At 38.8% G+C, this 72,089-nt stretch overlaps 1 protein-coding gene across 2 annotated transcripts; it reads left to right on the plus strand.

Annotated features, from left to right (window-relative positions):
• The first annotated feature begins 6,272 nt into the window (after positions 1 to 6,272).
• Positions 6,273 to 42,390, plus strand: LOC110739057 (protein FORGETTER 1-like). Of its 2 annotated transcripts, none has more exons than XM_021919509.1 (32): positions 6,273 to 6,931; positions 10,696 to 10,761; positions 10,896 to 11,069; positions 11,151 to 11,281; positions 12,584 to 12,660; positions 17,622 to 17,806; positions 17,895 to 17,972; positions 18,615 to 18,747; positions 19,067 to 19,127; positions 19,200 to 19,281; positions 22,159 to 22,287; positions 22,394 to 22,537; positions 22,622 to 22,721; positions 22,827 to 22,961; positions 24,167 to 24,237; positions 24,311 to 24,480; positions 24,614 to 24,707; positions 25,003 to 25,100; positions 26,120 to 26,255; positions 26,457 to 26,563; positions 30,315 to 30,410; positions 30,481 to 30,568; positions 30,663 to 30,777; positions 32,737 to 32,848; positions 32,938 to 33,061; positions 33,139 to 33,216; positions 33,295 to 33,410; positions 33,611 to 33,664; positions 33,735 to 33,837; positions 36,770 to 36,898; positions 40,546 to 40,657; positions 42,028 to 42,390. In XM_021919509.1, the coding sequence occupies exons 1-32, from the start codon at positions 6,458 to 6,460 to the stop codon at positions 42,057 to 42,059; spliced, it is 3,804 nt and encodes a 1,267-aa protein (XP_021775201.1). In that variant the 5' UTR covers positions 6,273 to 6,457; the 3' UTR covers positions 42,060 to 42,390. The 2 variants fall into 2 exon arrangements, with proteins under 2 accessions (XP_021775201.1, XP_021775202.1); XM_021919510.1 differs by having other exon boundaries at positions 22,830 to 22,961.
• Positions 42,391 to 72,089: the final 29,699 nt, after the last annotated feature.

A 72,089-nucleotide genomic window follows, 5' to 3' on the forward strand; every position in this document is an offset into this window, starting at 1 on the left:
TGGGTGGAGTCCCGCCTCCGTCGATCAAGTTAGAGCATGTACGGAGAATGTAAAAAGTGTGGAAAGTAAAATGGGATCTTCTCGGATTCCGAGATCAGGCGTTTTTCTCTGTTTATGAGAGAATTGATTGTGTAGTAATTGAATGTGTAAAAGTCCCCCTCAAAGTGAATTAAATCTCCCTATTTATAGGGTCATCGAAATCTGTGCCCCCATCCTAGGTTTCGGAAACCTAGGACTGATAGGTTGTGCCGTTATTTGGCAGTTTAGGAAGTTAGGCCCTGAAATCCTTCGAGCCCAATGACCTACAAGACCACAATTTTCACAAATTATTGCAGAGTTAGTACCAAAAGCAGAAACATTAGCAACGGGAGATGAATTAGAATTATTAATATTGTCTAGTTTCTGGCTAATAGTAGTCAATTGTGCTTGCAAAAAGTATATAGAATCGACTTGATGCTTTCCCTTATTTGCAAATCCACTGGGATTCCCATATTGGGAATTATGATTAGTCATCTCTTCAACAACATTACTCACTATATTCACATCTAAATTCATAAATCTTCTATTAGCTGTAGATTCCAAAATCATTCTTGAATTATATCCAAGCCTGTTGTAGAAAGCTTGCATTCTCTGCCACTGTGCTAGCCTATGATGGGGGCATTCTCTTTGCAAATCCTTGAATCTTTCCCAAGCTTCATATAAAGATTCATCCGCTTCTTGGGAAAAATTTAGGATCTTACTCCTTAACAAAGTTGTTCTCTCTATAGGGTAGTATTTGTTATAGAAATTCAAAACAAGAGTTTCCCAGTCAGTAATACCAAGTGCAGTTCTATTCAGTCCATTGTACCATAATTTAGCTTTACCACATAAAGAAAAGGGAAAAAGAATCTCCCTGATTTGGTCCTGCGTGACCCCAGCTTGTCTAATAGTGTTGCAATATTGGCAAAAATCCAAGATGTGAAGATTTGGATCTTCACCCTTAGCTCCACTAAATTGCTTCCTTAGTAATAAACTGGGGTTTAATCTCGAATTGTACTCCCTCGAGATTAGGTGTAGAAGCAAGATGTGGAAAATCCGCTAAGGACGGCTGCGAATAATCGCTGAGCTTGCGAGGTGGTTGAGTCGTCATCTCTGGTTTTGGTTCTGAAGGAGCTTATGTGTCACTAGAATCAGATGGCAGTTCCAAAGGTGTATTACCCTCGGAAGTAACTCGTACCTGTCTAAAAAGGTTCTTCTATCTATGAAAAGAACGTTCAATTTCAGGATCGAATGGAATGTAACCTGACTTAGAACTCCTGACATAAACACAGAACTAAAACAGACAAATATGAGAAACTGTCTCAAAGAACTTGCGTTCTCTGAGTCAAAAGAGAATAATCTAGACTACAGAAACAATTAGAAATAAAAATAAACCGTTTCCCGGCAACGACGCCAAATTTTGACAGGCTAAAGTCGTATCACCTAATCAAAAGAATTACCTAAGTCCTCTAACTAAAATAGATAGGGAAGTAGGGTCGAATCCACAGGGAAACAAGTCTTTCTATTCCTAAATAATTAATATAATCTAAACTAGTAACCAATTTGTTTTCATGAGAATTAAACTAAGGAAAATAGATAAACTAAAGCAAATTAAATAAGAAAGAAATCAATAAATCGAAGCCTAGGGTATAGGTTCACCAATAAATAATATTCCAGGGTAAAACACAATAATCAATCATCAATGCATAAATTAACCAAATCATAAAGGGGTTTCGCTACGTATTACAATCACAGAATTAATCTACCGGTATTAAATCGCATCTCTCGAATCTTGACTTAACCATTTATAAATTAACCTGCCTATTGAAACTAAGCCTAAAAAACAATTCTCATCTCTCGAAATCGAATCAATATTGCATAACTCATACAATTAAATCTGGTCAAATCTAATTGCATAGCAGTAAATTAATCAATAGGAAATCAACCAAAGCATTAACAATCAACAATAATAAATTACCCCTTCATATTATTTATGGATCCCCACAAACCCTAGTATAAAACTACTCACGCATAATTAAATCTAAACTAAGAAAAGCAATTAAACAAGACATAATTTAATCGAAGCAATTAAATTTCTGAAAATAAAAAGGGAAGAAATCGTTACCAAAATAAACAGAAATGATGAATTGTATAAATTAAAAGTGTAGAGAGAAAACAAGAATATTCACTAAAGCTTAAAACTAAAATCTAGAAATTAACTAATGCTGAGAATTGTACTAGTTACTTGCTAAAAACGTATTTATACTTCAACTTAAAAATCCTAAATAAAAACAACAAATTAATTCATCAAAACACCATTACAAACACGCGCCCGGTCAGGCGGAGCTTCGCCCGGCCGGGCCCGCCTTTTTGGACCTTGAATCTTCACTCGCGCCCGGTTGGGCGCGAAACAGGGCGAAGGGCTTCTTTCTTCATTCTACCTCGCCCGGCTGGGTGCGCCTTAGGGCGAGGCACCCACCCGGTCGGGCGAGCTCGCGGGCAAGCATGGACTCTCTCCTTTGGGCTATGTTCTTGACCCAATTCCGGGTTTTCCACATTGGGTCTTGAATACTTGGTCCATTGCCTCGGTCTCTTCTTTGCCGAGCCCTTAATCACCGATTTGACGACTCCAACCGGTCTTGGGCTATGAAATATGGTCGTAATTGTCCAATGCTCGTAGTGGCTTATCATAAGTCCGGGAAATGCTCCAAATCTGCAATTTCCTATAAAACAATACCAAAACTACAAAAACACTAGAAAATGCATATTAGTAATAAAAGTGGCTCCAAAGAGCCAATAATACTCCTAAATATGACCAAGGGAAGGGGGTAAATCTCTATATAAAATTAAGCCGGTTAACCCAAATTTGTCATAATCAAAAAAATTTCAAAAGCCGGAAAAATCGAGGTCTAACCTCGTTAAAATAATTACATAAATATTTTAAAACGGCAAAATTTTCGCAAAAACACATAGCTCGAAATTAAGCAAAAACCGCTCACTTGGATCCTAGTGAACTGTGCACCATGGCTGCTAGGCAGCCTAGTGTTGCGTGTGGTGCTGGTTGCAAGCAAGCACGCCTAACGCAACTTGCTCTGCTAGCTAGCACCAACAGCACGCTATGCATGCTAGCTGCTTGCCGGCGCAGGCAGTAGTGGGCTGGCTGGCTGGGGCTTGCTGCCTCGCTGCCCAGCAGCAACACAAGCACGCTAGCAGCCTAAGGCCCACGCACCCAGCATCATGCAACAGCACGCAACAGCCCTTGCCACACACTTGCACAGCAGCATCATGGCATGGCCCCTATGCGCACCATAGGCAGCCTACATGCGGGCTGCTAGGCAGCCCGACTTGCCTTGGTGACGCTTGGGGTTTTTCCTCGATTTGCGTGAATTTTTCTCGGGATTTTAATCCCGATTTACGTACGACGTAAAATTAATCTAAATTTATTTTAGAATTAATTTAGGACAAAAATGAAAATAAAATAAGTCCAACTTAATTAAATTCAATTTTAACGGTGCACAAGCCTAATTTTCCAAAATTACTTTGGAACATTTTTGGTCTTTCTTGATGCTTAAAATTGAAAGAGCTATGTCCATGATTAATTTAACCAATATGTAAATTAATAATGGATTTGACAAATAGGGAATTGGAAAAATAAATTAATCATCTAATGATAAAATTTTCCAACTTTTATACTTGTGTAAAATAACAAGATTACATCTTCCAATATGAAGATTAATCAACATTTGAACTTTGAGGATTTTAATCAACCAAATATGAAAAATCCAAAATTAGTTCAACATGGAATTTAGGGTTAAAGTTCCAATCATTTAAACATTTAAAGATTAGATCTTTAACATACTAGGAACTTAAAATTACACATTCACAACAAGTATTCACACATTAATGCAATTTATTCGCATAATTGTGAAAAACAAGTTTATGTGAAAAAGAGCATATCAACTTAAGCACATATTACAACTCCATAATCATGCTTAAAAGATATTTGAATTGCAGTAGATTAGGAATCCAATAATGCATTTAATCTATCCTTGACATGCTTGCATTAATCAAGGCATAAAAGATTTAAAATTTTCGTTGAAAACGAAAAAAACTCTCATAAACTGGGTTTTTGGTTCAAATTTGGCTTCTGAACAGTCCTCAAAAAGGGTTGAAACAGATTCAGAATGTCGATTCCACCCAAAAAACACTATTTTTGAGTTAAAATCTGGGTTCGACAGCCAAAACGAGAAAAATACGAGTTTTAAAATTAATTAAAACGAGCTTCTAATCCAATTAGAAAAAACAAAACCAGAATTTAAATCCACTTTAAAACACCTTAATTAATAAATAATTGCAATAATTAAAAGGAGCGCGGCTCCGATACCGCTGTAGGGTTTCGTAGTGACCCTCACTACGCGGAAAGAAACCCCCCAAGACCCGCCCCATAACTAAAGCAATTAAAGCATGCAAAACATAATTAACACATAATTAAAAGAAGAAGGGATAAAGAATTATACCCTAGACGCGTGCTTCGCTCGCTAATAGAGCTCTTACTTCAACCTCGCAAATGCAAGGCCTCCGACGGTTCGTACCCTCGAACCCGACCCGATCGTCCTAAGCCCCGAAGGTTAGTCGGGACCCGGACAAAATATAAACTTTGGAGTTTTACGAATTTAAGGTATTCTCAACAATGGAGATGCCTATATAGTTTCACACAAGTGTGTATTCCCAAAATCCCACTCAAGGGGTATTTATAGGGAATGGGGACTTGAACCCCTTGTTCATGATCAATGTGGGATCATGTGCAAATGCATTAATTTATTTAATTCTAAATTAAATAATTAATCAAATGCAATCACAATGCAACAAGTGGCAAAAGGGTAGAGAGGTTTAAGTGAGGACCATGTCCCTTAGGGGGACCATTGCCTTGCTTTCTAAGGCATGCTCCAAGCATTGGTCCTCACCTCTCACAAACCGGCATCACCAAGGCAGCTGGGCTGCCAGCCAGCTAGCATGCCAGCACACACCAGCTGGCATAGCTAGCACGCACAGCCCCCAGCCAACACATGCGTGTTGCGTGCTGCTGGGCTGCTAGGCGCTGGGCGTTGCTAGTGCTGCTGCTGCCTAGCCATCGCACACGCACACGCACTAGGCGATGCGTGGCATGGTGCTGCTGTGCGAGGCTGCCAGCACGCTGCACGATGCGATGCCATGCATGCACACGCACACACGCACAGGCCTAGCCATGCGATAGTGATGTGCTGTGTGTTGCGATAGTGCGACTGCCCTAGGCATACACACACGCACACACACGCAAGTGCCTAACACTGCGATGGTGCTGTGCTTGTGCGATGGGCTACGATAGTGATGCTATGCCATGCGAAGGCCGCGATGGCATCTAGGCATCCAAGCACACATGCTGCGGTGGTGCTGTGCCATGTGAAGGCACGTACACACGCAAGCATGCTGTTGCGATGGGCTGCCTTGTGTGCCTAGCACACACGTGGTGCGCCTAGGCTTGCGATGAGCTAGCCTAGCCTAGCACTCACATGGCTAGGCCAATGTGATGCTACAGCTATTCTCGTACTTGTTGCTTGTGATTTTGCGACGCTCGGTCTTGACGCCCTAGGCTCGATATCCGACGTCTGTGTTCGTAAAACTCCGACGACTAATTGAATCATTAATTCGTCGTCTTGGATCGGTTGTTCGATTGGGTTCGACCCGAAGGGTTCAGTTAAGATTAAGCTGTAATATTAGTTGTACCTTAATATTACTGATCGGAAGCGGCCTCCACCTAGGCATTCCGATCACTTGACCTTACTGAAGAATTAGCTCTGTAATAATTCTGAACCCTCTATCAAAATAATACACTTGTTGGAAGGACACCATTCCTTTCATAGTAATCCTTCCCTCACTTCCTTTATGCTATGCTCCATTTTACTCCACATTGCATTTACATCCAAATTAGTGGTACCAAACTAAAGTCCTACATCCTCCATCTTTGTTACAAATTTTTGTTTGCTCAGTATGATCATTAAAAATAATTTATCTTAGCAAAATAATTAAATTTCAATAAAATAATTTTAGTTTAATAAAATAATTTAAGTTCATTAAAAATACGATAAAGAGAACCAGACCGCGTATTTGTACCCAAGAGAGAATCTAGCCATTATGCGGTGCGATTATCCATGCGTGCTTCCACTACTAACCCACGCACACACATTCTCACATGAAATACCCCAATAAAGTCCATCTCTCGAGCAATTTGATGTAACACAGGGCGCCAACCATTCTCCCAAAAATGCCTTTGGCGCTCTAAACGTCTCCAAATCTCAGAAAAACCTCCTCCTTCACTTCATACTTCCCGTTAACCAAAATCTTTCACTTCCATCTCTAAATCTTCACTTTCTCTTCCCAAATTCCACCCCAAAATCCTACAATGTCACAACCATCTCTTCCTCCTCCAATTCCCCCTCCTCTCCCATCTCCGCCTAATGGCGGATTACTCGGCGGAGTTGCCCCGTGTCAAGTCCGATGCGCCGGTTGCCGTTTGATCTTAACCGTTGCGGCCGGTGTTGCGGAATTTGTTTGTCCTACTTGCCGATTACCTCAGATGCTTCCTCCTGAGCTTTTGAAGAATTTCCGGCCTGTTCCTCCGATGCTCCCTCCTCTACCACCGCCAAACCCTAACCCTAACCCTAATTCGGTGGGACCACCAATTCCTACTCCTCCTATTCAGGCTCAAGGTATCGATCCGAATAAGATGCAGCTCCCTTGTGCTAACTGTAAGGCTATACTCAATGTCCCTCATGGCCTCGCTCGGTTCAAATGTCCGCAGTGTGATATCGATCTCGCCGTTGATGTTTCGAAAATTAAGCAGTTTCTTCTTCCTCCTCCCGAAGAAGTCAATGAGGTTCTTTTCTTCACTTAATTGTGTGCATTTTGTTAACTTTTGATTCAGCTGATTTTTAAGTCGGCTTACCATAATTGATTTGGATAATTGGATTTTGCGGAATTGCATATTTTGTTAGTCAATAATCATGGAGATTCATTATGCATGCTACAATGTTGGTGTTATTACTCCGTACTATTTAGCTGTTCAGGTCTTATGAGTGAATTTACAAAATTATAGCACTCGGGTAAAATTTATCTATGGAAGTTTTATTTCCATATACTGAATACCTTTATTCGTGATGCTAAGTGACGTTATACAAAGACTATTTCTTTCCCACCAAAAACATGTTTGAAAGCTTTCGGGTATTTTGGCTGCATTTCTGTCAAAAGGATATAACGTATCTTTTGAAATTCAATCCGTGTTTAGAACACTTTCGCGAGTGAATCAAGGAGCTAACGCAGTACTAAGACAACTTCTATTTCATCATATTGCGAAATTGCATATTTCGTTAATTAACAATCATGGAGATTTATTATGCATGCCACAATGTTGGTGGTACTTATTGTTTTGCTGTTCAGGTCTTATTAGAGAATTTACAAAATTTTAGCACTAGGGTAAAATGTATCTATGGAAGTTTTGTTTCCATGTCCAGAAAACCTGCATTTGTGACACAAGGTCAGACATGATACAATGACAATTTCTTTCCTACCAAAAAACATCCTTGAAGACTTTTGGGTATTCTGGCTGCATTTCTGTCTAAAGGATATAACATATCGTTTGAAATTCAATCCATGTTCAGAACACTTTCATGAGTGAATCAAGGAGCTAACTCAGTACTAAGACAACTTCATTCTCATCATAGCAAATTACTCGAATAATTCTGGGCAACTCCTTCAAGAGGATAGAAAAAATCCATGTCTTTCAAACAATTTAATTTCCAGGCAGCTCCTTTTTTGTCAAAGCAAAGCACTTGAAGAAATCTGGATATTGTGGCTGCATTTCCATTATAAGGATAGAACATATCTCTGGAGGTTCAGGCTTAGAAAACTGTTATGCGTGATGCAAGTTGTCATCTTAGAGCATGTTTGGTAAGGGTGTTTTTTTGGTTGGAAATGGATTCAATTAAATTATTACTGTTTTCGAGTGTTTGGTTAAAAGGTTTGGGTAATAATTACCATTACTTAGGGGTAATGGTTTCTGTTACCTTGCAAAAACCTAAGGTTACAATTACCCATGCCCTTCTCAAACAAAAAGAAAGAGAGTTAAGTTTAAGTGATTCCTTTCCCATGGTTAAACGAGTTAAATGATTCCTTTCCCTCTTCTTATTTGCGTCCTTCCCATTCTGTTTCCAATGTTTGTACCAAACATACCCTTTATTTTGTAAAAGCAAAAAATGTGGCTTGGTGGTTTATTCCATAATGGAACACCTTAAAGCATAATGGAAAGAGGCTGTGTGCTGCATGGTATAAAGAAGGCCTCTTTCTTGATACAGCAAAGTACTTGAAGAGTTTTGGGAACAATGATTGAATCTTCGATGTCATACAATATCTATTAGCCGGATCAAAAGTATATAGGCGATAATGGTACATTTTTGTATTACGGTTGCATACACACATTACTGTGATTTTTAGGGCTTTTTTGCCGTCTTATAGATGGACATGTTTTTGTGTGACCTATTATAGGAAATTATTTATTTGGGATTGTATCGTAGTTGTGCACCTTGGTTAGTATTTTTCATTATTATGGCATAGGGCTTGCTAGAAAACCGTCTCTTTCCAATTCAGGACTATATTTATTATGTGCTCATAGATTTCAACTTCCTTTTATTTATTTACTTTTTTAAATTTATTTGTTTTCATTTTCCCTATTGAGGTAAATGTAATGTTTGTAGACCTATCATTGAATTGCTACACTAACACTCCCCACTCCCTCTTTTTGGAAATATATTTTCACGATGTTAAAGTAATTAAATAACATCTATGTATGAAGGCTTACAGCCCCTAAGGCCATGTAGTGACGTCAAGGCCAAGGTGGCAAGTTCATGTAATTACAGGGTTATCTCAAGCTGCAACCCTATAGGCAGCGAACTCTGGCCAAGAGATCCTGTTATAAGCTTTGTCCAAGGTTTTATGGACCTGTAGCCCGCAGGGGTACTGCAGAGGGTGGGGGAAGGTGGCATACAGGCATAATTTACCAGCTACTGAAAGAATACACCTTGTGTTCCACAGTTTTCAACTTAAGGCATCTGTGGGTACTTCTGTTTGCCATCAGGTGCCTACAGAAACAACAGCTGAGATGGTTTTGGAAGATGAGCCAGAAATAGTTCTGGAATTAAGGATTTTTTGGACGATTGTTGCTATAATGGACCAACCTTCCAGTTTTATAGTTACCTGGAAGGACCTCATTTCAGCTGCTTTGTGTTTTCTTTCTTTGTACCTTAAGGTTCGCAGACTGGGCGAGGGGTAATGCAAAAAAAATTAACCCAGTTCCCTATCTATACATATGCTTAAAAAAATATCAAGGGAAAGGGGAGTGGGGTGGGGAGAATAATCTCTTGTGTTAGTTACAGGGCAGTTGTGAATTTAATAAATAAGTAATACTGCTGATAATAGTGAGCAAGTTAGTCATATACTAAATGAGTAAGGAATGGTGAGGAGGGGATCATTGTGAAAGTGATAACTAATTCATAGTGTGGGAGAGTTCCATTCCTCTTGAATGATTGGCTAGGCTGTAATTGATGATTATCACCCGATTCATTTCTTTGACACTTGTTCCGTTAGTGTATGCTGTTCCATCTATGGTGTTTTTGGATAGGCTCAGCACCTGACACCCTAATGAATGTATTTGCTGATTTTAAGTTTGTGTTTTTTTTTCTAGATTACGTATTCATGAGAGGTGGGTTGGTGATTTCTGTAGTTGGTTGTTTTGGATAGCGAGTGTGCTTTTGCATGACCTTTGCAGGTTTAGTTATGTGTGTGTGTGTGTGTGTTAGGAAAGCTTCACTGTGGAGATGAGCATCTTGGTCAACCTTGGATTTTTTGGCTGGATGAGTGTGTTTTCTTCCATTTATTTTCTATTAGTGATTCTACACCCTCTTTTGGTTTTTCTCCTTGTTCTTGAAGCACCATCTGTCCCAATCAATTTCTACCTTAAAATTTGCAAAATATTTTCGAGTCACAAATTTCATGGAGACATTTCAGGTGGGATAGGAGTAATGTTGTATTATTTCTGTATGGGGGTAAGCTCTTGTTCTCCTTTATTAGGTTGTAGTGAGGTGTGTTGATTGCTGTGGAAAATTTGTGTTATGACTTTGGGTCTATTATATTTCCACTATTTCACAATACATAGTATTATTTTGACTTTTATTTCCCTACACACAACTTTGACCACTTTTTTAATTTATTTTTAAATACATCTATAAATAAAAAATTTATCTATTGAAATATGCATTGCAACTAATCACACAAGATTTCACATAGTAATATAAATTTTTAAAATATCAGTATGTGTCCAAGTGTCCGACTAGGCTATTTTATGAAAAACTTCCATGATTTTGAAATAAAATGAAGTTTCTAAGTGTCCTACCCATGTCCAGTGTGTCGAGAAGTCCGACACAGGTACTTGAGGTGAGATGAAGAGTCCGAGTAATAAGTCAAAGCTCATAAATGAATAGTGGATAAAGCCAAAATGATGCATGTATTGTGAAACAAAGGAAATATATTCACTTTGATCATTTTGCTTCTTGGAGTTTATGTACACATCTTGACTGCGTATTGTTTCAGGTAGCTATTGAAGTTGAACAGGAGGAAGGTGATGGTGGAACAGTGGGAGAGACGTTTACGGACTATGTGAGTGCTTTGTGAATAATTAACCTTCATCTTTTTCATTACATTTTATAGGATGCTGAATCTTCTTTGTTCAGGTGTTAAAACTTGAACCTTTCAAAAGTAATTTTCTTAACATGAGCATGTTCAATCTGCAGCGACCCCCTAAATTGTCTATAGGCCCTCCTCATCCTGATCCAATCGTGGAGACATCATCCTTGTCTGCTGTGCAACCACCTGAACCAACTTATGATTTGGAGATTAAGGAAGAAATTGTGCATTCGAAGGCGTTGTCTTGCTTACAGCTTGAGACATTGGTTTACGCTTCTCAGGTTGTTTTTGTTACCAATTATACATGTAACATGCTTACAACTTGCTCCTTTTCTGATCAGATAAATTTAGTTCTTCAACAGAGACACTTGCAGCATCTTCCAAATGGTGAGAGGGCAGGATTCTTCATTGGAGATGGTGCTGGTGTGGGCAAAGGTCGTACCATTGCAGGGTTAATATGGGAGAATTGGCAACATAGAAGGAGGAAAGCATTGTAAGTTAAAGGTTGATGTGTAATGTGTGATGATTTTAGATTGGTTTTTAGGGTCGTTTATGGGGCGAGGCTATTTTTTTTTTACTGTTTGGGGGAGGGGGGCTGAGCATCATACTCCTAGAAAGATGTACATTATCTACAATGAAAGAAATCAAGTACTCCCGCCTTATTTATAAAGTTGTTCCACTTTGACATTTTGGATTTTGTACATTACATGCCTTGACATTTTAACTAATATATAAAAACTAATGTTATTAATTATGAAATTATGATGTTATATTTACCTGAATTTATGATGTTACATTCTGGAATAATCCGAACTTTGGGGGCTGTTGATTTTCTTCGATCCCAAACCGGTCAACAAAAGTCAATGACCTGTTATAAGAGGTTATGTGCCATGTGTCAAGCTGTTGTTGGTCCAAAAAAAAAAGAAAAATTAACAAAATATAAAATTTAAAAACAAAGGAATACCCACAAAACCGTAACCCCCACCACCACCACTACCTGCCGCCGTGCCTACCCCTCCCTTCCCTTGCCCTAATGCTGCGCCGCTTTCCCCCCAATCCCCCTGTGCCAGTGTTGCGACCTACCTCCACCCCCAATCCCCTCCTTTTTCGATTTTCCGCCCTCTACAACCGAAACTCCCTTTAAACCCCTCCAACCATTCGAAACACCCTCGAAACCCCTCCCCCACTCCCGAAAACCCCTAACGGCCACTTCCTCAGTATTGTAAAAATAATGGAGCAAATACTTCAGTATTGTAATCCTAATAGTAAAAGAAATTATTATTACTGGCAAGTAGAAAGCTGATGAAGAGGGGAAGTAGACTTCACATAAGGTGTGGAAACCATGTTGGATACTTCTAAAATTACATTATTAATATTATTATTTTTTAAAATTTTATTAAGTACTCGTATTAAAAACTTGAGACAAGGAGCAATCTATAAGCAAAATAGTACAAGTCAATCTTAATTAAATTTTGAGATTTTGGGAGAAGGGGAGAGAGAGAGACCGTAAGGAGGCTACAACTTCCTGTGTCTTCTGAAAAGATGAGATAGATTTTATTTATTTATTTATTGTTTGTTGGGGGGGAGGGGGTGGGGGAGGAGGGGGGGAGGCGATTACAGTAACTCATATACTACTACCAAAATGAAAAGCAGCAAGATCCGCAACTTTTTGTTTATGTGTGTTATTTGTTTTAACTTTTAAGTGTTTGCTTCTTAGTTCATATATGCTTTCAGAAGAAACAATCACATTCTGCTCATGTCCTGTATTTGTTTCCTCTGAATTGACCATACATAGGTGGATATCTGTTGGTTCTGATTTGAAGTTTGATTCGCGAAGAGACCTGGATGATGTAGGTGCAACATCTGTTGAAGGTATACCATTCATTTATTGCTGATGGAGTCTTCATTGTCATAAACATTCAAAACAGAGCGCACTTAATTATGATGATTAGTTGTTAGATGAATTATATGTATGTACATATAGGAGATTATAGGGTCCATTCACGGTTTTTTCTTAATGAAATTTGTTTCCAGATGTGGCCTGCCCACATTAAACCCTGGCATGACAGTAGTCCTGCTTTTTCATTATACAATCTTATTGCCTGTAAACAATACTAGCCAGTCTATACCACTTCATTATTTAAGGTCTAAGCCCAATTATAGGCCAAACGTTCTCCCTTCTATTTCAAGTTCTCATTCAGATGTCCTCTGCCCCCAATAGAAATAAGGGAGTGGAAGCGATGACTGATGAATGATGATCAAAGTAAAGAGCAAATTGTGTGTCTTTCATTATCTTTACTGGTTGCTTCACCTTTTGATCCAGGAGGCATCATTCCCTACTCTCCCAATAGCTGTCTTAATATTTTTGCCCCCAGGAAGATTCAACTGTTTGTGGGAAAAACCAGCAGATGATTTCATAATTGGTAATTATTTTTTTAGTTTCTAGATTTACCTATATCGATACATGAGATTTTATAAAACGCCTTATATTAGATACCCGTAATATATACTACATTTAAGTCCATTAAATAATAATCAAGGGTAACTTTGGGAGTTTACTAAAAATGATTTTTATATTAAGATAAGAGTAATTTATTGGATCATACCAAAACGAAAGAGGAAGGATTTTTATTAGTATGGAGAACCAGTAATACACTAGAAAAAAATGATTTTTTTATTTTATTTTATTTTATTTTTTATTTGTAAAAGGGTATAATTGTACCAGTCAAAGGTTAAACAAAAAGTGGAAAGCTGCAACACCTCTTATTAATAAATGTGTGGTGATCTATTTATCCCTCTGTTACACCACAAATATGTAGATTGTGATATGTGATGGGTTTTGAACAATTTCTAGATTTTTCAGGGCATTTACGTAAAATAAAATCATTGTCAGGTCTTAATATTTCGGTGTTATTTCTAATGTTTGAGATATCTTTCCAGGACAAGTAATCTGTAATGCATCGGTATAGGGAAAGGGCACATTAGGATTTGTAATTATAATTAAATTAGAGTTAAAAAGGGGAAAATCAATTAGTTTATAATTAGAGGAGGTTAAGGAAAGAGAGATCATAAAGAAAATTAATGAGTGTTCCTTGTATTTTTGGTTTGTATTTGAGATAGAATCAAGCCTCTTGGAACCTTGAATTTCCTTAAATTCTCTCTCTCTGCTTCATCCTCCTCATCCTTTAATTTCTGTTCAATGTAGAAAACTTAATTTTTCGTCCAAATTAAAATTGTTGGATCCTTCAACATTTTCATATTCTGTCACATGTTTTTCTCTTTGTTTTCACTTTTGCTCTTTGTTGAACCTCTCAACAGCTCCACTTGTACTATCAATTTAAGAAGCTTGTTTTCGTTGTAAGGGGCACAGTGATTGATGCTAGTTTTAGCAGGGATAGGGATTAGTAGGATTCGAATAATAGTGAACTCAATTATACTGCAAAAATGATTGACTGGTAGGGAAGAATAGGGTATGTTCCTATCTTATTAGCTCTTAGTTATGATGAATGAAAACAAGGAGAAAATTGGGGGATGGGTACTTGAGTTGTGACAAATGAAGCATATATGAGAAATGTTAGCCAATGAATGTTGTTAGTTAGAGCTAGATCTTTTCAGACAAGTAAAATCTCCACACATAGGGATGATAGAAACATCTAAGGAATATAGCTAATCATTTATTCCATTTATGGTCTACCTTTAGATCTTGGACTTATTAAATCTATACGGGTGTGGTAGTTACTTTTGTTCAAATGTGTAATGGTTGGTGTCCTTGGTGGAAAATTTTACTTGGTTATTTTGATTTTGACTTTCCTTAATCTGTGTGGACCAATGTTGCATAGAAAATTGAAATAGGGCAGGGAAAACATGTACGTGGAGCATTACCTTTGGGTGAATAGGGTAATATGAGTTGATATACATAGTTTTTTTGGTAATTTTTAACCTATGTTATTTTTTTTAACATACTTTCATTTACGGAGGTTCTAATTATTTATAATGTATTTTTCTTAACATACTCTTTCATTCTCTTACCACTCTTACCACTTTCACGTGTCCGTACACTCTTACTTTTTCTACCTTTTTGTTACACCCACCCACCTTTTTACTCCATCTCTTTTATTGTATTCACCTTATTTTCTTACAACCATTTTAAAATACGGTCAAAGATAGTATATGAATAAGTTAGAAGTCAAAGTGTTGCAACTAATAAAAACGGAGGACATATCCGTTTTCATATGCTAGTAGAAAAAAGTGCTCAAGGTGTGGTATGTAAATCTTGCAAAAAGTCAGAATGGAACAAATAAAATAAATTATTGGTCTACTGGAGGAAGTAGGATGTATGTCAATTATCTAATAAAATATAGCGCATGGAATAGATGTGGTGACTCTAGTATGAATCTTATTACATGACTTCCAACATCTATACGCATTACATATTGGAAAAACAAAGAATGAGTAGGAAGACATCAAATGTTTGTAGGTGAAATGTTTGTATGATATATATACATTTATGTTTGCGTATCCTTGTGAGATCGGTGATAAGATTCATTTCTTTAATTGTACATATAGCTGTATCTTTGTATAATTGTTAGTATTATAACGACATATTACTTGCAATTTGATACATAAAGTTGTGCTTCCTCGGTTTCTTTTTAGTTGACACGTTTCTTTAGTCACATTTGCCAATGCACAAATTTAACCATTAATATCTTTAATTATCGATAAGCAAAAATTATAAAAAGTTTATATTTTAAAAATATATATCGTGAGGAATCTAACAAGATTCCACATGACTATGTTTTTCATTTCATATAAATTAGGAAACAAGGTCAAAGAGAAGTGTGTGAATAGTGCTAAAGTAAAAAAAAAAAAAAAAGGGAGGTAGTATGTCTTTGTATGCGGGTTCTATTTTCTTCTCTTTCTCTCTCACTTATTTATTTATTTTTTTAATTACCCTTTTATTTGGCTAATAATGCTTTGTAAATTACCAAAAATATATATAATTCACTCAACTCAACCCTCTAAACATCATAATTGAAGAAGAATGAGTAGGAAGACATCAAATGTGAGTAGGTAAGATCAAGGTTACAAGGAGTGCGGTGTGGAGCCACTTATCTTGAAGTACTGGAATGTGGCGACTTGGATCGCTGGCTGTCGCGATCACGGTTCTTGCGGTTGAGCAAACACGGTTGTTCATGCTCTGCAACTTTAAATGGCTTGCTTTCCGACATTTTCAATTCTTTTTTCTCTCTCTTCTTTCACGTGCATATCTGATGCGTTTCTTGATTCGTTTGGTCTTAGGTTTAAACAAGCTTCACTCGTTTGTTTTCGCCTAAGGGTTCTAAATCTGATTTCAAGGCTTTACTCACCTTAATCTCGTGATTTAGGGGTTTTTTTGAGGATAGTTTGAATTAGCTTCACTCACTAATTAATCTAACCTCTCTTAAATCAGGTTTCACTCGCCTAATCTAAGGGTTTTTATGTTTAACTTCACTCGTCAAACACAAAGAAAACTTGGAAAGAAACGTTCCAAATTAACAAGCAATAAAGCTTTAATCAACAAAACAAAACTTGTATAATTCGAAGTTTACAACCTTTATTTATAGACTCAAAACTAATCCTAAACCTAATCAAATTAGAAGACTAATCCTAATTGAATTAGAATCCCATTTGACCTAGAAAACCTAAGAAAACCGAAACTTGATCCCCAAGTTCCTAATTCGGATATGACTAAACTAACTAAGTTTAATTCAACTTAGATTAGGTTATTCAATCCTCCTAAAACTCCTAGACACGCCTAAAAACCAAAGTCAAGTCCTAATCCACTTAGGAATTTACTTTGCTAAAAACAAGTCCTAATTCAAATAGGAACTCTCTTTTGCTAAAGACAAGTCCTAGTTCAAATAGGAACTCACTAGACCAAAACAATTCCTAATCAAAATAGAAATCCTAACGCTTAAAACAAGAAAAACCCTTTCAAGTGAAAGGTAAAAACTTGTAAGCTAAAATCTAATCTAAGAAACATTAAAGAAACGGACCAAGAAAGGAAACCTTGAATGCTCCCGCATCAATATCATTTATTTAGTTTATTATGTATTTTCCTCACGTGGCAGTTTAGTGATGTTAAATTGTTATTTTAATTCTTATTTATGCTACCCTATGAAGTGTGGCAGCTAGGTTTTTCAGTTGGTGTGTGGGCTTTAAACTCCAACATCAACTTTGGGGTTTTTATATACTCTATTTTCTTTAGCAACCCACTTACATGCCCATATTAAAAATATTCTATTTATTATATTTTCCAAAAAAAAAAAAAATTTGTCAATGAAAAATCACCTACATATTTTATTTATTTATTTATTTTTTGCCCAATTATACTGGATTCACCACGAGTAGCGTTTCGTGTATCCGTTTTTGTACCACGCTTCAAATCGTACCGCGTCCCATCTAACATTGGGTGAGATGTTTGTATAGTATCTACACATTTATGTTTGCTTATCCTTGTCAGGTATATGATAAGATTCATTTATGTAATTGTACATATAGCTGTATGTTTATAAATTGTTAGCAATATAATGATATACTACATACAATTTGATACATATAGTTATACATCTTTGTATGCGGGTTTTTCTTCTCTTTCTCTCTTTATTTTTTGCATTTATTAATGTCGTTTCCCTTTATTTTGGCTAATAATGCTTTGTGAATTACCAAAGAAATATATAATTCACTCAACTCAACCCTCTAAACATTATAATTGAAGTTTTCTAAGCCTGCATCAGTCTTACTTACCTTCTAGGAAGAATGTTTATATATTCTACCTGTGTATGCTTTTGCAGTACATGCTCTGAATAAGTTGCCTTATGGAAAGCTTGATTCAAAGTCCGTGGGAATCAAAGAGGGTGTTTTGTTTTCGACATATAGTAGTCTTATTGCATCTTCTGAAAAGGGAAAGTCTCGCTTGAGCCAACTTGTTCAGTGGTGTGGTGGAAGAGATTTTGATGGTCTTGTCATATTTGATGAGGTATCAGTTGTCTCCCTTGCCAATATATGGAATGCAGGAAATTGATATGTGTCTTTTTACTTATAAGTGTTTTTGCTTTCTATAACAGTGCCACAAGGCTAAAAATTTGGTTCCTGAAGCTGGAGGGCAGCCTACACGTACGGGTGAAGCAGTTCTAGAGCTTCAGGTATGTTCTTGAATTGACAGTTAGATCACAGTATTTTATCATCATTCACCTCTCCGCCTTATTGGAAATTTTCTACCAATACTATAATCTTGTATTTATTTATTCCTCATAAAGTGCCTTGAGTTCAAGGTAGGTGTTATGTGATTGTGTACTACTTGAGTTATAGCTGTTGCTTTTTGCTGTCTTTGCAATATTTTTTCAGGTCAGAGGATGATTTTGACTTGAATTGCTTTGGACTTGTGATATCTATTAATTTATTTTTTAAAAGTACTTTTCTTTTCATTCGTCACATTAGTATCACTTTGAGGTCAGAACGTTGAATGGTTGGAGCAATATTCTTCATTATGAGAGTGAAGATGCTATTGTTATTGCTATGTAGAAAAGTTTAACTTTATTATTGCTTTGTGGACTGATTAGCTTCTCATGCAGTCATGCTTTTTTTAAATATTTTTTTTAAGATTGTTTTACACCTTTCAAGATTGTGTTTTTTCGTATTTCAATGATATTCTTATGTTGTAGAACTGCATAATGTTTTCCAGCGTGTTTATTGAATATGGTTTATTGGTGAGCTTTCGATTGTTTAACTCTTTTGTAATGTAGGTGGATATTTAACTATGAGTTGTTATTGTTTAAGCACAACAGGATAAGCTTCCTGAAGCTCGTGTAGTTTATTGTTCAGCCACTGGTGCGTCTGAGCCACGCAATATGGGTTACATGGTTCGTCTTGGTCTGTGGGGTGCTGGTACATCTTTTTTAAATTTCAAGGATTTTTTAGGTTGGTATCCTCCCACTCTAAATTGATTCCTGTTTTTCCTGATTATTTTGCTGTAGTTACGGTCTTTGTGCTCCATAGTATATGCTCTATGCAATTTAATGTGAGTATACATGCTCTAAAGAGCTTAACAATGGTCAAAATCGTTTTTTTCTGATAAGAATTACATCACTCAAATTTGTTTATTTGGTTTCTGAATTTAGTTTTGTCATTGATACTGTCTTTCCTTCTTTGTTGATCTTGTCTATGTGTCAATTATCACTTTTGTTACTGTGGCTGAGCTTAAAGGTATCATTTAACTTTTTATGTTATACATGTGCAGGTGCTCTAGAGAAAGGTGGAGTTGGGGCTTTAGAACTGGTTGCCATGGACATGAAAGCAAGGTAGTGTGTTGGCAACTTTGTAGTGTAGTTGTGATGCAAGTGATATTGACATTCCCTCTTTTTACCCATCAGGGGCATGTTTGTTTGTCGAACACTTAGCTATAAAGGGGCTGAGTTTGAAGTTATTGAGGCACCATTGGATCCTAAGATGATGGTATGCAAAGCTGTTATTTTATTTTAATTAATAATGTTGATTCTAGACTGATTTGTCTCTAGTGTTCTTGGATAGTACATATATTTTCTCGTTCCACCCCTCCCCTTTCTTTTCCTGTCTGGGAGTTGTATGTTAACAAATGTTTGCATGGAAAGGTGAAAATAATAATGTTCTTAGCCATATTCTGGCTTGTGCAGTACTTTTTTTTAAGTTCTGTAGTGTGTATTCAGTCACACGGATGTCTTACTGTAGCTAGATACAATTTTAAATTATCCATGTTAGTGCTGTTAGTACTTCTAGCAGACGCCTTTGCTATGAAGCATCTAATAACCTTGGGTTTGCTTCCCTAATCTTTTGCATCTCTGTTACTTCTGAATTATTGACCTCTGGCAATTTGTTTATCAAGTGTATAATGATCTATAAAGGCATATGCTAGGCCATCCAAATTGATTACTTGCTCTCTTTTTTCAAATCTTAGAGTGCAAGTCCTACATGCATTATAAATGTCAGTCATTTGCTGTAAACAATTCTGCAAATAAGTTTAATGTACCGAACTTCTGACTTAGTATTTCTGATGTAATAAAGCAAATAAATAAAGATGATAGCTGGATGCTTTGATTGATAATGGCGGAAAGCTTACAAAGGTAGTACATTTAGCCTACAAATTTCCTGTTTGCAACTTGTGGCTGCTACTCTCCATTTCCAATAACCCAATTCACGCCTACCTCTTCCTTTCCCCCTCTCTCTATTTATACTAAGCTTAAGCCTACTAACCTAATAATATTAGACTACCAATGTTGCCCCTCCTTATGTTAGTCTATTACATAAGTATGCTATAAACTTTATGCTTAGCACCTGTCTTCCTGCAAGCTTTATTAGTGAACTTTGCTCCCTGTCAAATCCCTGGACTGGTGTATCACATTGGAGCAACTGCAGAATTCTGTGCCAAATAGCAGCACTAAAAAAGCAACTGATAAATAGGTGCTGCACTGATTTTGCTCGCACACCACATAAAGAACAAACTGTAAAGCACAGATCTTTTCTGCTTATGCTTTTGGTAATTACTTCCTACGTATTTTTTTTAAGTGCCCCATTCTGAATATTGCACTATTCACGTACAGTACTTTGACCAATGTTTATGCTATATACATAAGATCAAACAGTCATATAAGTACTTGTTGAATTTTCTCAATGTTTCGAAATATCAACTTTATATAACTTATGCTTACTGCTAATTAAAGATATAATTGGTCAAAGCTCCGTGTAGAAAAATGTGCCGGTGAGGGGAGTATATTGTTATTTGTTTGCCAAATAACAATGCCGACATGACGCTACATATGATTAAGCTATGAATCAGAAAAAAGTGCTACATTTAATGATTTTATGAGGCATAGACTACAGTGAATTATCCAAGAGATTAAATGGCCATTGAAAAACTTATGCCAGTGTCGAAGTATTATCCAAGAGATTTAATGGTCATGACAGCACTAATGACTCGTTGATTGTGGATCTTGTCGCAGTTTTTGCGGTACAAATTTGATTTCAAAATAAGGTTTTTATAGTAGTTGGATTTACTCTGTGTAATAGTGGTAAATTATTATATTAGTTGAACTAAAGTATTATAGACATGGTCAACATCTAGTTAATGTTCCATGTGGGGTGATGGGTGATTTGTGGTTGGAACGTGTGATTTGGACGAGATCATGGGTTTTTAAAAAACATCATCTATTAAAAGTTCTGTTTGTTACGGCCCAACCAAAACAATGCAGCCATATTGTTGTATCATGACTTTGATAGGAGAACAGATAGTTTGGTGATCCAGGTAACTCTTGTGGATGAGAAATAGAGGCAGCATTCTTTAATTGATTATAATTGGTAGGTAGTGGTGGCAGAAGGGAAGTTTGGATTTTTCTTTTATCAAGTAAACTCATAGGATTATGTTTTCTACAATTGGAAATCTCTACCTTATGACAATTTTGAATATATGGAGATCTCTCTATGTAAATACGAAATAGCTCAGAAACTATCCGATCAAATAAGTATATCACTTACGTTAATAAATGATTTAAATCCGTTTTTGATTGTTTTTGGAAGTATGTTTATGGTTTTTAGTTTAGAGAGAGAGAGAGAGAGAGAGAGTAGATCACACTTGTATCGTCCAACATTAATTTTATTGTATGAAAATTAATTATTTATCCAAGCCTTGTAGCTTTGTTGAGCTACAGTTTCTTACTAGCAGATCAATTATTTTGATTTCCGATAATTAATACTCCCTCCGTTTCGCATTAGTTGCAACACTTTTCATTTTTGGCCATTTCATATTAATTGCAACACTACTATATTTGGAAATGACTCACCATTATTTTATAATTTCTCTCTCCCACTAACCCCACTTTCACAATATTTTATTATTTCTCTTTCCTACCAACCCCACCCACACTATTTTTATTATTTGTATCTCTTACTAACAATACTTTATATTATAAGCCTATAAGCCTAGTCTATAATTTTCTTAAACTATGAGCCAAGCCTACTGTTGCAACTAATGCGAAATGGAGGGAGTATAACGGCAATCAAGTCCTTAAAAATAAACCATTGGAGATGCTCTTAGGAGTCCATGCAATCAAGAGAGATAAAAAAGAGGAACCCATGTGATGAGGAGTGCATAAGTTTTTGAATAAAGGATTTATTTGTAAAATATCATATTAATATATTTCAAGTCTGAGTTGATGACTGTGTGTGTGTGTGTGTGTGTATTTCTTGGGTCAGTTACTCCATAACAATTGTACAGTAGCAATCTTTAGCCCTGTCCATAAGGCCCCATTATTTCTTGGGATATAGATTGCCTTAATCTGTATTTGCTTTTTAATTTTGCAGGAAATGTATAAGAAGGCAGCTGAGTTTTGGGCTGAATTGCGTGTTGAGCTACTTACAGCTAGTGCATTTCATGCTGAAGAGAAGCCTAATTCTAGTCAACTGTGGCGATTATATTGGGCCAGCCATCAGGTCTTGGAAGCTATCTATGCTTTTGTGGTTTGATTGCTGTTTTAAAATTCTTGTATTATAATCATATTTATATTGTGCTTATCTGGTGTATGATTGTCAACTGTAGCGATTCTTCAGACACCTGTGCATGTCAGCTAAAGTTCCTACAGTTGTAAAACTTGCTAAGAAAGCATTGAAGGAGAATAAATGTGTGGTCGTTGGCCTTCAAAGCACTGGAGAGGCACGCACTGAGGAAGCTATTTCGAAATATGTTAGTGATCTTTTATGGCATTTATTTACCTTGCTATTGATGATAATTAATCTAATTTGTCTATTTGTACTATTTCTTAAATAGGGCCTTGAACTTGATGACTTTGTTTCCGGGCCGCGTGAGCTGCTACTCAAATTTGTTGAAGAAAATTATCCTTTGCCTGAAAAGCCTGAACCACTTCCAGGTCTTTGATGTACATTGCTTTTTTATTTTTTATTTTTTTGGTCTTTCTTTGTTTAGTAATCTTTATGAGGGGCTGTAATTTGATTCGTCAATGAATCATTTTCAGTAGATGATGAAGGTGTGAAGGAACTCCCACGAAAGAGACACTCAGCAGATCCTGATGTTTCATTTAAAGGGCGACTGAGAAAAGCTGCCAAATGGAAGGCTGAAAGTGATGAAGATAGTTTTGGTGAATCTGAATGTGAGCTTTTAAAACCTAAACCTTAAACTGTAATGTTTTGTACTCCGTTCTTTTTTTTTTGTGCACTTTGTCAAGATTTGGGCCAAAACAAAAAAAATATCAAGTGAGTTGGGATTTTGTCTTTGTTCTTTTTATAATTAATTGTGTATGGAGGAGAAACATGTGAGGATCACTGACCAAAAAGGTATGGGGCAAGTTCAAAGGGATGAAAATCGAAAAAGAAATTGGTCGCATACTATGAGGGATGGTGGGAAAATGGATATGGTTACCTTGTTACTCATTAGCCCTTTTTCATGCTTTGATCTGCTCATCATTATTCATTTCTTCTAAAAGGGAAATTTAAATGAATAACAGTATTCTGATAAACTGTTGAGTGATTACTTTATTCCTCCGTTTGCTTTTTTAGACTTTTTTATGAGGGAGGTTAGGATATTTATTTGAGCTAGTAGAGTGTGCATATTTTTTCTTTTCTATTTGTTTACCGCAGCTAGATTTTTTTATTGTTTGTTGTGAGCTTATGCCACCTGAATATTATTTGGTGTCATTCAAAGGATCTCTAGTGTTGCAGCTTCGTGATGGGATGTGTACTAATTCACGGTGGAGAAAAAAGTTGGGTTTTGGGAAGGATTAGGTGGCAGAGGTTGAAGAAAGAAGAGAATGAGAAAGGAAGAGGGGGTGGGAGGGGGGCACAGTAGGAGCTCATAGCCTAGCCACCTATAGTACTTTCCTGCTGTATGGCGCTACAGTGTACAACAGCCTGCAAGTCCGCAACGGAGAGAAAGGGAGAAATAGTGAGAGGAAGAGGGCAGCAGGGACATTTAAGTAAATTACATAGGTTAACCATGGTTAGCATTTATCAAAGAATTTTATTTTTCATCTGTCCATGCTATAATAATTAGCCTACTTTGTACTAGTTCCAAATAGATTCATCATTACTTGCATAAACATTCTGTATGAACTGGGGTGATGGAAGGAATATTCGTTTAAACACCAGTACTATCTTATATGGTTGGCAAACAACCATTTGTATAGTTCTTTTGTTATTATTTGTATTTCATTCCTAGTTTAAGTGAGTCTCGAGTGGACACACTTTCGGTTAGATCTTACTCCAATTACATTTTTATCTCTTCTCTAATATTAGTGATTTGTGGGCGGAGACACTTTCAGTTCGCTCTTAATAATTTTGTCTACTTTGTTACATGCAGCTGATAATGATAATGAATCTACTGAATCTGATGATGAGTTTCAGATCTGTGACATTTGTAATGGTGAAGAGGTGAATCACATTAAATTCTTATATATTATGCATTTTTTTGAATATTGTTTACTCATTTGGATATTTGAAACAGGATAGAAAGAAATTGCTTAAATGTGCCTGCTGTGGCAAGTTAGTACATCCTTCTTGTTTAGACCCACCTGTACCAGATGTATCTGAGGAGTGGACTTGCAATTCATGCCAGCAAAAAACAGAAGAATTTTTGCAAGCAAAACGTGCTTACATAGAAGAGCTCACAAAGAGGTATTTAAATTCTTCCCTCTTTCCTGCTGCTGTTTTTTTTCCTTCTGCTTCAATGGTCCTTGCATTTATATCTTCCATTTTGGCAGCCTGTCCTTGTGGTAGTGTAATTTATGTACTTTGGATATGCATCTAGGTACGAAGAAGCTGTTGAACGGAAGATAAAAATTATGGAAATTATTCGATCTTTGGATCTTCCAAACAATCCACTAGATGACATTATTGATCAGGTAATCTCAACATATCCCTTATTCTTCTTTGAGCATTTTCTTATCTCTGCTATTTTCATTTCCCCTTTTAGCTTTTTGTTAGTGCAACTTCCATTTTTTCCTTGGCCTAATGGCTCATAGCTTGCTGTCTACAATATTTTGTTAAATTTTACTCTGTAGATGTTAACGCCTGTTGAAACTTAATGTATTACAATCATAATATTCTTGTTTGAAAATGAAGAAAAAAGTGGTGAAAGAGCTAATATGCTTGTGCAAGGGTTACCAGATTTATTTTTAACTTAATGTGAATGTGCAGCTTGGTGGACCTGATAATGTTGCAGAAATAACTGGTAGGCGGGGAATGCTTGTTCGAGCCTCATGTGGGAAAGGTGTAACCTACCAGGCACGGAATACGTAAGTTTGCTTAAATCTTAGTTTCATTGTAAATGCTATCTCCTTAGACACACTTATCACAGGATATGGAATGAATTGATTAAGCACAAAATATATTTTTGAAGGTGCCTTTGGATTCCTAGTTTCTGTTATATTAAAAATAATCAATAAAACACAAAATCCTATTTTTGAAAGGGTGTGTTACTCCCTATATTAATTACAAGCGTGTTAACCGATACTTTTGTAGTCCCTCTGTCCTAAGTAAAAGCCCCGTTTTCTTTATCAAAGTTGTTAGGGGTATTGTTGATTTAAGTTGAATAAAGAAGGAAGATAGTGGGAATAGTTTAGGGGGTTTTGTTGATTAAAAGTGAGAAACAAAAAGATTAGTGGATGATGGACCGCACCAAATTGAAATAAGGGGACTTTATCTACTCACGAAGGGAATATGTCTTTCTTAGTAGATCTGGCTGGGTGTCTGATTAGTTTAGATCTTGGTTAATTAATTATTGATGTATTATTTATGCTTCTACATTTGAGGAGTGTTTGGGTAATTCATCTTCCTCTTTGTATTGTCTTAAAATTCTGATTTTTTCCTTAATCTTTTCTTTTGGTTTTATTCTTTTTTATTTTTTATATTTTTTTTTATTTTTTTTATCATGTGCATCTCTAGTGGGGGAAATGATGAATGTCTGCCAGCTTTGGCATATGATAAATTTGGTGCTTGCTGGGATTTAGGTCTCCTAACTTAATGGATTGTTTTGTGTTGATGCTCTAGTTGAGGCCATGCTGCTACTAATTCTTAGTGAAATTAAGATTTGAATGTTCTCGAAGTAAGATATAAATATTCATATGATGCTGATGCAACCCTTGCTTAAAACCCTTAATAGATTGTTCTTATATTTTGCTTTGTAAAGAAACCTGGGTATTAGGAAAGAGGTATGTATTTTGGTGCTGAAATGCTGAAATCTATGTGCAAATGGAATTCTGCATAAAAAACTGCTGTTATTACTTTTAGGTTTGACTTATTCTTTTTTTTTTAGGAAAGAGGTGACTATGGAAATGGTTAATATGCATGAGAAGCAGCTTTTCATGGATGGTAAAAAGTTCATTGCTATTATATCTGAAGCTGGGTCAGCAGGAGTTTCTCTGCAAGCTGATAGAAGAGCTTTAAATCAGGTAAAATAATGCAAATACATTAACTCCTTCATAGGCATCTGGGAATTACAACAGTAGTATTGCATTCCCTGTGAAGCTCATTTTAAAATCTGCATGACTACATTATTAACTGTGTCATCTGATTTTGACTTACATCAAGATTTCAAAAGTAAATTTTTGGATATCATTAACACATCCTTTTCAATTTCTTTTTTCTATCAGAGGAGGAGGGTTCACTTAACTTTAGAACTCCCATGGAGTGCTGACCGAGCAATTCAGCAGTTCGGCAGAACTCATCGATCAAATCAAGCCTCTGCTCCTGAATACAGGTTTTTTTTTTTTTTTTTTTCCCTTAAATTGTCTCCTTTTGTTATGCTCCCAGTTTTTTATAAACGTTCTATTGTTTTTGAAATGACGAACATGATTGAATTTGGCTTTGGTGTTCAAGTTATTGCATCTGCTTAGAAAAAAAGGTCGGTCATAAAAGACAGGAAGATTTTATTAATTATCAGGAAAATAGGACATGGAAACTGACAAATTTTAGAATTGCAATGTGCACTGTTGCAGTATTGCTTGATTAATTTATCATTTGTTTCATTGTCTCCCCTATAAAATTAAGGATTCTATTTCATCTCTGTCACTGATTTTCCTAGCAGTAATCAGTGTGTAAACTGATTCTAGTATTTGGGCTTATAACCTCACAGTGCTCCTATACAGATTCAAATGTATCAAATGAATACAAAAAAAGTTTGTCTATGGATAAACGCCCAAGCATGGTATAAAAATGCGGTTTCGGTCGCGATTGCGGGAATGGTTGCAATGTCACGGTAACGATATTGATGCGTTGATCGTGTACCGGGTTGCAGTAGAATTTTATTTAAAAGTTATTAAACCAAGTTTGTAATTAAGGATTTTGAATTAATTTTTATTTGGGTTTTAAGTTGAATTATTATAATTTATAACCTTCAAACCAAAACCTTACGTAGTTACGTACTCTGTATTACTCCAAAGCTTGTTTGTGTTTTATTTACCCATTAACAATAAAAATAAAACCAAATAAAAAACAAAAAAGGCCACCTGTCATTGCAAGTGACCACTGGCCCTCTACTATCCCACTAACTTATTACATGAATATAATAAGATGAAATAAATAAATAAAAATACCCTACCAAACCTATTACTTCAAATCTACACTTGACTATCTCGTTTCAGCTGTCCCACAATTTACACTCTCTTCTTTTGGTTTAGATCTAAGAACTCATCGGTTTCAACAGAGTTTCTCCATTTCTTTTCTTTTTGTCTAAAAAGTGAGTAACTCTTTTGAAAAGTAAACTGAATTTGAGTCAATAATGTCTGATGCGGACGAGATTCAATTCATACCGACTGTATTGGCCAGAATGTCGTACTTTTGAAACATGTCGTGCTAAAACGGGAAATATTGGTTTGCTAAGTTTGAAATCCATTGCAAACCGGCCGGTTCGCGACGTAACACCCGTATTTTTATACCATGCGCCCAAGTGCACACAGACCATAAGCAGATGATGAATGGCCAGATAGGTATCCATCTGGGTTGTAGGGGAAGAGTTCTAATCATACAATAATCTTCTTAGAACTAAAGAAATGAAATATTGCATGCTGAGGATATGAAGCTCATAACAAGAAGTTGAGCCCTATTCTACTTATCTTCATAAGGCCACACTTTTACTACTTAACATTGACTAACAGCTTGTTTGGTTACAGTTTTAGGAAGGAAGGGGAGGGAAGGGGAAGGGAGGGGAGGGAAGAGAAGGGGAAGGGAGGGAGGAAAACTCCCTTGTTTGGATAAAGGAGAAAAGAAAGGGGTGGGAGGGAAAACAACTGCTAGCAACATCGTGCTCCTTCGTTACATTTAACAACCAAATTTCAATTCACAATCAAACCAAAAACCCTTAACCCTTGATTTTCTTCTTCTTCCTAATTATCTTCCTTGATCAGCGCATGATTCCTTCATCTCCAGTTCAGTTCAATTATGGCGAATTACGTAGTTTGTAAATTCTAGCAAAATTTCGACTTTGGAACAAAAATTGAATGGGAATCAAAGAGCCTAGCGAAAGAGGCGGAGAAAGAGTTTGCTTGAAAACTGGAAGCCATTGATTACGACGACAATAACAATGGTGAATTGGTTGTGGTAGAAAATTGAAATTAGGGTTAGGAAATTGGGGGAAAGATGCGTAGAATTCCAGATTTCCAGTTTCCCCCAATTTGAGGAGAGAGAAAAATTGGGTTTTTATTTTTTTATTTTTTTAATTTTTTTTAAAGGGTAAAGTTGTCTTTTTTTTTATAAAAAATCAGTTTGTATAATTTATTTTCCTTTTAATTCTGTTTTGTATAATGTATTTTCCTTCCAAATCTTTTCAAATTTGGAAAGATTTTATTTTTGAGCAATTATAGAAATATATTCCCCCCAAATCCTTTCCTTCCATTTCCTTCCCCTCCATAATTTACTACCCAAACAAAGGATATTGCATCCCTCCCTTTCCCTTCTTTTCCTTTCCCCCCAAATCCCTGTATCCAAACAATGTGTAATGCTCTCCTTACAGCCTGTCAGTACAGCAGTCTCTAAATCCCATGTATCCTGATTATTACATGTCGCCTTTGTTACTAGTTAACATTAATTAATGCTCTCCTCACAGCCTGTCAGTACAGCAGTCTCTAAATCCCACGTACCCTGATTATTATATGCCACCTTGCACCCTGTTTATAGTTTCTGGATCAAATTCAGAACCCTTTGTATCCACTCTCTTGGCCCTGCATCTATTTTATGTCAGCCAGTAAAGGAGTACAATTCAGTGAATTAGGAAAGATCAAAACTAGGCTTGAATGTACATGGTATGAGAGTGAGGGTATCTCTTTAGATTAATAAAAATACCTAAGAATTTTTGGCCTATGGATTTAATTAATTTATTTATTTATTTTTTTAATTGTTCGATTTAAAGAAATATATTTACTCTTTTAAATTGAATTCTGGCACTACTTTTGAAAGAGGTTTTCAGTACATTACTCACGAGGATTGCCTAAATATTATCAGAGTGATGTTCCAATGTGTCTAGAAGGTTTATGCTTTGTGTGAAGTGTGGTAGATCAGGATGTAAACTTAATACATTGTTTGTCTGTCTAATCTTTTTTATGTAATGTTTAGCAAAATAATTTTATGATTTATTTGTGCAAACTGAATTTTAATACTTGTATGGTGTGGAATTTAATATTAAGCTATGGACTCTCCATATTGTTCTATTGTTTGTTTTAATGTATCCTTATAATTCTTGAAGAGTTTTTTCATGGTAAAGCTAAATTTTGTTGGGGTTATTTTTGCAACTTGGTGTAGTCTGATAATTGAGCAAATCATGTAGTGGTAAGATTAGAATTTTGATTTGTTTTATTAGAAAATAAGTTTATAATTCAACTTAATTTTCAACTTACTTTTTTGCAACTACTATTGGTTATAAAATTGAAACTTCTATATCCAACCTTGATAGAAGGGGGATGGAGGGAAGTTTTGGGTAGGGGATACAATTAGGCAAGTGCTTTTGTCGAGTTTGCCTTCTGTGAACGAACTGTTGGTATGAGGGATGCTGTGGGGAGAAAAAGGACAAGTAGTTTGTATCTCATCTTGAACATCTATTTATTTTATGGAATTTTTTGTCAGCTGCATTGTAATTTTGTTTGGCCAATTGGTTACAAACATGTTGTAACTCTTGTAAGTTAATCCCATTTTTACTTATATGGCTATTAAAGCAATTTCCTTTATTTTATGTGATGATTAATAATTTTAAGCTAACCCCCCCCCCCCCCCCCACACACACACACACACACACACCTTTTTCAAAGCTTCTTTACCTTTAGCATCAATGAACTGGTGTCTCTAGTGCTTTACTATAGGATTTTTTGTACTGTTGATGATCAACTTTTATACTTGCCACTGTGCCTTTGTATAATATCTCTGTTAGTGGCATATGCTCTCTATGGGAAAATATGTTCAGCAATTGATAATTATGGGGTGTTATATTATTTATGAATTTATTTATTTTCTTTTGCTCACAGACTGCTCTTTACTAATCTTGGTGGTGAACGACGATTTGCGTCTATTGTTGCAAAGAGGCTAGAATCTCTTGGAGCATTGACACAGGGGGACCGCAGGTATATAATATTGCTGTTTTGTCGTCTCAATGAACCGAACATTCTCTTATACACTTGCTTTGTCTTGCAGGGCAGGGCCTTCATTAAGTGCATATAACTATGACAGCGCTTATGGGAAAAGGGCTCTGATGGTGATGTATAAAGGAATTTTGGAGCAGGTTTCTGTTGTCTCAGTTATCTATGTAGCTATACTTTAGGCTGACTTTGATCTTTGTTACCTTAATACTTTGGGATTTTTTTTTGGAATAACAGGATTCATTGCCAGTTGTACCCCCGGGATGTTCAACTGAAAATCCCGGATCAATTCAAGATTTTATAACCAAGGCAAAAGCTGCTCTGGTCTCTGTTGGCATTGTCAGAGACACAGGTAACTTTTTCCTGTTTTTTGTATTTGGTAACTGATGATTTATTCCATTTCACCTGTTGATGTATGCAGATCTAGATTAATAGGAAAAAAAAAGGGCTTATGGGTTAGTTGTCTATGATACTTCACTCGGGAGATCTTTAATTGGTGTAGCTGCATCTAATAAAGTGTTATGCTGCTGTAGTGCTGAATGGAGTTAAGGAGTTTGATCATTTGATGGAACTCAGCCTGTGCATCTGAGGCAACTTTGAGACAACATAGTTTGTGTCTTTGGGACTTGTTTTACTGTTGCTGTGTTGCATAGCTATTGAATATATTTCCTTAATACTGGCATTGCATGCGAAATGGACCTCACATTAGATGGGTTAATATTGAAATTAGAATGTCTAACTACGACTAGGTGTCTCTGGGTGAGAAACAGATTCTGTTATGTGGCTAAATTTTTTTGTCTTGGTGGAGCAATTGGCAACCAAGCTTTCGGAGAAAAAACTGGAATGCAGCTGTTTTTAAGTTGTAGTGATTATGAATATTTGCTCTCCTTCATGATTAGCCTGCTTCTTTCTGATATTTAATAAAAAAAATTATTCATATATAAAAATGACATTCGCAATTGGCAACCAAGCTTTCGGAGAAAAAACTGGAATGCAGCTGTTTTTAAGTTGTAGTGATTATGAATATTTGCTCTCCTTCATGATTAGCCTGCTTCTTTCTGATATTTAATAAAAAAAATTATTCATATATAAAAATGACAATCTCAAACATTAAGAATTGTATTTGTCTCATAAGTAGATGGTTCGAAACTGAAAGCAACTAGGATAAGTTAACAACTGTGATTGGTTTCCATAAGCTGTTCATTCTTTAAGTTGTGTCAAAAATATGTGAACAAGTTTCTTTGTTTGCAAGTAACCCTTTATAACTAGCACACATACTAGCTTTAATGCATGAGAAATCATATGCCAAGGCTGGTCCTTACAAATTATCGATATTGTGTACTTAGCTGAAAACGGCTAAGGAACAATTTTGTAGCGATGTTCTATCAGCTGTACGATCATTTGAACTTGTGATTGTGCTATCCACTGGCTTGTGCTTAACATTCATACTCATCTGATTTTGGAAATATTTTCATATTCTAATTTAGACTCGTCTATGGAGCGTTTATTGTGGTCTTAGTTATTCTCATCTGGCAATTTGTATCATATATGAGGAGTTCATGCTCACCTGATTATGTCTTATATCATACATGAGCTCCGACAACTTGCACCCATTACACTCTTGCCTAGGCAGGATCAATGTTTTGTGAGCTTACGTTGAAGCTAACAATTGCGGACAGTTGGACATCTTCTGCAGTGGCTTCAATATTGCTAATTATTGTATATGTCCACTTTCCTGATAATTTTAATTTTACGAGATACATAGTGAATTTTAGGATTTTTTTGTGTCTTCACTGTATTATGGACTTTATCTGTGACTCAATGTATATAGGATGTTCAGGAAGTGTGGATCCACTTATCTGTATTTGATGAAGCATTTAAAGGTAAATGTTGTGCTGTATGAGAGATAAAGACCAAGTTTTTTGCAGGAATGCATTCTTGGCTAATTTATGCAGTATGTTGGAAAGTGATTGATATTGAATAGGCTTATGTTTAGAGTTGTATGTAAATTCAGATATCTCTTGTATAAAACCATTTATTCTTACTTCATAAACTTGCAATTTTCCGCCGTAGACCTTTTCTTGTGCTAGTGTTCCATGACTTTCCTTAACAATGCTCTTCATGTAAACCATTAGGCTTCTTGGTAATAACTTTATGCTTAACAATATACTCAATTTTCGCGACCTCAATTTGCAAGCCTATTAATGGAGCTGACTATGTCAAATAGATGAGGGGAAATGAGAAGAGGGGGTTGGGAGAGTGTTGTCTTAAATTATAAATTTTCATTGACTTTGACTATTTACTTCTGAAGTTAATGGAAAAGAATCTGGAAAGATATCCGGACGTATAGTTGACTCGGACATGCATGATGTTGGTCGTTTTCTTAATCGACTTCTAGGATTGCCTCCTGAGATCCAGAACAGGTCTTATATTTATCCCTAAGTACTTGTTTGAGTTGTACTTTTTATGTCTGACTATAATTGTAAATGATGAATAGTTGTTCTAATTGCAGGATATTTGAGTTATTTATCAGTGTTCTTGATGTAATTATTCAAAATGCCCGAACAGAAGGGAATCTTGACTCTGGGATTGTTGACATAAAAGCTAACATTATTGAATTACAAGGAAAACCAAAGGTTCTATCTCATACATTTTTTATGGCCACCTTTTCCTTCAATTTGTATGTCTAGTCACTGACCATTATTTCTTTCAGACTGTGCATGTGGATCAAATGTCTGGCGCGTCAACAGTGCTATTTACCTTCACTCTTGATCGTGGATCCACTTGGGAGGTAACCTCGAGCGTCTGTATGATATGCGTTGTGTTTGTTGACAACTGTTGATGTCTCACATAACATTGTTGTGTGCAGTTTGCTTCTAATTTGCTCAATGAGAAGCAAAAGGGTCTTGGCTCAACGCATGATGGATTCTATGAGTCTAAGAGGGAATGGCTTGGAAGACGTCACTTCCTTTTAGCTTTTGAAGGGTATTCATGTGAATCTGATTGAATGATTTTGAATTACTTCCTACTTTGTCCCTTTTTTTCTTAGCATTTTCTTTTGTTGTCTTTGTTATCTATTTTGTTATTTGTCTGGCTTAATGGTTGAACTTGAATTCCAGGTATATTTTGCACGATAAGACTTCTTAAATTAATTCTTTTTGTTTTTTATTTTGCTTTGTATTCAGCTCTACCTCTGGCTTCTTTAAGATAGTTCGTCCTGCTGTTGGGGAGGTGATAAGGTAATAATGAATCAGAACATCGCTTTACCTTAATAACTATGCATCAATGACACTTGTTTTGTTTGTCCAGAGAAATGCCTTTAAGTGAGCTTAAAAATAAGTATAGAAAGATTTCATCTCTGGAGAAGGCTCGTAGTGGCTGGGAAGATGAATATGAAGTTTCATCAAGACAGGTGAAGTGTAACTTGTCCATAATCATTCTTAAATTTTATGGCATTGATATAGTAGAAATTGTTTTGTTTTTGGTGTAGAGAGAGTTGGAAGGGCTATGATGTAGGCGGGATTGACTTTAACCAACTAAGCAAAGTTGGCATCCACATATGGTAGAAATTGTAATGTCCATCTGCTGCAGATTTTTCATCGTCAAGAAATTTCATTATGTTTAATTAATCTTTATAACATAAATTTCTCAATTTAATTAATCTCAATATAAGTAGTTAGGAATGGAGCACAAGTGAGTCGTAAACCACTTTTCCGATCTAGTCAAAATAATTAACAAGAAGAGAATAATAAAACTACTTCCTCTTTCCCGACTAAACAATGGGGTTTGCTTATGCTTATGCACAACCATTAATACCTTTAACTCTCTATTAGTAAAAATATTGGAATTATAATATTGTGAATGTACACATTTGGTAAATTCATCATCCTACAAACTAACATTTGTTTCATATATTAGCAATAGGGCAAAAAGTCAAAATGATGCAAGTAATCTAGGATCGAGGGAGTTTATAATATTATTATTCATGTGGGATTAATAAAAAAAGACCCTTATTGTTATCATACAATTTAGTAACAGGAGACTTAGTCAAACCTTGTTAAAATATTTAGCAAATTAAAGTGGTGTAAAAAATTGCTAATATAATTATGGGTTACAAGTAGAGAGACTTTTAGGGACTTAAATGATTGGTGTTTTGGAGGGACTAGTTACGTAGGAGACTTAAGTAATTAGACTTCTCCTTTGCATTTATTAGAAGTAAAATCTTAGGAGAGGACTAGGGAAGTGAACTGGAACAAGGATGGGATTTAATTCTAGCCATCTCTTTTAAGTGATGAGTGGGAGGATGTGGTGATGTGAGTTAGGGGAGTAATCTTCCATTATAATGTTGTAGCATTTGTGGTTCTTTTCTACTTAGTTTAATTTTTTGCTTAGATTCTATCTAACATTTCTTTTACGATATACCTTAGTGGATTGTCTGTGTTTTTAGCTTCTAAATATTCAGGAATTGCCTTTCCATATCTAGCTAACTTAGGAATTGCTTTTCCTTAGTTAAGTTAGGAATTGCTTTTTATTCCTTCTTACAATAGGATTTGTTGAAGAGTCAAAATTTGACTTAGTCTACTTATGACTCCAACTTGTTTTTGGATTATTTTTTTTTCAGAGTTTATGTGTGATTAGGATATTGAAATCTGATTTGTTAGGAGTTAATAACCCTAAACCTAGTAGGATCCTTTGTAGGGTCCTGTATTAACTATTCAGCCTATAAAAAGCATGCTTAGTATTCGTTTATTGAAAGTGAGCTTTGGCATGTTTAGTTGCATACTTGTTTCTTTGCACAACTTGTGATTTGTGTGAGAACCCTCCACATTGAGATTTGAGAGCTTCTCTCTTTTTGTTTCTTCGCTTATTCATGAGATTAATAAAAATATTACAAAACTGAAACCCTTGTTTGTTTATGCAACTTCTTATGGGATTCTGAGTATTGATACAATAGTAAATAGTTTTTTATTTTTTTTATTATTTATTTATTTATTTATTTATTTTTATTGTTAATTTTGTGTGGAATGCTACAGTAATAGTAAATTAAGTACCAACTACAACACTATGAACCAAACCCTCCTAAAAAAACCCATTAGATGAATTCTATCTACAAAAGAAGGGAATATAAATGCCTTTCAAAATGGCTGCACACCTGAACCATCTTCCTCTTTCAATTCTCTTATTTTATTTTATTTTTTTTCTATGTTTTTTAAAGGATCTTCCTTCGTATGTTAATTTGCCCATCTAAATTCCCAACCTCTTACTCTATGTTAAAATTTCCCATCATTCCTAATCTTGTTTGTACAATTCATGGATATTTCCTTTCAAATTTGATCGTTTGATTATGGATTTTTACAATGGAAACTCAACATGCAATAGAAATAAGAGGTAAGAGAAGAAAGTAACTATTTGATGATATTTTTGTTTTTTTAATTAATACATGCATATCTGTTATAATTCTATTGATGGAAAAAAATCAATAAAAAAAAAAATGTATTTGTGTTTTTGAATTCTTCTGGTAAATACTAATTATTTTTCTTTCTTTTTGTTTTTTTTTTTCAAAGTTTATTATGGATTTATTAATTGTTATTCTTCATGTTTTTTTTTTTTTTTTTTTTTTTTTTCCTGTAAATCATTAGTTCATCAGTTAACTTCATTTATTCAATTATATAAAATATGGACATGAATGTAATTTTAGCTATTGAACAAATCCTCTCTTTTGAAAACGCTGGTATGTGGAGCTTTTTTTAAATCAGCGGATTGACCCAAATCTGCTCTTCCCAACCGCCAATTACCAAACACCTCAAATTAGCGGATTGAATGGTTAAACCTTGAATTTGCCATCAATCCGCTTAACACAGCCTGTCCGAGGTTCAAGCAGCCAACTCTCACACCCTTCTATTTTGTCTTTTCCCTTGTCTAAACCTTTTTCTTGTCAGTATAGTTGTTTTAGACTATAGATTGGAAAATTTTGTAGCTCATTTGATAAGTTTTGATTTCCCTAAAAATTATAATCCTAAATTCTGTTGAGAGGTGTTACTGGCATCGCTGCTGTATTTTCATTTGAAGCGTGTCTTTGTCTAGTCTTTATTCATCATTCAGCATGATTGAGACACATTTACAGTTTGTACTTGCAAATGCTTGCTACATTGTTTCTTTGCCTCACTCACTTCCTTTTATGTTTGCTGTTTGGTTTCATTTTCTTGATCACTTCTTTATATGCTTAAGATCATAGCCTCATACATTCTTAGGGAAAAAAGGGGTTATGAATCATAAAGCTATTACAAGTGCTTGTTTTAATTAATTAATTAATTAATTTTATTATTATTATTATTTTTTTGCAGTGTATGCATGGCCCCAATTGCAAGGTTGGTAGCTATTGTACTGTGGGGAGAAGACTGCAAGAAGTTAATGTTTTGGGTGGCCTGATCCTTCCAATTTGGAATGCGATTGAGAAAGCCCTATCAAAACAGGTACTGATTTTTCTGAAAGTCATAGACATATCAACAATGCAAAATACAGAAATAACTAATGAGTTGCAAATCACCTATCACACATTATTTTCTTTAATATCTGTGTATGCACATACACTCTCTGGAATTTGAACTGAACATATTTGAGCTTCAACATACTTCATGGTAGTTTATGAATCATTCCCTTGTCTAGGTTTCACGTATCCAAATCTTCTTACCCAGTGTTGACTTGGTTTTGTTGTTGAATTGTCACCTACAGTGTGTTTGGATAGAGAAAGGAGAAAGAAAAGAAGGGAGGGAGGGGAAGAGATGGGAAGGAAAGGGGAGGGGGAGGGGGAGGGGAGGGGAGGAAAGAATGATGAGTTTTCCTTACAAATCTCTCCATTGTTGGAGAGACCAATTTCTTACAATTTAATCCCTCCATTTCTCTCCCCTCCTATCCCCTTCCTCATTTATTATCCAAATGAAAGATAATCCATCTCTCCATTTTCCTTCCCTTCCTTTTCTTCCATTTTCCTTCCATCCAACAAAGTGCTAGTCACCTTGAGGTCCTAGATTTATCCACCCCTCTTCAGCAATTAAAGATAATTTTGAGAATGACTAATACTCTAATGTATTGTTGATATGTTCCATGGGATTAATAGTGGCTTGGTGAGAGAAAATTTGCCTGTCAATTAGAATGATTGATTTAATAACATATGACCCCATCTCACCACTAACTTGGCCCTTTGAAAAGGAGAAAATACTGGGATTTTATGTGGTTTTATGTTAAGCTGCATCCATTCCTTTTAATCAATGCTGATTGAGAATAGACCTGGTTATTGGGAGGGTCAGGTCATGGTCGGTGCAGGCCAATTGCACGTCGGGTCAAAGAGGGTCGCATTTTATATGGTCAATAGTGGGTCGGGCCAATATGGGTCACAGGCCAGTAGCAAGTTTATTGTGGGGCGGGCCAACAAAATATCAATTAAAATAAATATTGGAGAAAGCCATTATTAAGTACATATGAATACAAATTTATCTTGTAATTATTTTTTCATTATCTATTTTCTTTATATATTAAATTGGAAAAACATTTTGGCACTATATTGACCCTACCCAATAACGATCCCGACCATTAAAGGCTCTGGCCTTGATCCTATTATCATTTGGCTACCCTACCCAATAACCAGGTATAATTGAGAAGGGGTATAACTTCTTAGTGATACACATGATTCGAATTCAGCTTTTTCACCATAATAAAAGGGAAAATTTCACAAGAATAAAAAAAATTTAATTTACCTTCTTTAAACAAGATAAACTATGGATTATTCTTTATCAATACAAACTTTAACATACATTTACTTTAAATAAGAAAAATTACCGTTGACTTGTTAAATGGGTCACTCTGTATCTGTACATTATGTATTTTATACTACTTGTATGTAATTTCATTTTAAGTTAAGTTGAACTTTCTGAAAAAAAAAAAAAACAGTTAAGTTAAATTTTTAGAAGGTTTAGAAATAATAATTAATTTACCTTTAGTTAAAAATAAAGAAAAGAAAAAAATCACCCCCTAAACACCAACCCCTCCGCCACCTATAACCCACTAAAATCACTTGCAATCCACCCGAAAACCCCACCTTCAACCCCACCCGCAAAACCCCCACTCAGAAACCCCCACCCGCAAAACCCCCACTCAAAACCCCCACAAACCCACTACCAAACCACCACAAATCCATCCCCGACCATCGTAATTGGCATTGCCAAACACCTTGCCAAAGTATTGTTGTTGGGTTGAGGGTGGTTTTGGGTGTGTTGGAAGGTCGTTTGCTGGGATTTTGCGGTTGGGCTCATTCGAATGAGTTGGTCGGTGTTGATGATGGCGGTGGTTGGGGTTGGAGTCCGGTGGTGGGAGAAAAAAAAGATTTTTTGATCAATTTGTGTTAATCATATTAGTTATGGATTTATTAGAAGTTAATTAATTTAGTTTGTGTCAAAAAAAAATTAGATTAGCATTATTTAATTAGTACTCTATTACTTTAGGGTTAATTAATTAGGTTTAGGTTAGTTAAAGATTAATTAGAAGTTAACTGGGTTAGTCATAATTTAATTATTGTAATTAAGTATTACTCTGTAATGAGTAAGGTAATTAGGATTATCGATTATTAATACACATAACTTATATTTAACCTGTTATAGCAGGTCACATAAAAGTCGTGTCTTGTTTACAGAAAATACAAATCAAAGTTTATATTTTTAAGGAATAATCTTAAGTTTGTCATATTTAAAGGTGGTCACATAAAGTTTGTATTATTTCATGTAATTTTTCCTAATAAAAGCCATAACTTTAAATAAGAACCTCAATTAAGCTTTAAATGACAAACATTTTTGATTTTTCCTAGAGCTGTGCACCTTGGCTGGAAAACTTGGTCTCAACCATTCCTTGTATGAAATGGAGGAGCTTGTAAGTGTTAAAATAAGTGGAATAGGGTTATTAAGATTAAGCTTTTAATCAAATGTAGACATGTAGGATCATCTGTAGAGAAAAAAATGTGGGCTGCAAGGATACACAGGAGCTGTAGGCTGTAGTGGGGAATGGGAGAGGGTATTCAGTAATATTAAGTTTTGGTGCTGCTTCAGTTTCAGCTACATTGTAACATAGCATTTTGCTGCGATGTTGATATTCTACTACACTTTTGATCCATATTTCCTGAATTAAATTTCAAGCTTCCAAAACACTTTAAAGAAGTATTGTAGCCATAGACACCAAGACCAAAGCAACTTAAAGCACATTACTGAGAATTTTAGAGTATTCCTACCATTATTTGATGATGCTAAATGCTAATGAAAATTCATCAAGTAATTTGAGCCCATTTAGGAATCTTATTTGTTTTTCACTTTGATTTAAAATTTTTATTTGGTTATAGTTGAATATCAATCCGTGAGAAAAGGTTTTTATGGTCCCCCCCCCCCATTCATCTGCTGTTTGTTGGTGCAAAACAAATAAACACATTGGGATGCACAAATGGTGAAGGGAATTGATGGAAAGCCTGCTAAAATGATTTTTTAATCCGTGCGAAAGTGGAATCCTCAATGCTTCAAATGGACTAGACACTGCAGTGTATGTATAAATTATAAATGTAAATGAGGGTTCTTATAAGGCTCTAAGATGGAAGGCGCACAACTTAACACCATCTCTTGGCCATGTTGAGGGGCTATGGTGTAAGAGTTGCTCCTTGGGGACCTACCTCAACTTGTGTTCCATGGTTCTGTCAAAATGCACTTTGTGAACCCAAGCTATTTTTTTTTATTTATTTATTTTTTTTTTTTGAAATAACAAGGAAATATGATGCCTGATATGAAAATCAAAACCCTATTTAATTCTTAGAATATGCAATTAAAACCCTAATCTATTCTTAGCATATGCAATCAAACCCATAACTCACTTTAGCAAGGGGTGTGCCCCCACCTCTCGTCTACTACCTTGGGTTGTATTCCTAGCCGAATACATTTAATGGCTTTTGCCTTGTAACAAGCTACACATTTCCGATTTATTGTTGTATATTATATAGAGATTGATAAATTCTGTTAAAATTGTCTCAAGTCACTCCCCTGCTGTACTTTAATTGCAAAGGCACTTTTAATTGTGGCATTATAATCAACAGGCCCGCCAGAGTCATAGACGGGTTCGTGTTGTGCGTATAGAGACAACAACAGATAGCCAACGAATTGTGGGGCTCCTTATTCCTAATGCGGCTGTTGACGACGTTCTTGATGGTGATTTTTCTTCTCTTAATATTTGCTGAATCCTCTCTTCTCCGTCTTTGAGCTAATTATACTAGGTGTCATCACGTCCACTGATTGGGCTCTGTTTCCTATGCTGTCCTTTTGTGTGCATTTCCTTAAGGTATAGTGTGAATATTTATAATCTACAAATAATTTATAAGTACTTAAATCATTGGAACCATAAGTAGCTAGTAATGACTTGAGAAGTTGATTTGTCATAAAAGTCTATAAAATAAATTACCCAACCATTTGAGTTGCTCTAAAATATATATATGCTAGAACAAACTTCAAATAGTTCGTCAAAGTTGAGGATTGACTGATAAATTTATATATTTTACTAAAGAGGCTTGGAAAGTATAATACTTTGTTTTGCTAAGCTTGACTTGTTTTGGCCTTAGCTTTTTCTTAGATGGCTAAATGAGTTATGTTGCTTGGACAACATAAGACATGGGTGCATGTCTACTTGTCAAACTTGACTATTAGATCAAAAGCTTCCATATGTTTGGCATAAATCAAGTTTGGTAGTGTCCAAACCAATGTCAATGTGTTTTATAAATTTTACTAAAGTGGCTTGGGAAGTATAACGTAGAGTTCAAGTAGCATAGCGACGTGTTTTAGGAAATCAAAACTAGTTGTTTTGAGCACAATCTTTTTTATTTTTTTATTGTTGCTTATGAGTGATTGAATCTAATTTTAAGTTAGTCTTGTAATTAAAGTATTATTCGATCTGTAGTTGGCCTAATTCATTTACAATCCATTCATTATTCTGTGTTTTGTCCAGTGACTTGCACGAAACCTTCAACTGTTGTATGGAGACCTTCCCTATAATATAAAGCAAGTGTATCGGAGATGGGATATAAAACCTGAAATTTTTTGGGCTTAGATGAGATAAGTTTTGAAAAAGGTTGATAAGGATTACTAAGTTTAAGTTACAACTAAAAGTTGTAAAAGGTTTGATATAAGTTCGAATTAGATAGGATAGATTTTATCTAGTGAAAATCAGGTGAATAGAACGCAGACACACCCTTAGTCTCCCTTTGGATAAGTAATTGTGAAGAAAAAGAGAACAAGAATTAACGTGTACCTCTACTCATCAGGGCTTTTGTCAGGGGTAAGGAGTACAAGGTTATGCTCCACTTAGTGCCTCTAATTAGAGTTGAATCCGTGTGGAGCTTGAACTCTACTCTTTTGAATCTCTTTCACCAGTCCTTGGTAATCATGTTTTTGCTGGTGTTCAAGCATATGTTATACAGGTTGGCAATTTTGGGGGATTTCATGTCTATGCTCAAAATTTTTGGTTAGGTTTTTTCTTCTCTTCAGTGGTGAATTCATTTATGACAATTTAAGTGATGTATTTGCAGATTTGGCTTGGGATCGAGGTATTGATGACTAATGCATATTCATTAAGCCATTTTCCTCCAAATTTCATGATTGATACAAGTGTCCTCAGCTCAAGCCGTTGGTAGCAAAAAATGAACCTCGTGCTAAATACCCAGGAGTTGTACATAGATGAGCCAATTTTTTGAATCAAAGCTGTATCATTGTTTATCAACCCATGATGGGCGATCTCATAATTCTTGTAAAGCTTCAGTGTAATTATAGAGCAAAGAATTATAGCGTCACTAATGAACTAGACTCGGTGATTTTAGCTGCTAACTATCAATGATATAGTAAACCTTCTTCTAATAGTTAATAATCCCTCGGTTTTTTTTTTTTATTGCTTACATTTTGATTCTTGGCACTATTTATCAAATGAGAGAATCTTCTAATTTATTCCTAATATATAAGACATTATACTCATATGGGGTCTTGTTTGATTCGTCTCAACGAGTATTTTATTAATATTCAATCGTTATAATTTTTACAAGTGTGCATGGAAAGATATTAATGGTCAAATAAGTGCATTGACAAGTATGCAAGTAAAAAATGTAACCCATAAAAAGGAATGAAGGAATTAGTTATTTAATGTTTAGGAAAAATTATTTTAATATTCTCAACTTTGTCCAATTTACTTTGAATAATCTTAACTTAAAATTATTGGCAAAAATCAAAACTTTAGGATGTGTTTTCTTTCTTTAATCTCAAAATCGATAATCTAGGCATGTATGGTGATGTGAAACTTTGATCAGTATTAACTTTAATTATCAATTAGTAAAAATAATAAAACTTTAGGATGTGTTTTCTTTCTTTAATCCTGAAATCGATAATCTAGGCACGTATGGTGATGTAAAACTCTGATCAGTATCAACTTTAATTATCAATTAGTAAAAATTGTAAAAATTGAAAATTAATAAATCTATTTATTGAGACAATTCCAAAAGTACCTACAAAACTTTATTTGTGTCTATATAGATAACACATTTAATTTAGGCATACAGTTTAAGGAGAGGAGAGAGAATGTTAAAGATGATTTCAAAAGTACCTACAAAACTACTTTATTTGTGTCTATATAGATAAAACGTTTAATTTAGGGATGCAGCTTAAGGAGAGGAGAGAGAAAGTTAAAGCAAGTGGGTATACCATGTGCTTAGCTTATAATCAAGTTTGCATTGGGATCAACTAAAAATAAACTTCCTACTCCCTCTATTTCGTAATAATTGCAAAACTAGGTGTCAAAGGAAAGTGGTGCGATTATAACGAGACGGAGGGAGTAAAAAAGAATGTGTGTCGATTAAAAACAACATTCCAAAAAGGAATACGCGTCAACTAAAAAAACGGAGGTAGTATATTTTTTTCTATTTATAAATCACACATGTTTCGGGGTTTTCTGTGGAGAGTTACGTCACTAAGTTTGGACTCCGGGCGCCTGTACCTGCAAAACAACGGAGACTCCGGTTGGGTGGAGTTCCGCCTCCGACGATCAAGTTGGAACGTGTACGGAGAATGTAAATAAGTGCGGAAAGTAAAGTGGAATTTTCTCGGATTCCGAGATTAGGTGTTTTTCTCTGTTTTCGAGAGAATTCAGTGTTTTCAATAATTGAATGTGTTTTTCGAAGTGAGTTAAATCTCCCCATTTATAGGGTCATTGGAATTTGTGCCCCCGTCCTAGGTTATGGAAACCTAGGACTGATGGGCTGCGTCGTTTTTTGGCAGTTTACGGAATTGGGCCCTGATAGCCGTCTTTTTCCCTTGCTGATTTGGAGTGCCATGTGTTAACTGGTGAGTGGCCTTTATTGGACCTGTCCTGGGTTGACACATGTCCCATTCTGATTGGGCCACGTGACATGGGTATTTTTACCCAAATTAGTTGCCCCTCACAGGGGTGACGTGACGTGCCACGTGGCGCCTGTGACACATGTCACTCTAGACTGGGTGAATGGTTTTTTACAGTTCACCTTCTGGGGAAATTACGGGGATGCCCCTATTTTTTTACCCCTCCATAAATAGGGTTTTACTTCCCCCCCCCCCTCATCTTTGACCCTTCTGAAAAAGTCTAGAGAGAGAAAGAGAAGATTTTAGAGGAGACACTGATAACCGTTTGCATTTGCCTTCACAAAAATTTCCGTCTACTTTTTCTGTTTGACACAGCCGGTCACCGCTTGAGACTTCTTTGTTCTAGCAATCAACAAGGTAACCATCTCTCATTTTCCTAACTCTTTCAAGCTTTTTACCGTTTGTATATATTGCATTGAATAATAGATTCACCCACCATACACACGGCACAGTCTTGGACAGTAGTCAGCCGGTCTCCTGGTACGGCTGAGTCTAGGACTGGGGGTGCCATTTATGTTTCCAGCCTGCGAGTCGAGTATTTGAATGTATTTCCAGCAATCTTTTTTCATTTTTCCAGTTGTGGATCCGGTATGACAGTTTTTCTCTCCCGGTCTTTTTATGCCGGGAGCTTTTAATGAAAAAGCCAAATGAGTCTGTTTTGACCAATTCTTTGTAAATTTTTTTTTATTTTTGTTATATGTATATATGCTTGCAACTTTAGCCAACTTGTTAATTGCACACAACACTTAACGAACCGGCTGCCTCTTGCCCCTAGACGACTGTGTGGTTTGTTTCAAGGTAGATTGATTGCCCCAAACCAAGGACGCAACCGTTCATCATACAGGCAAATTAAAATTGAACACCTAGACGTTTCTGTTTGGCCATTTGGGACTGTTTTCCAAAAATATACTCAAGAGTCATTTTACCCCATTGGGAGGACTTTTTGAGTTACGCAATTAGTACGGGATATTAATCTCAGTGGGAATAACGGCCGGTTACCAGCTGGTGTCAATGAGACATGCGGTTTTGTTTATGCCGTTTTAGGTTCCATTTTAGATTATTCAGGTTAAACGACTGTGAATTAGCCCTTATTGGGTTAATCAGTCTTCACCGCTTGTATTTGAGTTTATAGAGCAATGTGCCACCTAGAAGGGAGATGCTCTCTGCGACGAATTCACCCGGATGGGCGTCGCTGGATGTCTTGCTCTTGTTAGATAACTCAATGCAAACAGCTGCGAGCTTATCTTAATCTAGACAATCGGTTGGGCCGTTTGTTTTTTAAATTTATAAAGCAATGTACCACCCGGATGAGAGATGCTCTCTGCGACGAATTCACCCGGATGGGCATCGCCGGATGTCTACTCATGTTGGAGCAAACTATGAGTTTAATAAGGCCATCTGCACATTGCACAGACGGTATTCCCATTGGGAGACATATCTAATAAAGCGTAAATAATCAAAATTGAAAACAATATGCAATTTTTTATCGATAGGCTTTTCGTTTACAAAAATTTGCAAAGTCTCAAAAGTAGTACTTTTTTAGGTTGTCTACATTCCATGTTCTGGCTAGCTGCCTTTCGTTTGGAGTTTCTAGGAGGTAGGTGCCGCCTCTTACTTCTTCGTAGATCCGATAGGGACCTTCCCAATTGGGAGTCAACTTTCCCTGCTCATTGGCCCTATCGGTTGCCTCCATTTTCCGTAACACAAAGTCCCCTACTTTCAAGGGCCGTTTGTGCACTCTTTTGTTGTAGACTCTTATCTTTCTCAGATGGTAAATCTCATGGCGCAAGGCGGCATTTCCCTACGCTCCGGGAGTGAGTCCAATGCTAGCCGCATGACCTCCCATTTAGCCTCTTCGTCATACAGCATGACTCGAAGAGTCGGCTCATAGTGTTCAATGGGCAAGACGACTTCTGCGCCGTATGCCATGAGAAACGGGGTTTCAGCGGTTGCCCCTTTTGCTGTTGTTTTGATGGCCCAAAGGACATGAGGCAACTCATCCGCCCATAGACCGTTAGTCCTTTCAATTTTCTTTTTTATGCCATCCAAGATAAGCTTATTGAAGGCTTCAACCTGGCTGTTTGCTTGGGGACGGTCAACTGATGCAAAGCAATGACAGATCCCTTGGTCTCCCAACCAATTCTTGAGGGTAGGCGTCTCAAAATGAGGACCATTGTCAAAGACCATAGACATAGGTACCCCAAACCGGGTGATGATATTCTTCTAGATGAAGGAGATGACATCCTTTGTCTTAATGCCTTTGACCGCCTCTACTTCTACCCACTTGGTGAAGTAGTCAACGGCGACTAGAATATACCGCCGTCCACCTGGAGCAGGCGTATACGGGCCCCGAATGTCCATGCCCATTTGGCGAATGGTACTGGGCTATGAATGGCCGTCAGATCTGTGGCCTGTCGGTGTATGAGTTTGCCGAATCTTTGATACTTATCACACTTCTTCACCATTTCCATGGCATCTAGCCTTGCCGCCTTGCCCTACCCGCTAGTGCCCTGCCGCCTATGTGAGAGGCGCAGTAGCCTGAATGTAATTCCTCTAGAATTTCTTGTCCCTTTTTAGTGGTGATGCATTTCAAAAGAGGTTGCAGAAAACCCTTCTTGAAGAGCTCTTCATTATGAATCTCAAAGTTGGCCGCACATTTTTTCATTGCAGCCATTTCCGGATATGTATCCGGCAAAGTGCTGTCTAGTAGATAGGCCCGGATACCATCCATCCAGGTTGAACTCTGGTCTAGTATTTCAATGGGATCTTCTTCAATACTTTGCTTTTCCATTACTTCCCAGAAGACTGACCAAGGCGTATCACATGAGGCAAATGAAGCCAATTTGGACAAAGCATCTACCTGATTGTTCTCAGATTTGAGCACCTGACTTAAGTAAAATTCATCAAGTGTCCCAGCTTCAGCTTTGACCGCCTGCAAATATTTTAACATTGTCGGATGGGTGGCCTCATAGTCACCATGGTACTGGCTAACAACCAATTGTGAATGAGAGCAGGCGTTAATTTTTCTTGCCCCTGCCGCGTTGCACATGCAGATACCGGCTAGCAAGGCTTCATATTCCGCCTCGTTATTTGAGGCTTGAAACTTGAACCGTAGTGCATATTCATACTTGTCCCCTTCAGGGGATTGACATATAATTCCTGCACCACAACCGTTCAAAGTAGAGGTCCCGTGTACATACACTTTCCAAACCTGGTCAAGATTCTCCGGCTCAGCCAGCCTTGTCATTTTGATAATGAAGTCGGAAAACGCATATCCCTTCACTGCCTTCCTTGGTTCGAAAGAGATTTCAAGACTTTGCATCTCAATATCCCATTTGAGCATCCTACCGGATGACTCCAAGGTTGTCATTGACCGCTTGAGGGGTTGTTATGTGTAGACCGCAACCGGATATGCCAAGAAGTAAGGCTTCAACTTCTTGACTGCCATGTAAAGAGCCAGGCCAAAAATTTCAACCATTGGGTACCGAAGTTCAGTATTTCGAAGAACATGGTTGATGAAATAGACCGGGAGCTGGATGCCGTCTCTTTCAGCAAGGAGAACAACACTGAGAGCATGGTCTGAGACGGTTAAGGACATGTAGAGCGCCTCCTTTAGAAGAGGGCTTACAAGCCTCGACAAAGAGTGTAAGTATTCTTTCAATTTCTAAAAGGCTGCCTTAGCATCAACCCCCCATTCAAACCTAGTCTTCTTTTTGATAGCTTGGAAAAGATAAAGGTATTTGTCACCTGACCGGCTGAGGAATCTCCCCAATGCCACCAGTCAACCTATTAGCTTCTGAACTTCTTTGATAGTGCGGGGTGACTTCATGTCAATGACCGCCTGTATCTTATCAAGATTGGCCTCTATCCCCCTTTGATCAATTATAAGTCCTAGAAACTTCCCAGATTTAACACCAAAGATACACTTCTTGGGATTGAGCATGACCTTGTGCCACCAGAGTGTGGTGAAGGTTTCTCGGAGATCAGTAAGGTGATCCGTCTGTAGCTTGGATTTGACTATCATGTCACCAATGTACGCCTCTTCATTCCTCCCAATTTGATTAATGAAGATTGTATTAATCATTCGTTGGAAAGTGGTATGTGCATTTTCCAAGCCAAACGGCATCACAGTATAGCAGAATAACCCCTGATCAGTGACGAATGCCGTCTTCTCTTGATCTTTTTTCCACAGGGATATCTGGTGAAAGCCTGAATAGGCGTCCATAAAGCTCATCAAAGCATGTCCGACTATAGAGTCGCCCAGACTGTCGATCATTAGAAGTGGATAACTATCCTTCGGACATGCCTTGTTCAAGTCAGTGTAATCAACACACATGCGCCAGGTACCGTTCGGCTTTTTTTACAAGCACAACATTCGCAACCAAATTTGGGAAGTAACACTGTCGAATGAACCTGGCGTCTAACAACTTTTTCACTTCGGCGGCAGCCGCCTGACTTCTCTCCTCGCCGTGGTTCCTTTTCTTTTGCCTAATTAGCTTCTTTTTGGGATCCACGGCGAGCTTGTGGACAGCTAGATCCGGGCTGATGCCTGGCATCTCTTCCACTTTAAAGGCAAAGATGTTTTTGAATTCCTTCAACAAATTGTGCAAGTCTGCACCCAATTTTGTAAAAGCAATTGTCCCCACCATAACAGTACGCTCTGGACGTGTGTTGTCCAAAGCAATACCAATGTGTTCACCAGCCGGCTGGGGACGGAGTTCATCCGACCGTTCCCTGGTTAGTGATTGCTATTGCTTTTCCTTCTTCAAGGCAACAAGCTGTTTGGCCTTTCTCCTCTTGCCGGCTGCTGTTGGAGCAGGCTTAGCTTCCTTAACACCGTCAAGGTCTATTGGCTCCTTACCTTGGCCAGCTGCGGCCACTGTGGGCTTGACGTATGAGAGGTAACACTCTCTAGCCGTCTTCTTATCCCCGTTTAGGAAGCCAACGGACCCATCATCCTTATCAAATTTCAACCGCATGAGGGATGGAATAATGACGGCCTTGGATTCGTTCAGAGTCGGACAAACTAATATCAGATTATTGGCAGTTAGCTCCTCTACGACCAAGAACCGGACAACCATGTTGCGTCCCTCTCCTTTCTCCCCCAGCCGGATGGGTAGGTCAATCCGTCTGACTAGGTGCACAACCCCACCCCCAAAACCAACAAAAGGGGTAAGAAACCTTGTGCATGCTGGCGGGCTTGTATTTCAGCTTTGTCAAGAATTTGTAGGTGATGATGTAAGACGAGCTACTAGTGTCAATGATGATCCGACCGACCTTCTGGTTGGCTACTTTGCACTCAACGACAATGGGGTCATCATGCGGTCGGCAGACCTTGTCCATGTCCTTTTTAGTGACGATGACCTTAGGGAAGGTGTCAGTAGATGCTTGGCCCTCATCAACTGAACTGATGTCCAGCCGTTTGACATGGTCCTTGGTGCCCCTGATGGTTGAGCACCCTCTAGCAAAGCTGCCTGCTATTGTGTAGATCGGCTCTTTGTCAGTGTTCGAACTACTAGCAGGTTGGGCATCCTTTTTGGACGACTGCCCAGGGTTTATCTTCATGGTTAACTTAGACTTTAGGATGTTAGACTTCAACACCCCCTTATCAGCCAGACGGTCCAACAGCCGCTTGAGACTATAGCATTTGTTGGTGTCGTGGCCAATATCCTCATGGAAATGGTAGTACTTGTTTTTCTTCTGGCTAGCAGCGGGTTTCTCTATGGTCACCCGGTGTTTAATCTCCACGAGGATGGAGTAGCAATCTTTGTTAAACTCGTACTTTGGAACGTACGGTTTAAAATCTTTCTTTTTCTTTTGGGACGGCTTATCAGAGTCGTCAACCGCTCTGATCTCTTTTCTCTTCTTACTATCTTCAGCTTTCTTAGCCAGCTGAGCTTTCCGACTCTCTTTTTTGTCAGACTTCTTGGATTTCAACTGCTTTCTGATGGAGCAGAGCTAGGTCGCCTGTAAATAGGCTTCCGCCTCCATCAGCGCTTCCTAGAGGGTGGCAACCCTCTTTCTAACGAAGTTAAACTTAAAAGTCGACCCGTCCTTCAGTCCCTTGAAGAAGTCTGTATAAGCTACATCGTCAAACAACCCTTGAATCTGGATTCTCACCAGATTGAACCGCCTGACGTATGACTGAAGACCTTCTCTATCCCCCTGATGTACTGCACCCAAGTCAAGACTTGTTTTCTTGGCAGGGATATTCATATAGAAATTAGAAGCAAACAAGAACGCAAGCGTCTTGAAGCTGTTGATGCAGCCGGCTGGAAAATTGTCGAACCAGGTGGCGTCATCCAACCCCTGCAAGTACATGAGGTTGGTGTAGGCCATGAGGTGATCTTTAGAGTTGCTGGTACCATCATAAGTACCCACCAAAATATTTTTAACCTTGGCCGGCTGTGCCGCCTCGGTTATTTCCCTAGAGAACACAGAAGGTTGTTCCCCTTGTTTTAGAAGACTGAGCTGCCAGTCCAAAGGGTGGACGTTTTGTGCCGCCTGACCCCCAAAGAGGGTTGATTGCATGTAAGATTGTCCATACGACATATATGCCTGCTGAGGCACATACGGGACCGAATGGATCATTTGAGGGCCAGTATGGACGGACGGGCCGCCTGACTGACTCTCTCGTCCAGATTGAGTATACCTAATTGAGGTATTCTAGAAGCTGTCTGGGTAACTCGACGTTGAAGCCGACTCAGACAGTTGTTGTGTTCTCTTCTGCCCGATTAGGAACCGGGCATCAGAGTATGTCTTCTTTGAGCCATCCGGCTGGATATGCCGGATGGCCTTCCTCTTCCCTGCCTCAGGGAATCAGATCTTGGAAAGATAAATCAAGGGCCGCTTCCCCTCCTTTGATTTAGGATGCGGAGTGGGCTCTCAGTCCATGACTGGCTTGTTCTTCTTAGAAGGAGAAGACTTCTTGGCCGACTGACCCCTATTGGAGCCAGCTGTGTTGGGTTTCGTAGCGTCTAACGCTACGTAGAAGAGAAACCCGCCCAAGATCCGCTCACTAATTAAAGCAACTAAATATTTAATCACATAATTAAAAACATAAAAGAGAGAAAGAGAAAATACATTCTTACCCTTGACGCGTGCTTCGCTCGCTTCACGAGCTCTTACTTCAAAGCCCGAGCCTCGCAAGTGCGACGACCTACTACGGCTCGCACCCTCGACCCGTTCCGAACAGTCCTAGTCCCGAAGGTTAGTAGGGACTTGACCAATATAAACTAAAGTATTACGAACTTAAGGTTTTCTCACTTTACTAAGGAGATGCCTTTTTAGTTCCACCTAAGTGTTCTTCCCAAAACCCAAAACTTGGGTATTTATAGGGAAATGAACCTTGATTTCCCATTCTCAATCAATGTGGGAGATTTGCATTTCCCCTATTTTATTTTAATCAAAAACAAAATGAAATGCAATTCAATCAACAAGCTACAAGTGGCACAAGGAGGAAGAGAGAAGGTGAGGACAACCCAAAGGGGTGGGGGGGGGGGGACCATGATTGCCTTGCTCCCAAAGCCAACCACCAACCTTTGGTTCCCTCCACTTGACCGCGAGCTGGCCTGGGACAGCTGGCTGCCAAGGCAGCCTTGCTAACGCCTGGCGCCTTGGCTATGCTAGCAGGCCAGCCAACACTCGCATGTGCACAGCCAGCAAGCCGCGCACGCCATGTGGGCTGCTACTGTTGCATAACGTGTGCTGGGTGCTGCCTAGCATGGCTGCTTATGCTAGGCACTGCTAACCTCGCAAGACGCACAACCCAGCACTCGCATGCACAACACGCATTGCTAGCAAGGCCCGACCTTGCGATGCTTCGTGCTAGCGAGTGGCTGGCTGCTTGGTGCGTGCCACTGCCTAGCACCACGCATAGCCCCGCATGCCTAGTATACTGCTATGCAATGCTGCTGCTTGGTGCGAGGCTTCGATGGGCTGAGCGCTTAGCATGCTAGAAAGCATGCAAGGCACTATGCCTGCGATGCTTGCGGGCTATGGTACGCCATGCCTAGCGTGATGCAATGGCTAGGGATGCTATGCTAGCTTGCCCAGCCATGCATGCACAGCCACACCACACACGCATGGCACGCATCTTGCGATGTTTGCGCCATGCGATGTGCGTGTGCTAGGGGATGCTAGGCACCCATGATGCGCATGGGTAGGTGACCTCACCAAGCCTAGCACTCACATAGCTAGACTAATACGAGGCTACGGCTAGGCTCGAACTGGTCGCTTGTTTGATTTCACGTCTCGTCGAATTCTAAATTCGACTCGACTTGCGACGCTCGGTCTCGACGCACTAAGCTCGATATCCGATGTCTTTGTTCGTAATACTCTAATGACTCATCTAATCCTTCGGATTGATTCATCAATTTATATCGGTTATTCGATTGGGGTGCGACCCGCAGTGTTCAGTCAAGTTTAAGTCGTAATATTAATTATGCATTAATATTACTGATCGGAAGCGGCCCCATTCACCTAGGCATTCCGATCACTTGACCTCACTGAAGAATTATCTTTATAATAATTCTGAACCCTCTATCGAAATAATACACTTGTTGGAAGGACACCATTCCTTTCAATCACCCACTTGTCCTTCCGGACAAGTGGGTAGTTAGTGTATAGCCCTTTTCCTATGTCGCTTAATGTCTCTTCATGAACTATAAGGAAAGATTCTTCGTTATCCTTATTATGTCCAGAAGTGTTTCTGTATTCCCAAGTCTGACTGTCAATAAACAGATGATTTATAAAATCCATCTGAACACGGCCATGCATTTTCACAGTCTCGCTCTTCGAGAGGCCTTGTAAACAACAAAGACATATTCCCTATTGTTAATAGGGGGACATTCCCAGTCTTGTACTGTAAGCTTCCCTTACTAAGAGGACCTAGAGTGTTATTGTTATAATCCCCATTTACGGCAGACGTTTGACAACATCAAAACGACTAGTACTCAAACAAGAGAACTTGCAATACTCCTGGTCGAGGAAAAAGGTTCCGATAGCTATAATGAGAAATATACTTATGACGATTTTTTTTTATCTCTTAAAGTATTCTCATAGGTCGATCTGGTACAGCTCCAAACTAGTACCTGTGCAAATGATTTATGACAATCATGTCCTCGTAGCACAAGAAACAGTGCTATAAATCATACTACACACTAATCTCAAGTGGTCATTAATCATCCATCGTTTATATGACCACGATTAGGGATAATTTTCGATTGAAATATTCAATGTTCACTTAATAGGTGTTTCTTTATCCAAGACATGGTCTTGATACCCTGTTTTGAATATTCTCAATAATCGAATGGACTCATTATTTAATTCTAAACCACAATTAAATAGAAATAGATTAATAATAAATTTGCTGAAAATTAAATTGCTACAAAATTGAATGGTTCAACATAGTGTTACATTAAAACATCTAGTTTAATTAAAACACAAATACAGGGAATTCAAAGCCAATCTCCAACATGCTTGATCCCCATTGCCTCAATGTGCTTGTTGTGCTTCACTTGAGGCAAAGGTTTAGTCAATGAATCGGTTACATTGTCGTCTGTTCCAATCTTACAAATTCTGACTTCACCTTCGGATTTCCACTCCCTTATCATGTGAAATCGCCGCTTCACATGTTTGACTTTCTGGTGTTCCCTTGGCTCCTTGGCCTGAGCAATAGCTCCATTGTTGTCACAATAGAGGTTTATCGGACCCTTGATGGAGGGTACAACACCAAGTTCACTAATAAACTTACGAATCCAAACTGCCTCCTTAGCTGCTTCCGAAGCTGCCAAGTATTCGGCTTCAGTTGTAGAATCTGCATTAGTGCTTTTCTTAGCACTCTTCCAACTAAACGCTCCTCCATTTAGGAAGAATATGTACCCTAACTGCGACTTGGAGTCGTGACAAGGGTTAAATCGGTTGCTACAATCTAACTCTCAATCAAACAATACTTATACGAACACCCTATAACCAAGTACAATGGCAAATAAAGGTTCGGTCCACGAGGAACGAGAGTAATTGCAAATCAATCTTAAACCTAAGCTAGTTCGAAATCAATGGAAAATGGTGTTCTAAAATACTACTAATAAGATGGAATAAATCAATAAACTAAGACACTAGGGAGAACGGGAATCCGCCTAACCATTGGTAACTAAGCAACAAGGAATCACAGAGACAAACTGGATATGCAAAGATTATAAGTCTGATCAATATCATGTGATAGGAAGACAGCGGGCAATACTAAGCTTGGATTTCTCATGCACTTAACATTACTCGATACATAATCAAACCACATTCAATAATGAAATACTCAATTCACAATCTCTTGTTCAAATCAAGAATATCATTCAATCAAATTCAAGATTCTAGGTTAGCTACTCCTATTATAATGAATTCACATGCAATCGCATATAATCAATTTAATCACAATCCGTTTATCAAAATCAATCCTCAATTACATAGATTACCTAGGCCGGGTTTCATCCCGAAACCCTAGCTAGGAGACTACTCACACATATTTATAATCAAAGCAATAATGAATTCCAAAAGCATAATAGATATAAACATGAATTCTGATTAAGGAATAATAAAGCTTGATTAATAAACAAGAATGAATAATACCAATTGTATTGATGCGAATCAATGGAAAAGTTCAGAACTTTGATATCCGTCGTCAATGAATAATACAAAGAACCTTCGCAAATCTTGCTTCAAATCAATCCAAGAAAACTAAAATCTCTAGGAAATTCTCTAAGAAAACTAATGAATCTCTAATACTAAGAACGTTCTCCAATAACTCTCTACAAAGGCTCTCAAAACTATCTCTAAAAACTGTCTTTTAATCCTCTTAAATCGGGCCTTATATACGTCTTCTAATTCGGAGAAGTCAAGCGCGCAGTTAACCCTGGATCAGCACGGCCGTGCTGTATTTGGCACGGTCGTGCTAGCATGTCAGTAAGTAAACCGGGTTTCTTCTTCAAATTGGCACGACCGTGCTATATATGGCATGGCCGTGCAGCTTCCTGGCACGGCCGTGCAGCTTCCTGGCACGGCCGTGCTAAAAATGACACGGCCGTGCTGGATATGCTCTAGCACGGGGCTCATACTGAAGCTGACACGGGCACGGGCAACATCTGGCACGACCGTGCTAATAGCCTGCACGGCCGTGCGGGTGCGTGGATACTGACACGGCCGTGCTATTGGCTTGCACGGCCGTGCTTCCTTGCCTGGGGTTGCTTGCTTATAGGCCAGCACGGGTGTGCCTATGGTAACACGACCGTGCTGCCTGTGCTATGTAATCAATGCACGACACTTGAACTTCCTTAACTCCTCGGACTCCGGTCAAGGCTAGCTCGGTTACGCATCAAGGGCTCGGGATCCAATTAAACTCGGTTGATATTACCTGAAAACACATCAAAAACAAACCGAAAACCCGTGAAGCACGTAATATGGGGAACGTAAGCATAACAAGGTAATAATCGGCCAAAGCGGCCCCAAATACATCCAAAATCATCCTAAAATATGCTCTAAAGCGCGCCCTAAAGTGCGCTTGTCAAAACCCCCCAAGCTACACTTTTGCTAGTCCTCGAGCAAAAACCAAGGGATACACACACACACAGGATCAAATAAACTATTTCCATTACATATAAATCCAATTTAGCACGGAATGAAGTCAATGGATCCTACTTAGAACAACCATGCACGGAATGAAAACTCACTCAAACAAGCAACGAGGCACACAATCCAAGGTATCGGTGATCAAAATGCAAACAAAACCTAAACCAAGCATAGAGAACAAAGAGGTCATGCTTCCCTCTAAACCCAACCAAACCGGCCACGTCCTCCCCTTTTGCTTCAAATCACCACCCTAATTGGCCCCTCGTGATTCCTCGAAGGAACCGGAAAAAGTGATATTTTGAGGAAATAACAAAGGTATCCCGACATCTCGATTACGCATAATCTTTCCATAGGGTTGAAAGGTATCTCCCTCCACCGTTTGAGAACCGAACACCTCTAAAGTCTAAGGGTCTTAAAAGGGTTGTAATGTATTGGCAATGGGTAAGGTAGGTGAAAACAATTTAAAAAAGTGGGGTTAATTCCTAAATGAAGCGCAAGAATCACAATTCTCAAAAACAATAGTTCAAAAGATGTAATTCACTTTCCACAATCTCATTGATTCACATTCTTACACATCCCGAATTATCCATATAATACACACTCAAATGACCTCTTTCAAACTTCAAAACTTTATTACATCTTTACAATTAAGCTCACTTTCAAACTTGCACAAACCAACTATCGATCATTATTCTTGATTTATACACAATAAGCTCAAACAAACCTTGCGAGGTAAACGCTTCACAACTAAGGGTTGGTAAAACATCGGCCATCGGGTTTGTAACATGGGTAACCAAGAATGGAATTAAAGGCTCAACATGGTTAGCAAGTAAGATGATGTAAAAAGAAAATTAATTTGTAACAAAACAAAAGGAACAAAATAAGAAAAATGAAAAAGGTGCCCTCTTCCTTCCTTAAAAGTGTCAAGTCGGTCTCGGGAGCTACTAGTCAACACAAAGATCGAAAAATGCGTAATCAAGGATCCAAATATGCCACTCAACAAGAATGATGAAGGCTAGAACAAATAAACCTCACGGGATCTAAAAAAAAAAAGCAACTACCAATTAAGGGGATCAAATCCACAAATGGGAAGCGACTCCATCTTACCACAGCCCAAAGGCATAGAGTTTCACATGACAAAAGTGTTCTAACCAACTACCTTCGCCTAGACTCGTCTACATTGATCAACAATAGACTCAAACTGTGCATTCATTACTGGCTTAACTAGAAATAGATATTCCACACACATTCATTCACGTTTCGAATCCAAATATGAGCATTATTCCAAAAGTTTATGCAATTAGACAAGTTTATCACGATCCAAAAATATAGGAAAAGACTATGAGGCAAATCATATAAACTAGACTACACATTCTCATAACAGAAGCTTTTCCTATATTGCACACATATATAAACAACTAAGTAATCTAAACAAGCTAAATGACTCATAAAGAGGCATGAAAATCACATAATAATCCCAATCGACAAACAAGTGATCGAATGATATCAACATCAACGATCCCAGGTTCCTTAGAACCGATCAAACATCCTCGAACCATTCAACTTCTTCCTAAACTAAACTATCCTAAGCACAAAAAAAAAGAAAAGATCTCACCAAATTTGCTTCCCGGGAGCTCCAATTAACGGCCATAGCATCATTCTTCAAACTCATGCCGCGTCTCGAATGTTCCCAATCTGCAAAAAGGAAAGACATACTAGCAAACAAGTTAAGGTTAGTCTAGGAAAGCAGTAAATCTTTTTGTTTTTGTTTTTGTTTTTCTACTTTTTTTTTTTTTTTTTTTTTTTTTTTTTTTTTTTTTTTTTCGAAAGCAAATAAAAACTAAACTACCAAAAATCCAAATCCCTAAATACAAGTAAGACCCCCCCCCCAAGCTAGAATCAAACATTGTCCTCAATGTTTACACATCAAGGACTTACAATAGTAAGGAGAGGGAGGTAACTAAAGGGAAAGGGAAAGGGATCACGAGCTAGGCCCGCCCGGGCCATAAGGGAAACGGGAGGCCATATCATCAACACTCCTCTTCAGGTCTCTGAAGGCGGAGGTCATATCCTCGTTCGACCGGCGCAAATCCGCTACCTCGAGCTTCAAATCTTCCATTCCTTGGCGGAGCCAGGCGAAGTCTTGCGCCGGGATCTGCTGGGCCGCATCCGGGCCACCCTCCTCGTCATCATCATCATCATTAGCATCGTCACCTCCTTGGCCCCCGTGGGCCTGCTCATCCCCCTGGTGAGACTGGGGATTGCGGTCTACATACTCCGTGCCTCCGTCCTCGTTCCAGGCGAAGTCGGGGTCGAAGATCCAGTTGTCTTTGTTGTAAACCACCGTCCTCTCCGGATCGGGCAAGTAGGCGTATGTCTTGCCTGCTACGAGCCACAAATAGCAATCCGGCTGGGATTTCCCTTCAAGCCACTACATGGCTCTCAAGGTGCGCATATCAAGCCTCGTAGTGCCTGGGATAGCTTGCAATTCAGAAAAATCAATCCCATTATATTGCGCAAGAATGGTGATCATGCCACCGATAGTAATATCACCCCTACCCCGGGCTACACCGTCGAGGTGGTCTAGTAACCACGCTCCCATGTCTAGACGCCCGTCCCCACGGGTGAGGTGCCAAATAAACTGTAACTCCCTAATGGAGACTACACCCGAACTATCTCCTCTAGCAAAGATAGTAGAGGAGAAGGTCCTGTGGGACAACCGAAAGGCGAGATTGACGATGGAAGTCGCCTTATCCCTACGGGGATCTCTATCCATTTTCCCCGTGATTTTCCGCCAAAACAACCCGGAGTTGTGGTGTTTTGAGTGGCCATCCTTAGGACCATATTTCAGGTTGGATGTCCACCCAAAGGCGGCATTAACTTGGGCCACCGACATTTGAATGGTGCCCGAGTTCATTAGTTGAAAGGACAAGTACCGGGGTGAGTTATTCTCATCCCGATGCACGTACAAAGAAGACAAAAACTCGAGGGTAAGCCTCTTGTAAGTGAGAGCATGCATGGTAAGGAAAGAATCAAAATTGGTAAATGAAAATAGTTGAACCATGTCGCTTTCGATCCCTAGAGCCCTAGCGGCTAAAGGGTCGTAGAACTTGGTAGGCCAGATCGGTCGGTGGGATAATCCTACAAATTTGTCCAAAAAGGACGGGTTATTAAAAACAATACCCATGGTGTCCACCGTGGGTGGAACCATGGATGAGGATGCATCGTCCCGACCCGGTCTCCTAGTCGATGTCTTTGTTCTAGGCATGTTTGATTCAAGAAATTAAGCACAATATACCAATTAACAAGCAAGAAACTATCCAAGCATGCAATGTACTACCCTAACACTACTATTTCACCCAAACTTGCAACAATAAAGCACAATTCAACAACAAATATTCAATAAAACGAATGAAATTGGACAAAAATTGCGGAAATCAATGAGTTTAAGAACGAATTCACCGAGGACTCCACGAAATGGAGTTGTGGCAAGCTCCAAGAGGGCCGAATTTTGCGTCCAATCACTTGAAAAATGCTCCAATGCAAGGAGGGTGCCGAGATCTTGAAAGAAGAGTATGGGGAAATAGGGTTTGATTTGAGGAATTGAGGGAGGAGGTTGGGGGTTTGGGTTAGTTTAGAGAGAAAAAGGGTAGGAGAGTTGGAGAATAATGAGAGAGTGTGAGTGAAATCGTGTTTAAAAAACACGAAAAACTATCCGAAACCCGCGCTGCACGGCCGTGCTATAACTGGCACGACCGTGCTGAGGTTTGGCACGGCCGTGCCGAATTTGGCACGGCCGTGTTGGCTTGGCAGGCTTTTTTGTGAAAATGAATTTCAGATGGCACGGTCGTGCTATAACTGGCACGGCCGTCCTGAGGTTTGGCACGGCCGTGCCGAATTTGGCACGGCCGTGTTGGCTTGGCAAGCTTTTTGCGAAATTGAATTTCAGATGGCACGGCCGTGTTAAAATTAGCACGGCCGTGCTAGTACTTGACACGGCCGTGCTAAAAATGGCACGGCCGTGCTAGAATGTCAGTGGGCTTTTGAGGTTTGGCACGGCCGTGCAGAATTTGGCACGGTCGTGCTGGATTCTGGCACGGCCGTGCTGTCTGATGGCACGGCCGTGCTGTCTGCTGCAGTCTGCAGGTTTTCTTTTCCTTCAAGGCACTCATCACTCTCTTCATTGTGACTTCTAACCAATCTTCTACCTGCACAAAAACACACAAGAGCACACAAAACTCACACAAATTAGGAGCTAAACCAACTACAAAACAAAAGAAACTTCTCTAGTAAAAGCAAGAAAATCGGGTTGCCTCCCGGAAGCGCTAAGTTTAACGTCGATAGCTTGACGTGGTCACATTCAACTCTTGTGACCGCATTCGAACACATCTATCACACCAACATGGGCTCCCTCATAGTATGTCTTCAACCTTTGCCCATTAACCACGAAGGATTGCAACCCACTAGAATCATAAAGCTCAACCGCACCGGAAGGGAAAACATCTTTGACAGTGAATGGACCCCTCCATCTTGACATCAACTTACCGGGGAAGAGCTTCATCCTAGAGTTATATAAGAGGACTTTGTCACCAACATTGAACACCTTCCGCTCTATTTTCCGGTCATGGAACTCCTTAGATCGGGACTTGTATAGGTTTGCACTGTCATATGCGTCCATCCGAAGCTCCTCCAATTCATGAAGGTCCAACATCCGTTGCTCTCCCGCGCTTGCTAGATCAAATTTATCTTCTTGATAGCCCATTGAGCGCGGTGCTCTAGTTCGACCGGGAGGTGACATGCTTTCCCGTAGATCAAACGGTATGGGGTGGTGCCTATTGGGGTATTGAAAGCAGTCCGGTATGCCCAAAGTGCATCATCAAGCTTATCGGACCAATCTTACCTATTCTTCGCCACTGTCTTCTCAAGGGTGGACTTTATCTGTCGATTGGAGACTTCCGCTTGCCCACTAGATTGAGGGTGATAGGTTGTCCCGAACCTTTGATGTACTCCATTCTTTCGAAGCATCCTTTGAAAGGCCCCATGCACAAAGTGTGACCCGTTGTCACTTATAACCGCCCTAGGAACCCTGAACCTTGGAAATATAATCTTCTTGAAGAGTTTCACCACCACCTTGTGATCATTTGTAGGGGAGGCAATTGCTTCCACCCACTTAGACACGTAATCCACAGCCACAAGTATGTATTGGTTCCTACGGGAGGAAGGGAAGGGTCCCATAAAGTCAATGCCCCACACATCAAAGATCTCAAGTTCAAGTATGGGTTTTTGAGGCATTTCATTCTTCTTGGAAATGTTTCCACTCCGTTGGCAAGCATCGCAAGTCTTCACAAATGCCCACGCGTCCCTAAAGATATGGGGCCACCATAGCCCACATTGCAAAACCTTTTGGGCTGTCTTATTAGCCCCCATGTGACCTCCGCAAGGGTCGGAGTGGCACATTTTCAGCACACTATGAACTTCTTCCTCTGGAACGCACTTTCTTAGGAGACCATCTACACCTCACTTGAACAAAATTGGATCATCCCATATGTAATGCCTTGCATCTCTCCTAATCTTCTTCCGTTGGTGCTTGGAGTAATCGCGGGGAAACTCCGCACAAGCTAAGTAGTTTACCAAATCCGCAAACCATGGTAGAATCTTCTCCTTGAGGAGGTATAAAACATCATCCTTCAACTCATCACAAATGGGCAGCCCATCATCTTCTTGTTGCTCCCTCTCCATGCGCGAAAGGTGATCCGCAACCACATTCTCGGCTCCCTTCTTGTCCCGGATCTCCACATGAAATTGTTGTAAAGAGAGGACCCATCGGAGGAGGCGTGGTTTGGATTCCTTCTTCGAAATTAGGTACTTAATGGCAGCATGGTCGGTATAAACAATCGTTTTGGAACCAATGAGGTAGTCCCAAAATTTCTCAAATGCATGAACAATGGCTAGGAACTCTTTCTCTGTAGTGGTGTAGTTCCTTTGTGCTTCATTTAAGGTCTTGGACATGTAATAGATCACGTGAACCCTCTTCTCAACTCGTTTCCCAAGAACACCTCCTATAGTCGTATCACTAGCATCGCACATCAACTCAAAAGGTAGATCCCACCGTGGTCCTTGCACAATCGGTGCCAAAATCAAAGCTTTCTTAAGTGTATTAAAAGCTTGTAGGCACTCTTTGTCGAACTTGAAGTCGACTTCCTTTTGCAATAAGGCAGTCAAAGGCTTGGCTATAAGAGAGAAATCTTTTATGAATCGCCGGTAGAACCCCGCATGCCCTAGGAATTGTCTTACCCCTTTTGCATTGACCGGTGGTGGTAGCTTTGCTATAACTTCAACCTTTGCTTTGTCCACCTCTATGCCTGCATTTGAGATCTTGTGACCGAGAACAATAACTTCTTCAACCATGAAGTGACACTTCTCCCAGTTCAGGACTAAATTCACTCTCTCACACCGTTGTAGGCACTTCCCCAAGTTCACTAGGCAATCATCAAAGGAGGCTCCCCCAACAGAAAAATCGTCCATGAAAACCTCCATCTCGGCCTCCAACATGTCCCCAAAAATGCTCATCATATACCGTTGAAAGGTGCCCGGTGCATTGCAAAGTCAAAAAGGCATTCTCCTGTAGGCAAAAGTACCATATGGACAAGTAAAAGTCGTCTTCTCTTGGTGATCCGGGTTTATAGGTATTTGGAAAAACCCCGAATAACCGTCAAGAAAGCAATAATACTTGTGCCTAGTTAGTCTTTCGAGCATTTGATCAATAAAAGGGAGGGGAAAATGGTCCTTTTTGGTAGATGCGTTTAGACGTCTATAGTCTATGCACATCCGCCAGCCGGTCAACGTTCTAGTTGAGATGAGCTCACCATTCTCATTCTCAACTACAGTCATTCCCCCCTTCTTAGGGACAACATGCACAGGGGAAACCCATCTAGAGCTTGAAATGGGGAAGATGATACCTGCATCAAGAAGTTTGGTGATCTCTTTCTTCACCACCTCCTCCATTTGAGGATTGAGTTTCCTCTGCCTCTCAATAGAAGGCCTCGCACCATCCTCGAGAGTTATGTGATGCATACATATAGCGGGGCTAATACCCTTGAGGTTATCAATGGTATAACCTATGGCACTTTGATGCTCTCTCAATACATCACACAACTTCCGAGTTTGATCCGCATCTAAAGAAGAATTCACAATGACAGGATAAGTTGAATCAGGTCCAAGAAATTCGTACCTTAGATGTAATGGTAGAGGTTACAATTCTATTTTAGGGGCCTCGTTTACCTCTTTTGTGGTGGCCTCAGCAAGTGCATACATGGGTGTAATTTCCTTGAAACCGTTATCACCATCATCTTCCTCTAGCATTTGCTCCTCTATGTACCTGCTCTCATCGGTATCACTTGGCTCAAGATCATGGTTAGTAGAAAGCAATAGTGTATGCATACTAGAGACAATCGAATCAATAGTGTCAATCATCATGCAGTTTTCGGAAGTAGACAAAGGATATTGCATGCTTTTGTTCAGATCAAATTCAAGGACCTCCTCTCCTACCTTTAAAGAAATCTTGGCACTCTTCACATCAATGAGAGCACCAGAGGTAGCTAGGAAAGGTCGCCCAAGAATAATAGGTATATGATTATCTTCATCCATTTCCAAAAATACAAAATCCACAGGTATCACAAATTTCCCAACTCGTAGGGGAACATCCTCTACCTTACCCTTAGGAAATTTGATCGAACGATCAGCTAACTGTAGGGTAATGTTGGTAGGAAGAAGTTCTCCTACCCCTAATCTTTGATATACAGAATATGGCATAAGACTAACACTAGCCCCAAGATCACATAATGCATTATCAATTTTCATTTTATTAATAGCACAAGGGATTGAGAAATTACCTGGGTCTCCCAATTTGGGAGGCATCTTGTTCATGATGATTGCACTAAAATTCGCGGTGAGGTTAACAGTTTCCACCCCATCACAATTCCTCCTGCCACTCAAAATATCTTTCAAAAACCTAGCATAGTTAGGCATTTGTTTTATAGCGTCGGTGAATGGTATGGAAAGGTGAATTTGCTTCAAAGTATCTAAAAACTTACCGAATTGAACATCCAACTTATGTCTCACAAACTTATGGGGGTAAGGAAGTTTTTGCAATAGATTGGGCTCTTTGACTTGTGTTACTTCCTTTTCATTTAAGACCTCTACAGTTTTATCATTCTCTCCGGTCCTCTCCTCCTCACTCTCTATAACAGTATCAGTGGTAGGTGTAGTCACAGATTGACTCCTAGGGGGTACTACTTCATCGCTCCCCCTCAATGTCTTTCCACTCCTAGTGGTGATAGCATTTACAGAGTTTTTAGGGTCAATACCTTGAGGTGGGAGTTTTGACACTCCAACCCCATCCTTTATAGCACTAGCCAACTGAGAAATCTGGGTTTCAAGCATTTTATTATGTGTCATCACTTCATTAAACTTTTTGTCACTGGTGGCCATGAAAGTGTTGAACATTTTGGTCTGTGCTTCCATCATCTCCTCCAAACTAGTCCTTTGCGATGGTCCTTGAGCATTGTAGTTGTCATTAGAGGCTCGGGAGCCACGCGCATTAGAATGTTGGGGATTTTGATTTTGGAAGTTGTTCCTGTTACCATTGTTATTCCAATTTCCCCTGTTATTGGCATTCATGCTCTGATTGTATTGCCCTTGATTACCTGCATTTTGTTGGTAATTATTCTGATTACCAAAATTACCATGTTGATTATAAGACCCTTGGGGATTTTGGTCCCTTTGGTTCCTGTTTCCCCACTGGTTTTGCTGTTGGTAGTCAGAATTATTACCCTGTTGATTATAATTGTTCCCTCTTTGATTAGGTGGTAAATATCTGTTATTGTCATTCCTAGGTCTATTATCATAAGACAAGGCATTGACTTGTTCATTATCACACTCATTACCATCATTATAGTTGGAGTGAAATTGGGAATCTACGTTACAGGCAGAGGTATCATGGTCATAAGACCCACAGTTTTCACAGAATATACATCCAGCAGGCATATTATTAGAGTTAGAGTGCATACCTGCTCCCTTAGAATAGGATGGAATATTTTGATGCGGTGGATCGTTGAGCTTCTCTTTGATAATTGACATTTCCTTACCTAGATTTACAATTTGCGATGTCAAATTCCCGATTGCATTAAGATGGTCTACCGAATAGACCGCTCCTCCACACTTGCTCATGGCCTCTCGCTCTCCATCTTTCCAATGCATGTGGTGTCGTACCACATCTTCTATGATATCAATGACTTCTTCTTCGGTTTTGTTCATAATGGGGCCACCTGCTCCCGCATCCAAACTGGTCTTCCCTTGAGGACTTAATCCTCCATAGAAAATCTGTAAAACTTGATATGTTGGGGTTCCGTGGTGTGGGCACTCTCTTTGATACTCCTTGTACCTTTCCCAGGCTTCGTAGATTGACTCCCCACTCCTTTGCCGAAATCCCTGGATCAAAGCTCTAGCATCGGCCGTCTTCTTTTGGGAATAAAATCTTCCCAAGAATGCTGTCGTGACATCATCCCAAGTGTGTAGAGAGTTCGGCTTCACCTCCTTCTCTAACCATTCGAGAGCTCTCCCAATAAGTGAAAAGGGGAAAAGCTTCAATCTCACGAACTCTTGATTCACCCCATTAACCTTGATGGTATTGCAGTACTTCTCAAATTCGTTCAAATGAGCCAAAGGGCTCTCATGCTTGGCACCACTAAACTGCCTTCTCTCGATGAGGGTGATCATAGCCGGCCGGATCTAGAAATCATTGGCCTCAGTAGTGGGTGGAGCAATCCCACTTGAAGCTCTATACGCCCCAGGAGTTCCCAACTCCTTAAGGGGTCGTGGTGCTGGCCGATTGGGTTGGCGCGGTATGTCTGCCATTGGAACCTGTTGTGTGTTGTGTTCCTTTCCTTGAGAGTTTGATGACGTCAATCGAGATTTACGATTGCTCTTCAAAGTTCTTTCGATTTCTGGATCGAAGGGTATTAATTCTCTCTGTTTAGACCTGCGCATACACACTAACCAAACCAATTAAATAGCAGGGCTACAAGTGTAGCCAAAAGGGAAAAATCTTTTTGTGATTTTTACGATGAACTAGACTCAAGAAATCAAAAAGTAATTAACAAACACCGTTCCCTGGCAACGGCGCCATTTTGACAAGGGTTAAATCGGTCGCTACAATCTAACTCTCAATCAAACAATACTTATACGAACACCCTATAACCAAGTACAATGGCAAATAAAGGTTCGGTCCACGAGGAACGAGAGTAATTGCAAATCAATCTTAAACCTAAGCTAGTTCGAAATCAATGGAACATGGTGTTCTAAAATACTACTAATAAGATGGAATAAATCAATAAACTAAGACACTAGGGAGAACGGGAATCCGCCTAACCATTGGTAACTAAGCAACAAGGAATCATAGAGACAAACTGGATATGCAAAGATTATAAGTCTGATCAATATCATGTGATAGGAAGACAGCGGGCAATACTAAGCTTGGATTTCTCATGCACTTAACATTACTCGATACATAATCAAACCACATTCAATAATGAAATACTCAATTCACAATCTCTTGTTCAAATCAAGAATATCATGCAATCAAATTCAAGATTCTAGGTTAGCTACTCCTATTATAATGAATTAACATGCAATCGCATATAATCAATTTAATCACAATCCGTTTATCAAAATCAATCCTCAATTACATAGATTACCTAGGCCGGGTTTCATCCCGAAACCCTAGCTAGGAGACTACTCACACATATTCATAATCAAAGCAATAATGAATTCCAAAAGCATAATAGATATAAACATGAATTCTGATTAAGGAATAATAAAGCTTGATTAATAAACAAGAATGAATAATACCAATTGTATTGATGCGAATCAATGGAAAAGTTCAGAACTTTGATATCCGTCGTCAATGAATAATACAAAGAACCTTCGCAAATCTTGCTTCAAATCAATCCAAGAAAACTAAAATCTCTAGGAAATTCTCTAAGAAAACTAATGAATCTCTAATACTAAGAACGTTCTCCAATAACTCTTTACAAAGGCTCTCAAAACTATCTCTAAAAACTGTCTTTTAATCCTCTTAAATCGGGCCTTATATACGTCTTCTAATTCGGAGAAGTCAAGCACGCAGTTAACCCTGGATCAGCACGGCCGTGCTGTATTTGGCACGGCCGTGCTAGCATGTCAGTAAGTAAACCGGGTTTCTTCTTCAAATTGGCACGGCCGTGCTATATATGGCACGGCCGTGCAGCTTCCTGGCACGGCCGTGCTAAAAATGACACGGCCGTGCTGAATATGCTCTAGCACGGGGCTCATACTGAAGCTGACACGGGCACGGGCAACATCTGGCACGACCGTGCTAATGGCCTGCACGGCCGTGCGGGTGCGTGGATACTGACACGGCCGTGCTATTGGCTTGCACGGCTGTGCTGCCTTGCCTGGGGTTGCTTGCTTATAGGCCAGCACGGGTGTGCCTATGGTAACACGGCCGTGCTGCCTGTGCTATGTAATCAATGCACGACACTTAAACTTCCTTAACTCCTCGGACTCCGGTCAAGGCTAGCTCGGTTACGCATCAAGGGCTCGGGATCCGATTAAAATCGGTTGATATTACCTGAATACACATCAAAAACAAACCGAAAACCCGTGAAGCACGTAATATGGGGAACGTAAGCATAACAAGGTAATAATCGGCCAAAGCGGCCCCAAATACATCCAAAATCATCCTAAAATATGCTCTAAAGCGCCCCCTAAAGTGCGCTTGTCAAGTCGTCTCTGTCAATCTGGAAGCTCGCGTCAGTATAACCTTCAACAACCAAATCATTACTGCCACCATAGACCAGAAATTATCCTTGTTCCATTTTAGGTACTTTAGGATATTCTTGGCCGCAGTCCAATGCGCCTGTCTTGGGTCTGATTGGTATCGGCTCGTAGCACTCAAGGCATACGATACATCCGGCCTAGTACATATCATGGCATACATGATAGATCCAATAAGCGAAGCATATGGAATCTGACTTATCCTCTCTCGCTCATCAGGTGTCTGTGGACACTGCTTCTTGCTGAGAGTTATGCATGGGACATGGGTAGGTGCCCTCTCTTGACCCCTTCCATGTTAAATCAAGCTAGTACCTTATCAATATAAGTACTTTGGCTCAATCTAATAATCCTCTTAGATCTATCCGTATAGATCACGATGCCTAATATGTACTATGCCTTTCCCAAGTCCTTCATTGAAAAGCACTTACCAAGCCAACCCTTTACGCACTCTAACAGTTTAGTGGCTGTTTCTAGTGAGTAATATGTCATCGACATATAAGACTAGGAATGCAATTCCACTCCCACTGACCTTCTTGTAAACACAAGTCTTATCTGGATTCTTGATAAAACCAAACTTACTAATGGCTTCATCGAATCGCAGATTCCAAGTTCTCCTTGCCTGCTTTAGTCCATAAATGGACTTCTTAAGCTTGCATACCTTCCCAGCATTGCTTGGATCAGCAAAACCTTCCGGCTGTTTCATATACACAATTTCTTCCAAAATCCCATTAAGGAAGGCGGTTTTGACATCCATTTGCCATATTTCATAATCATAAGATGCAACAATCGCTTGGATAATCCGGACGGACTTAAGCATTATGACTGGCGAAAATGTTTCATCATAATCAACTCCGTGAATTTGCCTGTAACCTTTTGCCACCAGTCTAGCTTTGTATATAGATACATTTCCATCTTTGTCTATTTTCAACTTGAAAATCCATTTGCAACCGATAGGTTTGTAATCTTCGGGCAAATTAACCAAGTCCCAGACTTGATTTTCAAACATGGAGTCCATCTCAGATATCATGGCCTCTTGCCATTAAGCAGAGTCGGGGCTCGTCATAGCTTGTTTGTATGTCGCTGGCTCATCTCCAACCATAACTAGGATGTCTTGATCTTCGGTTATGACAATACCAAGGTATCTGTCTGGTTAAGATCTTGGCCGTTGCGACCTACACAGGGTAATAGGTTGAGCATTTGCATTGCCGGTTTGACTCTGACCAATCTCATTAGCTGCTTCCAAAGCACTTTGATTGTCAGTTTTTAAGGTTGACTTTGTTGCTTGACCTCTCGATCTTCGTCGAGTTCGATTTTCCTCCCACTTGTCATTTTAGAAAGGTGTTCCTTCTACAAAAAGACACCATCACGAGCAACAAACACTTTGTTCTCGGATTTTTTGTAGAAGTAATACCCCTTGGTTTCTTTTGGGTAGCCTACAAAGAAACACTTGTCAAATTTTGGGTGAAGTTTGTTAGAAATTAATCTCTTGACATATGCTTCGCAACCCCAAATCTTAAGAAAAGACAATCGTGGAGGTTTATTCGTCCATAATTCACATGGAGTCTTTTCGACAGCTTTTAACGGAGCACAGTTCAGAGTTAGTGTCGCAGTTAGAAGTGCTTGTCCCTAGAAAGAGATAGGAAGTTCACTAAGACCCATCATTGATCGAACCACGTCTAACAAGATTCGATTCCTCCGTTCGGACACTCCGTTCCATTGTGGAGTTCCGGGAGGTGTCAACTCTGAAAGAATACCATTTTCTTTCAAGTGATCGTCGAATTCATGGCTCAAATACTCGCCACCTCGATCCGATGAAAGTGCATTGATTTTCTTGCCAAGCGGATTTTCAACTTCACTCTGAAACTCTTTGAATTTCTCAAAAGTTTCAGATTTGTCCGACATAAGGTAGACATAACCATATCTACTATAGTCGTTCGTGAAAGTGATAAAATAGCAATAACCATTCCTTTCTGGTGTACTCATTGGTCCACATACATCCGTGTGTATAAGACCTAATAGGTCACTAGCTTTTTCTCCCAACTTGGAGAATGGTTGCTTTATCATCTTGCGTAATAAGCATCCTTCGCAATTTTCAAACGACACTATGTCGAATGAGTCAAGAATACCTTCTTGTAGAAGTTTCTTGATGCGTTCAATGTTAATGTGGCCAAGACGACAATGCCACAAGTAGGTTTGATTCGACTCAATGGTCTTAGCTCTTTTGGCCGTATCATCAATTTACACTAGCATGCATGCGGTTAGTGCCCTTGCCTAACCTAGCACTCGCATGGCTAGGCCAATGAGAGCCTACGACTTGGCGCGTATTTGTCGCTTGTTGAATCTACGTCTCGTCGAATTCTAAATTCGACTCGACTTGCGACGCTCGGTTTCGACGCTCTAAGCTTGACATCCGACGTCTTTGTTCGTAATACTCTAATGACTCATCTAATCCGTCGGATTGATTCGTCGTCTCGGATTGGTTATTCGATAGGGGTGCGATCCGAAGGGTTCAGTCAAGATTAAGCCGTAATATTAATTATGCATTAATATTATTGATCGGAAGTGGACTCCACCTAGGAATTCCGATCACTTGACCATACAGAAGAATTAGCTTTTTAATAATTCCGAACCCTCTATCGGAATAATACACTTGTTGGAAGGACACCATTCCTTTCAAAGGAGCCCTTGAAATCCCATCTCCCATCAATGTGGGAGAGTTGGAAAAAATGCAAAAATGGAATTTAATTTAATTCTTAATTAAATCAAAAAGCCAAAAGAATCACCAAATGACAAGTGGAGGACCACCTTCCCCTTTCTCCCCAAGCAACCCTTAAGAAACCAGTCCTCACACACAAGCCAACCACTAAACGCCAGTTGGCGCAAGGCCTTGCGCACCAAGGCACACCCAGCTGGTGGCATGGTGCTTGGCTGGCTTGCCAGCATGGCTACGTGTGCGTGCAGCCCAGCAAGCATACTACGCATGCATGCGAGCTGCTGCTGGGCGTGCTGGCGCTGCTACTGCAAGCTTTTGCGAGTTGATGCTGCTGTACTACTATTGCTAGCCATGCCCAGCTAGCTGTTGCTATCTCGCCCAACTCATGGAGCTCTAGAAGCGTTTGCTCACCCGCACTATGGAGATCAAAGTTGACTTGCTTGATTGCCCAATGCGTTCGATGCTCCATTTCCACGAGCAAATGACAATTCTTCCGATAAACAAGCTTATAGGGAGTAGTCCCTATTGGAGTCTTGAATCGGTACTATAAGCCAACAAAGAGTCAATGAGCTTGGTGGACCAATCCTTCCTTGTCCTTGCCACCGTTTTCTCTAGAATAAACTTAAGCGCCCTATTGGTTATCTCCGCTTGACCACTTGTTTTGGGGGTGGTAAGCAAGCCCTCGCTTGTGAGATACACCATACTTATCGAGAAGTCTAGTGAAAGTGTGATGCTTGAAATGTGATCCTCCATCGCTAATGATAGCCTTAGGGACACCAAATCTCGAAAAGATCACCTTCTTGAATAAGTTCACAACCACCTTGGAGTCATTTGTAGGAGAAGCCCGACCTCCACCCATTTGGAGACATAATCGACGGCCACCAAGATGTATTTGTTCCCATGAGAAGAAATGAAAGTACCCATGAAATCTATTGCCCAAACATCGAAAACTTCAAGCTCAAGGATGGGGTTTTTGAGGCATTTCATCCTTCCTAGAGATGTTCCCCGTTCTTTAGCACCTATCACAAGTTTTAACAAATTGCCAAGCATCTTTGAACAAAGAGGGCCAAAAGAGCATGCATTGTAAGACCTTAGAGGCAGTCTTTTGGGCACTCATGTGACCACCACAAGGTGAGGAGTGACACATATAGAGAACACTTTGAAACTCATCATTAGGGACACATCTTCTCAATAGACCATTAACCCATTTTTTCAACAAAATGGGGTCATCCCTAAAATATATCTTTTTGCTTCATGCTTGAGTTTTCGACGTTGTTCAGGAGTAAAATTCGGTAGTATGGCACTACAAGCCAAGTAATTCACAATATCCGCATACCAAGGCTCTGATTTTGCCTCAAGAGCATATAGAACATCATCCATTAAGGCATCCTCAATTGGCAAGCCATCTTCATGTATTCTTCAACCACCTAACCTAGAAAGGTGGTCCTCCACCACATTTTCGGTTCCCTTCTTATCTCTCATTTCATAGTTAAATTCTTAAAGGACCAAAACCCATCTCAACAACCTCGGTTTGGCCTCTTTCTTGTATATCAAATATTTGAGGGCCGAATGACCGGTTAACACTATTGTCCTAGAACCAATGAGGTAAGTCCTAAATTTCTCAAATGAGTGAATAACCGCCTAGAACTCCTTCTCTATGGTTGTATAGTTCCACTGAGCATCATTAAGGGTCTTGGACAAATAATGTATGACGTGAAGTTTCCCATCCTTTTTTTGTCCTAGGACCAATCCGATAGCCTCGTCGCTTGCATCGCACATTAACTCAAATGGTAGAGACCAATCCGAACCTTGGAATATGGGAGCGGTGCAAAGAGCCTTCTTCAACCTCAAGCCCAAAGGTAGAGGTTTCAAGTCTACCTTTGGTGCTCCCTTACCCTTGGAGTCCTCTTCTTTCTCTTCCACTTGAAAGAGGTAATGAGTGAAAGGAGTCTCTTCTTCCATGCTTGCATTATTGCATTCCTTCTTGCTTTCTTCAAGCAAATC

This window comes from Chenopodium quinoa, unplaced genomic scaffold (genome assembly GCF_001683475.1).
Source record: "Chenopodium quinoa cultivar QQ74 unplaced genomic scaffold, ASM168347v1, whole genome shotgun sequence".
In the NCBI taxonomy this organism is placed as follows: Eukaryota; Viridiplantae; Streptophyta; class Magnoliopsida; order Caryophyllales; family Amaranthaceae; genus Chenopodium; species Chenopodium quinoa.

Excerpts from the sequence above, each read along its gene's own strand:
- LOC110739057 (XM_021919509.1), top strand. The coding sequence starts at position 6,458 with ATGTCACAACCATCTCTTCCTCCTCCAATTCCCCCTCCTCTCCCATCT. Across the intron at positions 17,807-17,894 it reads GTCTTGTCATATTTGATGAG|TGCCACAAGGCTAAAAATTT; the intron begins GTATCAGTTGTC and ends TTTCTATAACAG. Across the intron at positions 18,748-19,066 it reads AAATTTCAAGGATTTTTTAG|GTGCTCTAGAGAAAGGTGGA; the intron begins GTTGGTATCCTC and ends ATACATGTGCAG.